This window comes from Eschrichtius robustus, chromosome 5 (genome assembly GCF_028021215.1).
Source record: "Eschrichtius robustus isolate mEscRob2 chromosome 5, mEscRob2.pri, whole genome shotgun sequence".
NCBI classification, from domain to species: Eukaryota; Metazoa; Chordata; class Mammalia; order Artiodactyla; family Eschrichtiidae; genus Eschrichtius; species Eschrichtius robustus.
In genome coordinates this window covers 76,047,977-76,120,065 of record NC_090828.1, presented here as the reverse complement: position 1 = coordinate 76,120,065, position 72,089 = coordinate 76,047,977, and the positions used below count along the sequence as shown (strand labels likewise).

The 72,089-nt window shown below is 34.4% G+C and overlaps 1 protein-coding gene and 1 non-coding gene across 2 annotated transcripts; one reads left to right on the top strand and one right to left on the bottom strand.

Moving 5' to 3' along the window:
* The first annotated feature begins 29,967 nt into the window (after positions 1-29,967).
* On the top strand, positions 29,968-30,104 carry LOC137765522 (small nucleolar RNA SNORA70). The gene has a single exon (XR_011074175.1). It is a non-coding gene; the product is annotated as a small nucleolar RNA SNORA70 (small nucleolar RNA).
* A 14,296-nt stretch (positions 30,105-44,400) lies between these two features.
* LOC137764637 (transmembrane emp24 domain-containing protein 2-like) lies at positions 44,401-70,978 on the bottom strand. The gene is given in 5 exon segments (XM_068543685.1): positions 44,401-44,503; positions 44,505-45,075; positions 46,255-46,273; positions 67,215-67,549; positions 70,942-70,978. Coding segments are annotated over 5 exon segments (1,065 nt in total).
* Between the last annotated feature and the right edge of the window lie 1,111 nt (positions 70,979-72,089).

Below are 72,089 nucleotides of genomic sequence, written 5' to 3'. Positions count from 1 at the left end.
TCACACAGATTCTTACAGAAATGTTTGTTAATATCATTATATTTCTATATAAAGATATATACATCTTTATGAAGGAATATATATCAATATAGAACATGTAACACACATATATGGGTAAGTATACACATACACACACTCACACAAAATCATCCTACCTCACTGAGATGGAGAAAACTGAAAATGAATGCTCTGGGATCAGATACTTAGTCTTCATTTTATTTCATTTTAAATATCAGATTTGAAATTAATCCAAGGACCACCATGGAACAGAAAAATGTGTGTGTCAACATCATGTCTGAAAACTTAACTTTGTCAGGCACAAGCCCTATTTTAGTCCTCAATCCAATTCGGTGCAGATAACAAGATTAATTCACAGGCTTCATTTTAATATTGTCTTTATTTTTAAAAAGCCCATTGATGGTGTCAAAGATTTTGATTAGATAATTTGATCACATTTCTCAAGCCAGATACAAATTAAAGTTGGAGCTAAAACGGAAAATCTTACTGTTTACTATTCAGAACAATCTTCCTATTTCAGGAAATGGCAGCGCTCCAAAAGCCACATGTGTACAAATGAAAATTCATAACTTGTTATTCAAACTCCTGTTGTATTTGTGCAATTTACTAATTAGATATAGTAAGTATCAGCACTGAAATATCATAGTAATAGCATTAAAAAGGCAGAAGAATCTACTTTTCTCTGTTCACTTCTCTTTATGAATGATATAAAAGTCCTTTTTTGTAGCATAACTACCATCTATATCAAATATAAAATAAAACCTTAAGAGTGCAGTGCATATTTTAACAGGAGACTCATTTTCTGTGTGAGAAACAGAAAGATTCTGATGAAAGAATACTTTAAGATTGGTGATATCTGGAATAAATCAAGGTAATATCCATGTACACAAACTAATTTCTTCTTCAAAGCACGTGAATTATATTATAAAAATGCCAAGTCATTTGATTTCATTGGGTCCCAACATGGAAACTTAAAAAAGAATGATTTCCTCTCAGAGTTATCTCCTCATTTTTTTAAAAACATCGTTATCTCCCTTGTAAAATTCTTTGGAAATGGATCCAACATAGACATGTACTAGCTATACGCAACTATAAACTGATAAGATATTAAATTGCAGGTTAATGGTTTTAAAAATTAGAGAGGGTGTGTTTGTGCAATTTTTGACAGATAGAAAAACACTGACTCCACAATTACCTTCTTTAGGTACAATCCCCGTTCATCTTCAGCTGGGTAGATAATTTTGTTAATAAAAATAATATCTAAAATTTATTGAATATTTACTGTGCCAGAAATTGTAATAAGCATTTTACATAAAACTTTATGATTTAACCTCTTCCTTTAACCAATGAGGACATACTTTCCGACAAGCCAACTCACCAACTTAAGAAACCAAGGCTTAGAGAAGTAAAATAACTTGCTCAAGTCCTGTATTATGGTGGTGCTAAAATTTGAACCTACCTATGTCTGACTTAAGAGCTTACCTTCTTACTCACCATGATGCATATATTGCCTGCTAATTTTAATCTCAGCTATTTCTCATCAACAGAAGAAACTGACTACTAATAGAGATCATACTTATGTAAATATCTGTTAATGACAAAGATTTGCCAGTAAGGTTTTCAAGGTTGACGCTGTTAGCAGTCACATATTTCTTTCTTTCCGATGCTAAATTAAGCATCTTGAATGTACAAATTTCAGGACTCTGGAGTCAGGACACAGTTTTCATGCCAACCTAAACAGAAAACACTTAATTCATTTTCAAAAAGGAATGAAAGGAAATAAACATAATGGGCTCCTACTATCTCCCACAGGTTCCCATGGCAGCATAGCAGGCTCAAGAGCCATCAGACAGTGAGAAAAAAGAAACACAGAATGGGAGGTGCTGGATCTCTTACATGGAATCACATCAGAGAGAAAGCTGGACCTGAGGCAATGTGATGTCTGGGAATTGAATCAGAGGGACAGATCAGGGAAGCATTAGGCTGGCTACAATAGCACGTTCCAGCCTCTTCATTTCTCTTCTCCTTAACCCTAGTTTGATGATCTGGGGACACACCTGCCCTCTGTCCTACAGTCTCTACTCTCCTTCCTCAATTTATTCCATTATCTTTTTTCTGGCTTCCTTCCCCACTTACTTCATACATATGGAGACACTCTCAAAAGTGCCTATGTATACAAGTGCACACATTCGTCTTTTTAATCTCACCGTAGCTTCTCATTGTATTCTGTTACACAAACTGAGAAAATCCCTACCACACTCTTAACATATCCTTATTAAAAAAAAGAAAAATAACTTTCAGGTTTCTGAGAGACTATAGATTTCTAGTAAGTATATGTAGACAAAGCTAAAGAAAAGGGAATTCATGTGGTAAATTATTTGTATTGATAAAAAATGAATATGTTTTCTACCAATCTATGAGTGAACACACACACAAATACATACACATACACAAAGTTCTATAATTAATAAACTAATCTTTATTCATCAAAATAATATACCCTCCTAACAGTTTTCAGCTTTGCTGGGTCTTTCTCTGACTACTTCAACTGTTTACTACTCAAAAGCCAAAGCTACTTAATGATAGAAAATTTTGAATCTCTTATTTCCCATGTCGGCTCAAAGACCCATTGCCAACACAATCTCTTCGTACATGGACCTGCTTTGTTTCCGTTCGCTTTCCTTGATGTGCTAAACGTAGCTCAGGAAATCAAAGGCTGAATAAACCAACTAAATTAAGGGACAGGAATTTATTTAATACTGATAGAATTGTGTGCTCATCATTCCTTCCTTCTTTCATCCAATCTTTCATACATTTTTGATTCTTTAATATTTTTTTCAGTTAAACAAATAGCGGTATATATAGTATTGGGAAACTTGGGTCATTCTCAATCTTGAGAAATTATACTTTGCCTCATTTTTCCCCTGAGTATTCTGGTTATAGTAACCAGGGGTGCTAGCTAAAAATAAAGATCTTTTTGCCTCTCCCCCAGAGAGTCTGATACATTAGGGCTGACATGATACCAGATAATCCTTATGCCAGGATATATTTGCAACACAGTGGTGTAGTGGTAATAATGAGTATTTGCCCAAATTAATGCAGGCTGTAGTGTTTTTAAAATAAATTTGTAAAAGACCTCTTGCATCAAAAATAGTTTGAATTACCATTTTTCTATTTCAAATAGAATTTATCTAAAAGCAATACCATAATGCTGATTTAGGTGCTACATGGAAAATCATGATACCTGTGTTCTGATACCTACACAATGATCTCTGGAAAATAAATGCTTCTGTGGAACAATGATTACTTAACTATTAACTACTTAATTTATTACACAGAGTATTTGGAGTAACATCTTGAATGCCAGGAGTAAAGGATAGAAGACAAATATTAAATATATTTTTAATCATTGATGAACTCATATTATCATTATTGTTTCTAGAACTCCCTAACACTGTTAAATTTTTCCTTTGTGATTCATAATGGTGGGAATATATAAAAATCAATTTTTATCAAAAATACACAATTCAAGAAGCTTCCTAGGGCTGCCAAATCACATTCTCTAGTGGTAGAGAGTAGAAATATGTATTTTTAAACAGTGATTTTTTTTTGATACTTTCATTACCCTGATCCCACTCCCAGTTAAAAAATAATGTTCTCCTTGGGCAGTAAGCCCCAGCAGTCCAGAGTAGAGAAGTTAAGTCCGTATTGACTGAATAAAACAATGTTGAATGATGAGAAAATGAGAATAGCTCTTGTTTTCCATACCCATCATGATTCATAGTCATTTTCATAACATTGATGGAAAGAGGTAACGGCTGGCCTCATTACCTTGAGGAAACGTTGTATGATCCACCCTCTGAGAGAAGAGCTCTGGTCATGCAAAACAAGGGCTAATTAAAATATTTTATAGTACATTTTGAAATGTGCTAAGATGCTTATTTTTTATACAGATACCTTTTTTTAGCTGAGTCATACACTAATACTAGGTATGTTTAATATTATAATTAGTTTTGCCTCTCCCTGTCTTCAAGATCTACCATCTAGAAACAAAAGCAATTTTAGAGGTGGTCAATCTTTTTTTTTAATGCTGTACACCTATTACCAAATTTTAGAATAAAAAAAATTCACCTTTAAAAAAGATCTGTACTGTAATCACTTTTTTATTTGTATGATCCATAAAAAGGAAAGTTCAGACTTACAGTCTGAGATATTTTCCTCTTAATTGAATGCATAAATAAAATAAAAGTGTATTTATACAGACTGATTTATGAAGATCTAATGTGAAATCTTATTCTTCCACATACTTTACAACCTGGATAATTCAGAGTTGATATAATCTTCATAAGGCTCAGTGTCATTGAGACAATTAAATGTAGAATTCCATGTATTTTCTAAATGTGGGCCACACAGTTTCTTTGTGTGTTAGCTTCCTCCCAAAATGAGGGACTTGGATAATATACTATCAAAGACTCTTCTGGTCTCGGAAAAGAAAAAAAGAAGCCCTCTGTAACTATATGATTGGTGGTAGGGAAATGAGAGAGAAAGAGAGAGAGGGAGACAGAGGGAGAGAGATGGGATGTTCAACCAGGTAGCTTGTAGCAGAGGTAGCTTGGCCTAGTGCCGTTAGATAGAGCTGTTAAACAAATGAAATTTACTTGTCACATTCTTCTTCAGTGCCAGTCAGTTGGGTGTTTTTAATCACTGTGAATTTTCAGAGTCCTTCTAAAACCATTACTAGAATGTGAGAGGTTAATCCCATCTCCTAACCTCATAGAGCTATGGGCCAAACCTTTGGAATTCTGAAAGGCAAGGAGGTCTCCTTCCTTCTGATTTAGTTTCACAGGCTCCTGGGACATCAATTTTTAAAGACCCAGTCAACAGATTACAGAAATCATTCAAGTTAAATTTTTATTAGAAAAAAAAAAAAACACTTCACAAATATCCTTTCCTGTGAAAATATAAACTTAACTATCTTTAACTGGGGAGGAATAGTAGAGGGGTGCAGCAGAACACTTGAAAGATTTTTGTAATGTGGATATGCAGCCCTAAGATTAAAGGGTTTTTCTAGAGGTTCTATTGAATAATTAATATCAATTAGTATTTACAAAGACATCAAAATTTATTAGAGATAATTGACTAAGGCTCTTATAGGGAGTGTATTTGGGAGACAACTATCGACAACAGATCTGGGCACACTAAACATCCAGAAAATCTTTCATTAGCTCCAATTTTCAAGAATGAGTTCTAATATGTGGTGGACTCCAGACTATTTCTGAAGAGGTTACTAACCTTCTGTCAAATGTTCTTAGAACCTTTATCTTAGAAATTTAATACACGGGACTTATTTTGGGCTTCAAAACTGTATTGTGGAAGATATACCTTGTCGCAGGGGACAGGAATTCTGACTGTATTGGATTTCTTATCATTTATACAGAAATTGTTTTTAATTCAGTAATTTGGGCTGAATTCCCTCATTTCCCCTCCATTCCCATGACCTCCTGGCTTGCAAATCACAATATCTGAAAGAGTCCATGCCCTGAATGGTTGGTGCTGTCACAGTCTTGCCAGAATCAGAGTTGCAGGGTAGAGGAAAAACACTTATGAATGCTATTCTTGGTAAGTAAAGCTGGAATTTTGGTATGTGTGGTTTGGCTTTTCCTAGTTATGGTGAAGTATCTGCTGTACTCTGTTGGCATTTGTAAGGCAGCTGGTTGGGTTAGGGTTTTGGTTTGTGCCTCTGCACCAAAACAAAGCAAAATAACCTCTGTAGAAATCAAACACTCAACCTCAGCATCATTGTTATCAAACTTTAAAACCAATTGAGCTGACCCAGCTCTAGACCAAACTAGAGCCAGCTGAACCTGATACTCCTAATCCTTTCTTACACATTATATTGGTTTGGGAATCTTCCAGAATTAATGACAGTTGACTTCTCATCACTAATACTAAAACTAGGAAAAAAGATGGTCCTCTTGAAATCTTACAAAATTAAGTTTACCTTGTAAAACAACCACAATACTAAAGCCCCTCAGGGGATCGGAGCAGCCAGTTCATGAAGGTTTGTTGACTTGATAACGGTGAGCAGTTGGTAAACCTGACAGCAGCCTGATTAATCTACCAAAATTTTTATAGATGAGACACACAAATCATAGGCAAATGTATGAAGCAATAGATTGTAGTGACTAAGCAGGATTTAAAAAATAACTATACTTTCCAAGAGCGAACACTAAATTTGATTCCCTGGTCATGCCCTCTTGATTCTTGCTCCAGGTCTTCTCCGTCAAATTCAATGGCAATGACATCCTTCCATTGTACAGGCAAAAGGATTGGCATCACCTTTGATTCTTCTCTTAATCTCTCACACCAATCCATTTGCAAATTGTGTCAGCTGTATCTTCAAAATGTATCCAAAATCCAATCATTTCCAGCCTTTTGCCTATTAGAGCATGGGGAGGATTATTATCTCAGGGCTATCTGGAAGATAAGAGATGAGGGTTCTCATTATCTCAGGGCTATCTGGAAGATAAGAAATGAGCTGTTGAGTTACTTGAGGGGCAACATAAAGAAGAATCTTTGCTGCATTGAAATTGACCTGCACACCTACATTTTCTTCAGGCAAAACACTTGCACAAGTTTCCCAGGGATGTGGGTCAAACAAGAAAGAGAGCTGATGCAATGATAGCTTGGAACCTGTCCAATATGACTGCTCAGAGGAGCAAACAAGCTTCTGCAGAGAAACTGTAGGTAGACCTCCAAATTCCAGTGGCAGAGGATTGAGAGGTCTACCATTAGAATAGAGTACATCCACCAAGGCTATGAGAACTGCAAATAAAAGACTATGTGATAGAGTGAGGGCTCTGTAGAACCCTTCATGGATAACCATGAAGTTATCCACAAATGAAAAGTGTCACCTTAAAACACCTGCCAGGTCACTTTTACCTTCTCCCCTTTACCTCTACCTTCCTTCCAGTTGAATCGTATTCTGGTCATGATGGGGGAAAGGGTGGATGAAAAAACTGAGGAAAGAGTAAAGACTTTTCTCCTCAGTTACCCACGTTATCACCTGCAACAGTCCCAAAATAGAGAATGGAGGTAGGTTCACATTAATTTGTTTGAATTGTTTAATTGTTATAATTGGCTAAATATTATTAATTACTAAATTGGAAACTTAAAGTGACAAAGCCATGAACTGCTAAAATTTTCTTGCAGCAAGAAGATAAATTTCCTCTTCAAAAACAGTTGTAAAGGACAGGAGACAAAACAATATGTCCAATAACAAGGTAATCTCATCTTCACAGGGCAGGCCAATAATCCAAGTAAACTGGTTCTACCTGGTAAATATTGTCTATTCCTCTTCTTAACACCCAGTAGAAGTGCTTTAGCCCTAGAACTTAACTTTGCTTATGTAACCTTACCATCCATATCAGCCACCTGGAAAACTTTTTTCCAACACTCAGTGCAAATACCATCTCTTAAGTCAAATTTTCCAGATGTGCACAAGAAAGCACTCCTTCACCTATTCCTTCCTAGGACTTCCTGTTACATGATACTTTACATATACTCATATCTTTATAAGCATGTCTCCTCTGAAAGACTCTGAGATTTTTTAAAGGGATTTGCTGCCTTAGCAACCAGCAATGTGGCTACTAAATACATATTTATTGAACTAATAAAAGTATATATTTGAAATTATTATAAAGTTTATACAAACAATTAACTACAATTTCCCTTACAGTATCTCTCACTCACCTACATTTGACCTGTTATCTGAAGCCACATAGAAGAGGTCTGAACTCTCTTCCAAGTTCCAGTCATTCAAATATTTAAAAGCATTTTGTGTGGACTTCCTGATTATCTCCTTTTTTTCCTCTATCATTCTTGTTATAACATCATGATAAAATTATTTACAATTCGATCACAATAGTAGCAAGGGTTCTCATTTGCAAACAAAAGAGCTAATATTGGCACACATCAGGAGAAAACAATTATTGTAAGTGTATTGTGTAGGTCACAAATAAGAAGGCTGGAAAAACAGGATTTAAAACTGGAAACAAAGCACAGACATGGAAAGAACCATTATGTCAAGGCCATCATTTAAGATATTCTTGCTATTTAATTTGACTCAAGTCTTGAAATTGATAACTCTCTATTTGGTATACTCATATTCCTACTGAAGTCAGGAAGTCCTTTTCCAGCCTAGAGTTTTTGTTTTTTTTCCAAAACTCATGTTTATTTCATCCCTCTTGTTGAAATATACAATTTTTTTTAGCATAGTCATAGAGAATACCTAGTTTTCAATCTGCAACTTGTCTGAAAATTTAGATATTTGAGTTTGCCTTCGATTTCTTCAAGTTGTACAATGATGTGCAGTCTTTGCTTTTTAGAAGACTTTCATATGGTTCTAAGGCATTGGAAACTTAAATCATTATCAGTCCAATAAGAACTTCCTTGTCTCACATATCTCTCTATTATTCCAACCTGGTAGGAGTAATAAAACACATTAACTGGGTTTCCCTGGTGGCGCAGTGGTTAAGAATTGGCCTGCCAATGCAGGGGACACGGGTTTGAGATCTGGCCCGGGAAGATCCCACATGCCACAGAGCAACTAAGCCCATGTGCCACAACTACTGAGCCCGTGTGCCACAACTACTGAAGACTGCGCACCTAGAGCCCATGTTCTACAAGAGAAGCCACGACAATGAGAAGCCTGCACAGCGCAACGAAGAGTAGCCCCCATTCGCCACAACTAGAGAAAGCCTGCATGCAGCAACGAAAACCCAACGCAGCCAAAAATAAATAAATAAAATAAATAAATGTATTAAAACACACACACACACACACACACACACATTAACTAGCTGGGAAGGAAGATTGTTCTTTCCCTGGGAATTTTTTTTTTTTTTTTTTTAACGTTCAGTTCCCTTAATGCAGATAACGCATTCTTCTTTTACTCCTTCCAAATCCTTGAGAAATTTGCTGATACTTCCAGGTTCTCTCTATTATATTCTGTTTACCTCTCTGGGTGGACAGGACCTAACACATCCCTCATGTAGCCAACATCTAGTCCATCGGAAACATACAGAACTTTCTCTCCAAGAAACCTGGGGAGTGCAGGCTACCCAAATGCAACTACTTCTTCTTGGTTTGTCAGTCAGAGGTAAATAGCCCATCTTTTGCCTTTGATTTTTACTGAGAGAAAACATATACCAGTCTACTCTGTAACCTTCAATACCATAAGAGAGTCATATTTGGCTAGCTGAGTAGTCTCATTGAATTCTCTCTGATTAGATTTGAGGTGATAACTAGGCACATTCATCTTCTCCCCTTTGTGAGAGGGGAACTTAGGCTCACAAACATCTTTTTCTAAAACTTTTCTTTACAAATCCTTCTTTAATATCTTCAATGAAATTGCAAAGCTTAAGAGCTTCTAACCAGGGCTTCCCTGGTGGCGCAGTGGTTGAGAATCTGCCTGCCAATGCAGGGGACACGGGTTCGAGCCCTGATCTGGGAAGATCCCACATGCCGCGGAGCAACTAGGCCCGTGAGCCACAACTACTGAGCCTGCGCGTCTGGAGCCTGTGCTCCGCAACAAGAGAGAGGCCGCGATAGTAAGAGGCCCGCGCAACGTGATGAAGAGTGGCCCCCGCTTGCCGCAACTAGAGGAAGCCCTCGCACAGAAACGAAGACCCAACACAGCGAAAATAAATAAATAAATAAATAAATAAATATATTAAAAAAAAAAAAAAAAAAGAGCTTCTAACCAATGTCCTACACATGCCCTTTGAAACTCTCTTTTTTTGTCTAGTATCTCGCTTTGATGTCTTATCATTCCTGCCAAAGTTTCCAATTTAACATCTTGTTACTCTATGAAGATAATTCAGAGGCTGGGCAGCTAACAATGACAAATTTCTACCGTAGTAACTTTACTCTAAACGTGCTCGGTTGGCCATTTTTATTTTAAAAAGTGGCACAATATGCATGTTGTGTTTTGAGCAGAGCAGATGAAAAGAAGGCAACTGGAATTTACTGAGTTGATGTCATGGGAAAGGTAATCTGCTAGGTGTCTTCACTTAAGAGAGGTGATGGATTTAGAAAAAAATGCGTGTGTTGTGGGGAGGGCAGGGATTGGGGGGTGATGCACTATTATTAGGGACATTTTAAAATGTCCTTCATTCAGTGAGAGAGAGTGCTAGCAGAGTGAAGAAAACTCCCATCACCAAAAAATTTTGAATTTTGTCACTATCTTTTCTTCTATCAGTTTTGTGTTATCTCTACAGCTGAATTCATACTGGAGGGGTGTTGTGCATCCAACTGGTCAGTCTGTAAAATAATTCCTGAAGATTCTACTTTAAGCCCTCTATTTGTTTGTCTTTCCTTAGCTTGTTTTCAGTATACTCCCAATCTTAAGTCATCACATTAATTTGAGGAATTTCCATGAGACTGAATACAAAATCATTAGAAAAATTCCACATGTATGGCCTCCTCCACACCCTAAAATTTCACCTCTCTTCATGTGGAAAATAAATACCCAAACATTGGGTAAATTCAAATCTCATTGGCAGAAAAAAGAAATTCTGATAATTCTACTTTTATTTTTTGTAGCAGATTCTCCTGTTGAGCAAGTGGGTCTTTAATTTTATATATAAAATGTTCCTTGCCACAAATATACCTCAGATGATATCTTGGATAAGCACAAGAAGAGATTATTTTTAAGGCACTGTAATTTTCACATATTTATACCATGGACAAATTTTCTCAATAATTTAAGTATTTATGCGTCCCTGTCTTTGGTGAGTTCTAATATGAAAGGCTAGGTTCTTTACCTACATTTGCCTTGACCATGATTTTCAACCAGAAAATGAGCTCCAAAAAAGGTGTTGTCCCGTATTCTACTAATTTTAGAAAGTACACAGGACCAATCTCAGAATGGAGTATGTGCAAACACCATATTATTTACAGCAAACTAAATATAATGCCTTGATTTGGCACTGCCTGCTTGATATTTCTCTTGAAAACTGTTACATATGTTTGTTTTGAGTTTCTGCCAAAATAGCAAGATTGTTAAATATCTTTCATTTACTTCTTGTTAAATTCAAGGAAAGAATTACAGATTACCTTAGCTTAATTTTTATACAACAGTCCAGTGGACACTAAATCTGTTGGGAGAAAAAAGTAATATTCAAATTATACAGAAGAAAATGACTCTTGTAAACACAAATATATTGCAATTGTAACATGCCAATATTCATTTTTATACCTAAGCCAATTCTATTCATAATAATGTGACTCATTTATCAATTACATGTAGAACACTACAGTGAGACTGTAATTACGTGGGGGCTGATTATCCAGGTTGTCAATTATTCAAGGATTTTGCTTCCCCTTCTTCTTCGTCCTGCTGTCCACCTTTCGGACAGTTATCACCTCGTTAGTATTTTTACTCTCTGCTTGTTAGTGAGATTGGCAGGGAAAGGGAAAAGGTGTGAAAACTTAAATCAGTAGATATTATTACTTGCAAGAATTTCTCATAGAAATTGGTAGTGGAAGAGTTTGAAGCTAATTGCTAAAATTACATTGGGAATATGTGTGTTTCACTTATGCTTGTTTATCTCCTCCTTATATCAGGGAGAGTTAAAAGTGAAACTCAAGCCTTACGAAAGGTAGAAAATTATTTTTGGTAGAGATTTTCTGAGAAAATTATTTTGGATGGAGGCTTTCTGAAGAACCTTACATAAAATAGCCAACCTAACAATTCCGATTTTTTACACTTCAGACATTTATATTATAGACATTATAATTTGCTCCCCAATGAACTGTTCAAATGCATAATTAAACATTTACAAAATATGCCTGATGAATCTCTTTAATTGGGAAAAATATGAATCTGAAAGTCAGTATTTCATATTTTTATATTTTGCAGGCATCACAGGATATAACATGCAAGTTTAAATGTAATTTCTTTTATTTGAAAGTTTTGTATTTCTCCTTTCAGTAAATCTGAGTTTATTTGAAAGCACCTTTCTATAATCTATTTTTAAAACATATGAAATTCACCTGATCTGAAACATGTGCCATTTATTCACTCCCCCTAAATTTTAAAATTTTATGTAAACATTCCTTTTTAAATTATTCAGTCATAAAATATTTTTGAGCATTAACTCTATGCCCAACATACATTAGACACTGGAGATAAAATGATAAACAATGTATACATCGTTTTGCCCTCACAATACTCACAGTTCAACAGCAAAAGCAGACATTCGTGAAATACTCCTACGATCTTTTTTGCTCTTCCCCCACCCCTCCCATTCAGGGTGAGGCCAACACAGAATAATGTAAAGGGCAGGAGGAATAATCAAAGCACTTAAGTTTTCTAGACCTCTGCAATTTCAGGCCAGTTCTAACAGGACTTCATGAGTGAGATTTTGCACCTTTCCCCACAGTCCATCGTTTCTGCCCTGGGACTGATTATTAGAACACATGAGACAATGTGGTGTTACAATAATATGATTTATAAGTATTCATTTCAGAGAAGGGAGAAAACCAATAGATTGATAATAATCCACAAAATCACCAAAACACAGGCTTGTTTTTTGTGTATTTATTTATAACCCAACCCCATTCTCTTGTTTCTCTCTTCTGACTCTGCTGGTGATCGCAATCATTACTACTGCCAAGATTCTGTTTTCTCTTCTGGAAGGTCCCAAAATACTGTTTCTTGCAATGCCCAAATTTGGTGTGAATGTCCATGTCATTATACTATGGGAAAAGTTTATTATTTTTAGCTTTCATATCTTGCACTGTACAGCTTTTTCGTAATGATAGTTGGTGAGAAAAATTTATCTTAGACATCTGTGGTAAAAAGAGGAAAAGAACAACATTTTGGTTTCTGTTATATCGTATAGCACAAGTTGACCATTGATGATGAGCAATTTTTTTTTTTAACATAGCCTATTATAATGGTTGGCTTGTGATCTACATGGTGTTGTTCAAGATGATGAGACTTTGTCATGTTGGGTAACTGATGACTGTATCTTTGCATTGAGAAATCCGAAGAGCCTTCATTTTTGTTTTTTTAAACAGAAAGTAAAATGTATACATACTTATATAATCAAATCATGATTAAATAGAGAAATATAGGTTACCTATTTAGCATGCAAGTCTATTCATCAAGAGTATGGATTCTCTAATCAATAACTTTTTAAAACTGAATTCCTTATGAGAACTACTAGTAGGCATTTGAAAAACAACTTTTAACTTGAATGTATATTTTGGACATATATACAACTACACTGCTAAAAATATTGGCCATAATTCACATTTTTTACATTCATTTCTTGAATTAGTGCAAAATCATGATATAGAGGAGAACAAAAGGAGAAAATTTGCAAAATGGCTATATACAAATACAGTTAAGATTTAGACAATAGATCCAAGTAAGGGAATACTATTTATATATCCTTAAAACATCCAGCTTCTTAATCTAAACTAAAGAATTAGACATATAAGTAAGAAAAATAACTATAATCATTTTATTTATCTTAAAATATTTTTTTTCCTGAGAACTGCTAAAGCTATTTCAAAATCCGTTTTCTCTAGTGCTCGTGCATCATTCAAAGAAATAGGTGGGGAAATTATCAGTCTTACCACAGAGGTAAGAGGTAACCTTTGAATTTTTAATTGAATTTTAAGAAAATAAATTATTTTTAAGTTTTCAGGCTATTAAGCAGAACAAATATGGAGAATCTTTATTATGCTAAGTTGCTGGCAGAAACAGACAACAGACCAGAACAAATGAAGTTCCTGGCTTTCTAAAGTGTAGAATGGTAGAGTCAGTTTCTCTGTGTCTCTCTCTATCTCTGTGCACCTCTCTCTGTCTCTGTCTCTTTCTCATTATAATATCAGAGTAACTCATATGTCTTGAAATTCTTCAATGTAGAAAGATATATATCCTACTCCTGTTCATCACCATTATCCTTATTTTAATTTTTTTTAGCTCCTTGATTCTTTTTCAAGTAGATTTTTATGTCCATTTTGTAATTGCAAAACTTATCTCTAGATATCTTTGATTGTTGTTGTTGGTGGTGGTGAAAGCAGAGAGGAAATAATTGCATGTGTTAATAGTTCTTGTTTGACTAGTGCATATTAAGTTAGTAAGATGCCATCAGCAAAAATATAAAATTGTGCTTAAATTAGATTTTAACTTTGTATTCCTTAATGGGATTGTTATATTCTATTGTCATGGAGGCCTGCCACCAAAATGTTAGTTATTAGTTAAACAAACAACATCAGAAACCACGTACTAGTACTATAGAGTACTAGCTTGTGTCAGGCCTTCGAAAACATCAGAAATGTCCCAGAGTAGCTGTACTTTATTTTTGCATTCTGTACCTTCCGAATATGAGGATCATAGAGATGCTTATTAAGGTATGAAGCAAACATATTAAAAACTAGTGCTATATGTTTTCAGAGTTTTTGATTATGTGAATGTACTTTGTGAAAAATGGATAGAACAATTATAGGATTTAGGATGTAGTGTTTTTCTAAGCTTATTTGACTATGAAACTTATGTCCTCGGGGCACCTAAAATTACTTTATGAACCTACCAAGTAATTTATCATTGATCTACCAAGTAATTTACCATTTTTTAAGTTCCAGTGACCTACAAAATATTTTATCATTTCATCAGACACACAAAAATATTTTAGGACCTGCCTTTTGGAACCAAAAAATGCCTTAACACATATAAGAACAATTTTATAGTAATGAAAAAGTGTAAATATTACATAATATCAATTATCATTGTATTTATGTGACAGTGGTGGAGTAGTGATTTATTTTAATTATGTTCTATGAGTGCCATCAATTGAAGTCATGATTATAATTTGTTGAGCACATGAAAGAAAAAAAATCTCCTCAGAAGGCTACAGAATAAACAAAACTTAGGCACTAGTGTCCATGAAATTTTTAAAATGAAACTGGCAGTGAGGAAAAAGGAACTGCAACATAGAGAAACTAGGACTACTTTTCAAAAAAGTAATAAATAGCTCCATATCACATTCTAATTCTAAGTATGAGAAATATGCAGCAACTAGCCTTTCTTAAGTCAAGTAACATTATGAAGATAAGGCAGGAATTATAAAGAACACAGTAAGTGTGAGCAGTAAACTGTGGTGTCATACAATATTAAAAGCAAATGTATAACGCCATACCTAATGGTGGGAAAGTTGGAGCTTTCACACTAAGATCGGGAACAAGGCAACAATGTCTCCTCCCACCTCACCGTGTCTTTTCAACATCAATTTGGAAGTACAAGCTAATGCAAGAAGACAAGGAAAGGAAATAAAAGGTATACAATTTGGGAAGGAAGAAATTAAAATGTCTTTGTTCACAGATGACATGATCTTCTATGTGGAAAATCCAAAAGAATTGACCAAAAAAAATCTGGAATTAATAAGCAGATTATAACAAGTTTGGAGGATACAGATTAATATACAAAAATCAATCGTTTTTCTGTATACCAGCAATGAACAAGTGGAATTTGAAAACACAGTGCCATTTACATTAGCACACCCAAAATGTAATAATTAAGTATGACCTAGCAAAATATGTACAAGATTTATATGAGAAAAACTATAAAACTCTGATGAATAAAATCAAATAAGAATTAAATAAATGGAGAGATAACTCATGTTCATGGATAGGGAGACATAATATTGTTAAGATGTCAGTTCTTCCCAACTTGATCTATAGATTCAATGTGATCTTAATCAAAATTTCAGCAAGTTACTCTGTGGGCATCAACAAACTGATTCTAAAGTTTATATGGAGATGCAAAAGACCCAGAATAGCCAACACAATAATTAATGAGAAGAAAAAAGTTAGAAGATGAAACTACCTGGCTTCAAGACTTATTAGAAAGCTACAGTAATCAAAACAGTGTAGTATGGGCAAACAAATAGACAAGTAGGTCAATGGAACAGAATAGAAAGCCCAGAAATAGACCCATGTAATATAGTCAACTGATCTTGGACAAAGGAGCAAAGGTAATACAATGGAGCAAAGATAATCTTTACAAAAAATGATATTGGAACAATTGGACAGCCATAAAAAAATGAATCTAGATACAGACCTTACATCCTTTTCAAAAATTAACTCAAAATGGATCATACACTTAAAGTAAAACTGCTACAAGGTAATATAGGAGAAAAACTGGAAGATGTTATGTACGGCATTGACGTGTTAGATACAACAACAAAGGCATGACCTATTAAAGAAATAATTGATAAGCTGGACTTCATTAAAATTAGAAACTTTTGCTCTGTGAAAGAAAATGTCAAGAAAATGAGAGGAAAAGTCACAGGCTAGGACAAAATATTTTGTCACGTGTGTAAAGTACTGTTATTCAAAATATAACGACACTTCAAACTCAGTAAGGAAACATGTAACCCAACTAAAAAGTGAGCCAAAGACCTTATCTGGCACTTCATCAGAGAAAAATTTAAAATGGCAAATAAGCATATAAAAATATTCCACATCATGTGTCTTCAGGGAAGTACAAATTTAAAAACTGAGATACACACCTATTTGAATCACCAAAATGTGGAATACTGACAGCACTAAATGCTGGTGAAGATGTGGAACAACAGGAACTCTCATTCATTGCTGGGAGAATGCAAAATGGTACAACCACTTTGGAAGACAATATGGTAGTTTCTTACAAAACTAAACATATTCTTACCCAATGGTCCAGCAATCACACTCCCTGGTATTTACCCCAAGGAGCTGAAAACATTTGTCCACAGAAGAAACTGCATATGTATGTTTATAGCAGCTTTATTCATAATTGCCAAAACATGGAAGCAACCCAGATATCCTTCAGTAGGTGAATGGATAGACTGTGGTACATCTGGACAATGGAATATTATTCAGTGCTAAAAAAAAAGAAATGCGCTATCAATCCATGAAAAGACATAGAGGAAACTTAAATGCATATTACCAAGTGAAAGGAGCCAATCTGCCAAGGCTATGTACTGTGTGATTCCAAGTATATAACATTCTGGAAAAGGAAAAACTATGGAGATAATAAAAAGATCAGTAGTTGCCAGGGTTTTGGTGGGGGAAGGGATAAGGATGAATAGGTGTAGCACAGAGGATTTTTATGGCAGTGAAAATACTCTGTATGATACTATAAAGATGGGTACATGATATTATATTTGCTCAAACCCGCAGAATGTATAACACCAAGAGTGAACCCTAATGTAAACTATGGACTTCAGGTGATTATAATGTGTCAATGTAGGTTCATCAACTGTAACAGATGCACCGCTCTGCTGGGAGATGTCCATAAGGAGAGAGGCTCTGCATGTATGGGGGCAGGTGCTACAAAGGGAAGTCTTTAAAAAGTAAAAAAGTAAATGTATAGCATTTTATTTATTGCCTTAAGTTTAAAGCACTTTTACATATTACATTAAATTTAGAAAACTGCTTTATGTTAAATTAGTATGTAATTTATAGTTGATAAAGATGAGGAGGTTTTTTAAGCTTTAAAAGCTGGACCTTAGCTCCTAATATTTATTTGTAACATAATTAACAAGATTTCTATCACTTTGGCCTATTTTTTTCTTCTAGCATCATAATATACCATTAACTATGAGAACTGTAGTAAATCTGTGAAAAATTGGCACTGATGAAATGAAAAGAAAAAACAAACATACAAAGAATTTGAATCAGTTTGGGCAGGACCTGATTTATAATGCATATTCAATAAAGCATAATAAAAAATAATGTTTCAAATGTCTTAAATTCAGAGGAATCAATTTTTTTGTGGAAATTCTTATTTTCGTGTGGGTCCAAAATTAGGCATTGATTTTGTTTGTTTTCTCAGAAATTGCACTCTAGCTCTCTCTTTCTCTTTTTGTTTTTCAAAAGACTGATGTTAGCTTTAAAGAACTCACCCTACTTCCAATTACTGTGCACTGCCTTTGTTACTAAGCATTCCTGAGTGATTATGAATAATTTTAAGTTACGTTTCAGTGTATTGAGGCTCTGGGACTAAAATGTCAAATTAGAAAGACAAATGTGGGCCAAGCATCTTGCCTTGTGTCTTCAATAAAGTATCCTAAAATTGAGAATTCTCAAATGTTTGAGTCAGGATCCATAAAACCTTGAGATTTTATCAATGCTGATTGACATTTTTCACACAGTGAAGGCAATCACAAAATTTCCCATTAAAAAATAAGTATATAATTTGTACATTCAAAATATTAACATAAACATTCAACTAACATTATTATCTCAATAGACAGTTGGCACCAGTTAGCATAAATAGTGAAAATGTAGGCAAAGGAAGAAGTAGATATAATTAACAACCTCCAGACTTGAGGCATTTTACTACTATGCATCTGGTGTTGTAATACCTTTTTGAAAGAAAAGAACACACAGGAAATCACTTATCTTAGATTGATTTTATAGTCTTAACATTTAGAGATTTATTATAAACTTTGAAAATACATTTTTAAAAATGTACAAAAATCCACTTAATGTAATTCCAATTAATGGATTTTTAACCATTGAGATATATGCATAACCATTAAATACATGCATATTACATATGTGCATATTACATATAAATATATAGGTAATCTCTATATATCTATGTATCTACGTGCCTATCTACATTATGTATCTATTGTCTATCACCTGTGTATCTGTGTATCTATGTATCTATATGTATCCAATTCCCAGCTTCTCTCAGCTCACTATGTTTAGTCTGTGAAATGTAACAGAGATCTTTGCTGTATTTCTGAGAAGTGTCTTCAAAAGGGAAGTGTTATACTCTTCTTCCCCCTTCTCCATCATCCAGCTTGGAATACAGCATGAATTTAGGATTTGTAGCAGCCATTTTGGACCATGGGGATAAGTTCCATGCCTTAGAAAAAAATGCAGGGAGGCACAGGAAGCAGTCAGCTCTTACAGAAATTGTATGAACCTCTAGGCTGGGTGGAAGGGACAGGGAAAGACACTGACTAAGTCTTGGATCCCTGATGATTTGTGAAGGTTCCAAGTGTGCCTGGACCTATCTACCTTCAGGTTTAATTTACATAAAAGGTAAATACATTCTGATCTTATTTAAGGGATTAGTTGAATGTGTAAATACTAAATTGTTGGATCCTCCGACTTCTATCTTCTTTCCAAAAAAACAAAAAAGGAAAAAAGAGTCCTTGTACTTCAGAGATACATACTAATGAATGAAATGATATAAAGAAAATATTTTGTTCAAAAATAAATTAGTGTGGATGGTGGATATGTAGTACTGAGGGAAGTATGAAGTAAGATTGACCTTGTGCTGATAATTGTTGAAACTGGGAGAAAGGTATGTAAGGGATATAAGGGTTCATTATACTATTCTTTCTACTTTTGTATGTGTTCAAAAATTTTAGTAATAAAAATGAGAGAATATACTTAAAGTATCCAGAGGTGGAGGAAGTGGAGGAGAAAACAAAGGAGAGATTAAAAAAAGAGACAAGCTGAGTGAGAGAAAGAGAGAGAGAGAGGGAACCAGAGGTCACATGCATAGAAGTGGAAATAAAACACAAAAGAAAAATGGCATCAGATTTCTCAAATGTAACATTATTGCTTGTTTACTATAAAGAAATAGCTTCAAAATTATGAAAGAAAAGCATTTTAACTCAGAATTTAAATTTAGTTAAATTATTAATCAAGTGTAAGGGTAGAATTAAGACATTTTTTTAAAAATGCAAGTTGAGCTCTTTTTCTTGGCAAGTACTAGGGAAACTGCTTTAAGAAAATGAGAAGTAGACACAGAGAGACACCAGACTCAAGAAACAGAAAAGCCAACACAGAGCAAAGAAAAGGGAAGTGTCAAGATGAGAGCTATTACCTGAATTTAGAAAGCAACCTGGCTAGATTAGGTGAGGTAGCAATTGAGAGATAGTTAGGAGGAAAATATATAGCTGATTGATTAGCCAATATGCTTGAGCTTTCAAAAATTATGTTGGTCATTTGAAACATCTGGTGGAGCAGTTTTTTAAAGTTAGATACATAGAAAACTAAGCAAAAATTTTAAATGCCATTATTAATCCAGTAAAAATTAAAAGTTCTGAAAAGAATATAATTCTCCATTTAGGAATGTACAGCACTTACATTGCCATAGACATGTAAACATTGACTTTATAGAACTCCAAGTTATAGTAAGAAGAATAAGGAAGGAAAAATAGAATAAAATGGTGTAACCATGAAAAGGTAAAATTAATAGATTATTTTTAAAATTGATAAATCAAAAATTAATTTTAAGTATATTATTCACTAATATAGAAGCAAAAATTAACATTAAGAGCTGAAAGAACAGAGCTGGGAATTAGAAAGATGTGGAGAAATGTATTGCATTTTTTTCCAACATAAACATTTAAGTACTGTTTGATTTACTTGATAAAATTGTTAAAATACGTATTTCAAGTTATTTTTATCAATGAATATATAACTGTATCCAAATATATCTATATGCATTTATGTACATATATAACATATACATATGTGTTTATATATAATATGTATACATGTGACATATATGTACATATGATATATACACACATATGCGCACACTCATACATACACATATATACACACATACATACATGTATGCCAGAAAGTGTATTTTTCACGGTTGTAATTATTATGGGTTTTTTTGTTTTTAAATTTCTGTATTAGCCAGAGAGGCTGCCAGCTGCTCTTTGAATTTGCAGAAATGGAAGGTCATTCTGGTGCAGATCTTCTTTGTCCTGCTCTGGGTCATTTGTTTGACCCTTTCAGTTATGCAAATATGGGGCAAGAAGAAACTCATAGTAGTGGGATTAGGGTGTAACAAGATTTTTTTCCTATGTGATTTAGCAAAATCCACCTCTATGCAGAGCTCTGGGTTAGAGAATTAACCTATTTGCATAATGACTCTGGGGACATTCTGGCCAAGGTACCAAGCACGAAACAATGAGTGTCTGATACAAAATTTTTGTTGATGAGAAGAAGAAACTAAACAGGTGGTTTACCTTCAATACAAGAAACAACCTCAGAGTTTGTTGGCTGGAACGGATTTTAGCCCAGTTTATGGCTAGTGCTATCTCTTCCAGACCACCTGCCCAAGAGGAACAGTGGCTGAACTTAAGCTGAACTTACATATAAGGTAAAATAAACTATAACTTGAAATCACAATTTGGCATTGTAAGAACATATTATGCCAGCAATGTGAACAAATGTCACCCACTGATTATGCAGGATGAGTCTCTAAAAGTTCCCCTACATGACTGGAAGAAATATTACCAGTGGTAAGCCAATTAAGATCCTACTTCTGTCTCAGTTTGTCAATCAAAGAATTGTTGTCCTCTACCCTGAGGAAGCTGATAGGATCTTTGCCCAATATGAGGTGGTGGGGAGGTCTTGAGAGAGATTGTGAACCTACTACTAGTAGAGCATTGTGGGCTATAGAAATTAATTGAAAAAAGATCAAAAAGGTATAACTACATATGGAGTCCAAATTGGCAGGGTAGGTCCCACTATTTATGTATATGAAGACATATGTTTATGCATCCCCATGTCCTTACGTCAATTTACCCTATGCCACTTTAGGAACTAAGATGTATAGCCACACCATGGATATCATTACCATTCAGAGTCATAAACTCTGAAATGTCTCCCTTAATACTACTAACTCTCCTCTTTTTTCTAGTCACAGTAGTCAATCTTTGAGCCTCTTTCTAATCTTTAAATCAGCAAACTTTTTATGTAGGGTCAGATAGTAAATATTTTATGATTTCCTATTATAAGATGTCTTGCAATACTCAATCTGCCATTATAGCATAAAAGCAGCCACAGATATTTGTAAACAACTAGGCATAGCTGTATTCTAAGAAAACTTTAATTATCAAAGGTTATTATCCATAATTCAGTCAGGTCAGATTTGTTTGTAGGACTTCATACTGCTAGGAAATTTTTCTTCCAAGCCTGAAAGGGACATATACTATTTTCAATCATAATCCACTGGCTAGAAACCACTCACATGGCCTCAATCTGACTGCAGGAGAATTTGAGAAATGTACCCCTTGTGTGCCCAAGAGTAGAAAACAGGATTAGAGAACATCTACTCAATCTCTGAAAAAATACTAAATGTATCATTTTTTTTAGATTCCACATATTAATGATATCATGTGATATTTGTCTTTCTTAGTCTGACTTACTTTGCTTAGTATAATAATCTCTATATCCATTCATGTTGCTACAAATGGCATTATTTCCTTCTTGAAAAAAAAAATATATACATATATATATATATATATATATATATATATATATATATATATATATATAACTGAATCACTTTGCTGTACACCTGAAACTAACAACATTATAAATCAACTATACTTAAAAAAATATTAAATGTAGCCCGAACTGTTTATCTTCAATACAATGTCATTATCTCTAAAGATAATTTGGGGTGCTAATACTTACTTGGAATTTTTAATATCCTCTAGTGTTTGTATATTTTGCTGATTAGCTTAACAGGTTAAAACTAATTTCTCCCTAAGATACAAGCATGAACTTAGTGCATGTTTGAGTCTACGTAAGATAATTTGAACTCAAGGCCTCAATAATATAACAAAAACAAACCAAAATAGTGAAAATTCTATGGATCCGAAACTAGATTTACAAAAGTATAGGAAGATTCTTGATGACTAAACTCTTTTAGTGGAAGATGGAAAGTGAGGGTACCAACTAACACTTCTATTACCAAGACCAAAGACTCCAAGTTCTTAAAAAAAAAGAAAAAGAAAAAAATAGAGGTTAAATATTTTCCTTGTTGTGATCATTATTTTAATATTTAAGAGTATTAATTAGTCATTCCACATGGGGACCAGATTACATGAATTGATAGGAAAACTTATATACCATAGAGGAAAAGTTCTAATCCTTAGGCCACCTCTAAATTTTCTGTGCACATCTGGATCCTGCGTATGCTCATTTGGATCAAAAGATGTTGCTGCTTATAAGGATGTGTGTTACATCTTGCATGGCGGACCTAGACGTCTGAGAGCTATTCTAGTTAGGCAGCTTCCCTCACAAATAAACACTGGGTGAGAGCTTCTCACCAAGCACTCATTAAAAGGTAAACTTCCTTGGGCTGGGAGTCAAGTCAATCATCGTTTTCTTGCAAACCCAAAGCTGCCTTTTTCTCTGTAAGAAGCTGTTATCATCTTCAAAGCCATATCAAAACAGTGTTTGTTCTGTGCTTTGATTTCACCCACATGGTGAATTCAAAGACAGGTCTACTTGAGAGTAGAGAGAGACTATTTCAGATGTTTAAGCATTTGTCTTTCCATGTTTGTAAGCGTGATTTAAGTGCCTGACGGCTAACAAAAATTCTTTAAATGTAGCGGAATTTTTTTTTCATTGAAATATTCCACCTTCTGTGTTTCAAAATGTTTATGGATGAGATTTCATAATCTTAAACATAAAACTCCAAAAGATTTGTAGAAGGACAATATAAACATAATTTACCTCAAAGTGTTCGTTTTCCTTTTTTTACCCTGATGCAGTCCAGTAAAAACAAACAAAAAAAAGCTCTTTTTGAATGACAATTTCTAAGTACCTGGTACAAATAGTCAATTTTTCACTGGGAAACGAAAAGTCATTAGGAAGATAATGTTACTTAAGGTTCATTTTGCATTGAGGATATTTGACACTATTCACCAGAGATAAACAGATGCATGTAATTTACATATGAAAACCTATCAGATAATGCAAAAATTTGTATGTGAAATGCTTCATTCACTGAATTAGCTTGTGATAATCTCTCATTATATGAAAAAGAAAATGATTACTAAAAATGTCTAAATAAATATTAATGTGGTTATATTGTTTTTAAATAAATAAAATATTTAGAGAGAACAATATGCAGAGAGAATCATTTAAAGGTACAGTTGCTATTTTAGCTTTTATTTATATGAAGGGCTAATAAAGAAGACTTACAAAATTAAATTTGGTGATGAGCTGAAAATATGATTTTAAAGCTTCCTCTCTTGTTGCACCAATTTAAATGATGGAAGAGAAGGAAAAATGATAAAAAACTAGCATGAGAAACCTTTCATATCTTGACGGAGTTAAAGCAATTGTGAATATGGCCAACTTTTGATTATATTGTTCCTTCTCCATTGAAGTCAGAACGGTCCCAAGGATGTGGTAAACCATGTTTCTCTCTTAAACACTTTTTCCCATTTTCTCTTAAGTAGAAAACATTTTAAAGTGTTTAAAAAATCAGGCAGTATGAAAACTGAAAAGGTTTTGAACACAACATTTAGATCACAACACATTCCTACAAAAAAAAAAGGAAATTTTGCCAATATTTTATCACTGACCATGTTCTTAATGGAAAGAGGTCACTGCCCTCGAGCAATCTACAGTCCACTTGGGTCACGAGCAAAGACGTGGGGGAGCAAATTAGAACCGTAAATGGAAATCATTTTGTACTATTGTTTGTGATAAACTGTCTATATACTTTTTTAGAGATGCTTACCAAAAGATGTTTGGGTGAAAGATAATCTCTGGGATTTGCTTTACATACCTCAGGAAAGAGAAAAGTAAGAGCAAGAGAGCCAGAGCTGGAGAAGAGGTTAGATAATCAAGTCAGCAAAATCTTGATAAGGGTTGAATCTGGTGATGGGCAAAAGGGGATTCATTTACTCTTCTCTATGCTTCTGTGATGTTTGAAACTTTCACATACCAAAATATATTTTTAAAGACTATATTAAGTCATCTGTCAAATATACTAAACTGTAGTGAGTATATTTCTTGGGTTATTTTAAAATTATTTATTTATTTTTGGCTGTGTTGGGTCTTCGTTTCTGTGCGAGGGCTTTCTCTAGTTGTGGCGAGCGGGGGCCACTCTTCATCGCGGTGCGCGGGCCTCTCACTGTCGCGGCCTCTCTTGTTGCGGAGCACAGGCTCCAGACGCGCAGGCTCAGTAGTTGTGGCTCATGGGCCTAGTTGCTCCGCGGCATGTGGGATCTTCCCAGACCAGGGCTCAAACCCGTGTCCCCTGCATTGGCAGGCAGATTCTCAACCACTGCGCCACAAGGGAAGCCCTGTTTCTTGGGTTATTTTAAAGGAAAATACTGGTCATTCCCCTTCCATAAATATCTCTCAAGAAGTCAAGTTCATAACCTTTAGTGTGCCATATATTTTTATGATGGTCAATAAATTAGTAATGCTGATGAAAAGCAGTGTCTCGTTTTTTTCTCAAATCAACACTATCCTATCCCGCCAGTCTCCACCCACCTCCCCAGTAAAAATGGGTTCTAATGATGTGCAAATTAGCTAGGTTCCTACCTTGTTCTTATTTTAATACTGCTTTGTCAATGTACGTGGGTTAGAGAGGAGAAAGTTATATTCACACATATATTGATACATGAGACTGACTTTTCCTTAGACAATCTCTTTATATATTAAAAGATGCTTTCTTTCTATGTTGGCTAGCCAAGATATTCTTTCCTCTTTATTTGCTAGGAATATATTTATATATTTCAAATTGTTAATGATTTTGATTTGGATCATATCCAAATTTGTCATATCTGTCGTATTATTATGTGTGAAAGTACCATTTCAATTGGAAGACATCAGCTCTAAGATTACTTTCCCAATCTTTCCCTCTTCTCTGACTACAACTAGGTTATAGAAGAGTCAGCAATACCTCTTGGTTCCTAAATATTGACTCCTGTAAAATGTCATTAATCTGTACTAATTGGAGGAAGCTTAGTTTTAATTAAAGAAAAAAAGTCTGAAAATATATTATTTCAGAAAGGAATAGAGTTTCATTATTTCAAGTGCCTACATTAACTCACATTAAACTAACAAAGTGTTATCCAATATACATCCTTGACTTGATTTAATGGTTTGTAATTAACATATCAATTGTGTGGAAATGGTTCCTTCTAAAGTACTTGAGGGTGCTTAGAAAGTTTGTTCTACTAAGTATTTTGAAGGATCCTCTTGTAATCTTATTTACATTATTAATTTACTTCTATAAAAAGAAATAAATTAATCAATGCAAAAATAACATTCCTGTCAGCCTCTGGTCAAATAATGAATTCTGAATTAGTGAAACACAATTATTAAATTTTTTTTCTCCACCATTAACAAGCTAATTATCATCTCACGGTTTTGCTAAAAAGTTTAATGTATTTTTCTCCATTCGTAAAGGTGATTCTATTGATTGGAAGAAGTGCCTTCTGATTTGATGTTCTTTCCCATTATACAGAGAGAAGGGTTTCCTTGAAACCAACAACACATTATTTGAGAGATGGTTAGTAGTCATATAAGATATATATATAAGACACCCATGATCTTGAAGAAGAGAAAGCCATATTTGGATTCTGCTTGCAATGGATTTGTATTAGTACCTAGTACAGTGCCTGGCATATTAAAGCAATACATTTATATTGACTAAATAATTAATGTTTAACTTTTGGACCAGTAAAAAAACCACAATTCATTTTCCATCATGCTTGTACAAGCTAATCCTGCTTTCAATGTAGTCTTTATTTTCACTTCATTTTGTACTTTATTCTATTTTTATGTGAAAAACTCAAATATTTTTCAAATATGAGTTAGAAGGCTAAAGGCAGCCCAATCTCAACAAGAGAGAGAAAGAGAAAGTAAAATTAGATTTCAACTTTGGAAGGAAGGTCTTGGTTTATATCTGTTCTCCTTTGTAGTAAGGCAGGGTTAACTTAATTATTTATGAGCCTTTCTTAATAAGCATCTAACCTCAATATTGGCTTTTCAATAATGACAGACACTATTACCATAAGAGTTACATATCCTTTAGGTTTACATCCTTCATTGTTTAGCGATTTTCTTAATTTTTGCATATCTTTCCTAGTTCATATTTTCTATTCTTTGTCTTGTTTTTTTATCATTTCATTATATATATTTGTAAATAACTATCATATTTCCTTTTGGTATGTTCATTTGACTGAACATACCTTCTTCTTTTAACCTTTCCTCATTTTCCAAACCTTTCCTCAAATCTTTCTTATGAACTCTTCAATTTGTTCATCTTCTTTCCCAAATGTGTCACTGATGTATATATATTTATGTGTATGTGTGATAATGAATGATGCCCTAAGGTATGTACTGTTTTATCTGAGCTTTCATTCTAGTGAATGTGATTATGTGTATTCACATATTTATTATTCCTTTTAATTTCTTGTATTTTTCCTTGATATATTCTGAATTTTTTTCCTCTTTGAAACATTTACACTTAGGTTAACAAATTTACTTATGGAAATATTGATGAATAAATAAATGTGTGAAGTGAAGTGGATCCAAAGTTTATGTCATTTTTGCTCTTATGACCTTCTTAAAAGTAGGAAACATTAATTTTGGACAAAATACCTGTATGTGGACTTTTTCCTTTTTTTGAATTTATATGTTAATAACTGGTAGAATTAGACGATCCTTATTTAGCTCTTTATACCCATAAAGCAGTTCTCAGCATTTTTAAATAATTCATTGAATGTTTTGCTGCAGGGCTGCTGTGTTCTCAAAATTATATAAATCATATGATTGAGAAGAGATGCAAGAATTTATAGTTTTTCTAAAGGAATTTTATATGCATATTGTGTAACACAAAGGTCTCATGAAAATATAAGATCAACATTTTCATTGAGTATATAGTTAACTCAGAGAAAGATAAAAAATTAAATATCTACTTTGTACTTTTTGCATTTATTTTGATTACACACATCTGAGAATCAAGTTTGAGACAAGAAATGTACTTTGACCAAAACAAAATGTTCTGATTAAAGTCAATGGGGGACAATGGAGTTACAATTGATACCTAGGTCTATCTTAACACCTCTCCCCACTAAAAAGAAAAAAGAAAGCATCGATTTTTCAGAATATGCTGCTTCTTTTCTGGGATATATTTAAAAATCTGAAATATCTTTCTCTAAGAAATATTGACTTTCTGAAAATTAAGACAATATACAACAATCTTTCCAACTGATATATCCTAGGGAATCCTCAAATTAGTACCATAATGAACAAGCTACCTTGTAAATCAGTTTATAATCCTGGATGCCTATACATTCTGATGACAATACATTCACGTTGGAAAGCATGAGTCTACAAAAAAGCGAGCTCTTTTCTATCTTCAAGTGTTTGCTTAAATTCAGATTTTATAAACTGAATTCCCCCAAATGATCTTTTTATCCATCTGTATTGTAATAATTAATACATACCTAGCATCAGAATATTTTATCAAGCAAGAGTTGTGTTAAAGTATAAATGTTCAAAAAGATAAAACCACAATTTTTGTATGAATATAAAATTAACACAACTTAAAAATAAAGTCAACTCTAATTAATAAAGGAACTACTAAACTCTTAAAGGCAATTCAAAGATTTTCAAGATAATGTCTCTATTATATATTCCCACACATAATACATACTAATATATATTATATATAATATATTGTACATATGTATATCCATACATATATATAATCATAAATGCTTAAATGAATTTGCTAAAAATTTAACACTGATTAACATTATAAGGTTCTATTAAATATATTGTTTCAAGTCATAATTTCTACAAAGTAGAAATCAATTGTATCTCTACTGAACAAAATTTATTTGCATTTCTATGGACAAAAATTACTTGGGTTACCATCAGTTTTCTACATCTTAATTTGTAGAGATAGTCCCATTGAGTTATAAATTAACCTAGTCAACAGAAAGGTGATCTAATGTGCGCATCTCTGTAGAATCATAGAATACCCAGAGAACTCAGTAGATAACACTAAGTGCTCCACCAAAAGGACATCTAGTACCTTTGATTTTTCTCTTATTTTGCCTACTTTCCTGGCAGTTGTAATATACATAATCAAACTGTGCAAAATAATTTAGAGTTTAATGATCCCTACCCACCTCACCCTTCATACAACACTTTTTCATTTGAAGGGTAAGTAGTTTAGCATAAAAATCTCTGGGTCAGAAATATTTTATAAAATTCTATCCATTTCATTGTTCTTTTTCAATTTCCCTTATCTTCTTTGTTGTTCTCACAATATAACCATGTTGATCAAACTGTTCCTTACAGATTTCTTTCTTTTTTTTTTTTTTTTAATTTATTTTATTTATTTATTTATGGCTGTGTTGGGTCTTCGTTTCTGTGCGAGGGCTTTCTCTAGTTGTGGCAAGTGGGGCCACTCTTCATCGCGGTGCGCGGGCCTCTCACTATCGCGGCCTCTCTTGTTGCGGAGCACAGGCTCCAGACGCGCAGGCTCAGTAATTGCGGCTCACGGGCCCAGTTGCTCCGCGGCATGTGGGATCTTCCCAGACCAGGGCACGAACCCATGTCCCCTGCATTGGCAGGCAGATTCTCAACCACTGCGCCACCAGGGAAGCCCCAGATTTCTTTTGAGTTTCATAAAATACATCTTGATATGTTTATCCACTTCTCCACCCAGTGAATGATATTTTTGAATTATGTTTTGCTTCTTTGCTGAACCAGTTGGTAGCATCATTTTGAAAATCCTAGCAAGCTTAAATATCAAAACTTCCAATCCCTCATCTTAAGCTATCAATTAAATGTTCTCTGGGATAAGACATTAGGTCAATGACCAAAAATGTAGCCCATAAATTTATGTATCATTATTACTTTTTTTCCATATTACTGACCACTTTTTCTCCTCTCACTATCCTCACTGCATTTAACTCCCAAAAGTGTGCCCTCTGCTCAACTCTTTTTACGATTGGGAAATTGATCCAAAGTAAGGGCTTAAATTTGGTTAAATCCAACCTTTATCTCCTTCTCTGGTTTATGCTCCAGTCTCATTTTACTACTTTCTTTACAACAAAACAAGTTTCTTAGTTGCAGCCAATTAAGCCAACCATGGTCTTTTCCCCGTGGGGGCACCCAGCATGCAATGGCTGCAAACAGCAGCCTCCTCGGTAGTGCGTGCAGCCTGTTGCCTGTACAGGATGCCCTAAGGGACCTTGGAGACAGCCCTTTCCAGTGGACATTCATGACTGGCATGCTGTCCTCAATCTAGTCTCCAGGTAGGTATGTGCGGTGCCTTTGGAAATCCCCAGGGCACAGTGGCCAGAGTCCACGTTGGCCAAGTCATAATGACCATCGGCACCAAGCTGCAGAGCAAGGAGCATGCGATTGAGGCCCTCTGTAAGGCCAAGTTCAAGTTCCCTGGCCACCAGAAGATGCACATCTCCAAGAAGTGGGGATTTACTAAGTTTAATGTGGATGAATTTGAAAACATGGTGGCAGAAGAGCGGCTCATCCCAGATACCTGTGGGGTCAAATACATCCCTAATTGTGGTCCCCTGGACAAATGACAGGCCCTGCACTCATGAGAGCCTTGGTGCTGTCCCCTCCTTACTCATGCCCACCAATGAATCCTCCTTTCCTGTCAAAAAACAAAAACAAACAAAAAAACAACAGACAAACAAAAAAAACCCAAGTCTCTTAGAACCTTAGGATCTCAGAGCTGAATAAAACTAGATGAAAATTAGCCCAAACTCTCAACAAATGACAATTCCTAACAGTGGTTGTGGTAGACAGAATAATGCTCCCTCCACTGAAAAAATAAAATGTCCACTTCCTTATCTCCAGAACCTTTGAATATGTTACCTTATGGGACAAAATGGACATTGCAGATGTGATTAAATCAAGGATCTTGATGGGTAGATTATCAGGTGGTCCCAATGTAATCACAAGAATCTTGATAAGAGAGAGGTAAGAAAGTCAGAAAAGACCAAGATAGGGGTGTGCATATCTGGGGGAAGGGGAGTGGTGTGTGTGTGTGTGTGAGCTGGAGAGAGGTGGAGAGAGAGAGAGAGAGATTTAAAAGTGCTACCCTACTGATACTGAAGATGGAAGAAGGACATAGCCTAGGGAATGTAGGGGGCCTCTAGAAACTGGAAAAGGCAAGGTAACAGATTCTCCTCTTAGAGACTCCAGAAAAAATGCAGCCTTACCAACAGTGTCTGGTTAAGCCATTAAGTTTGTGGTAATTTGTTAGAGCAGCAATAGGAAACTAATACTATGGCCAAAAATTTGAACCCTTATAGAATCAGGGAAATTATCATTTTCTAAATTAGCCTTTTCCACCATCGAAAGTTTAAATGTTCAGGAAATTTAACTTGAGTTGAATTCTAACCTAGATAGCTACCTGTTACCTCAGATGACAGCTTCTACGTGGTCTCATTGACTTCAGTCCTAAGGCGTGTGTCATTTCACAGTGTGGTCATTTTGTATGTGTTACGATCATTTTCTCAGTCTTCCAGTTAAAACCAAAATGAAACAAAAATTTATTACCATGTTTGTTACTTTTGGGAGGTAAAAATGTGTCATCATGCTATATATGTCAGATTTTCCTTTCTTCTTCATTTCCATCTCCACCAGGCTGGTACAAGCCTCTCCCTCAGGCTATGATGATTGCGATGGTCTCTGAACTCTGAATTCTGAACTCTTCTTCATGTCTCCAGTCTGAGGTCTTCTCAGTTCAGACTATATGCTGCTGCCAGTAAAATCTTCCTAAATAACTAATTTCAAGTCATTCCCTGGCTTAAGAGCCTGTTTTCCTCTATTGCTCATCAGTTATCAAGCTTTTATACCTAAATCTCAGGTTCCTTTATAATGTCCTTCACCAGAGCTGTCTTCATGGTCCCATGGCCTGTGCTGTGCTCAGGGCCACGTGCGTAGAAAGACCTGATTCTTGCTTAAGACACTGCTATCACTATCCCAAAATTCTTAAAAACTTTTGAACGCCCACCATTTTTATTATGTATTGGAAATTATGTATAGTATAGCAAATTATGTAGCTTGTTCTGTCCCTGAGTTCATCTACATTTTATTTTGTGATCTCATTCTGTCTCAGTATAGCCTTATTTCTGGAAGGCAGATATTACTTTTGTTCCTTGAATTTACCATCTTTAGCCAACTCCTTTTTCCTAACAGTTGTTATTTCTTTTTCTTGGAATGCCCTTTCTCTTTCATTTCATGCTTCTAGGCCCAGCTCAGGCACTGTGATTGTGCCCAAGAATACTGCATTGTACATATTCTGTGTTCCTTAAATGTCATTTCTCCTTCTAGCTCCATGCCTTCTTCCTTTCCTTACTGGCAACTTTGTCAATGAAATCTTATCCACTTCTTCAGTTCTCACTAATATCTCTTCTCTGAATTTAATTTGCACTTTACTGTTTCATAATTACTCCATGTACTATAGCATTTTCTCCTGATCTGTGTCATAACTGTGTAAGAACAATAAACTTATCTTGCCCTATTGTGTATCTACCCTGGAATAAGGATAGTAGTGGATGTATACAAATAATATGTATTTGCTAATGCATTAATCATCTACCAACAGTTTTCCTGTCACTGAATACCCTAAGAATATGGGAAGCTGCTTAAAAACCTTTCTGCTTATATGGAAATTAAGTTAGTTCCAGAAATGTCACTTACACTGTTACTCCCAGGAAGTTAATATTATTTCCTAATTTCTCCCACATTAAAAAGACTAAATGGAAATACATATTTTTTTGAGCAAGTATCATTGAAACACTTTAACTTGAAGCCATAATATCCTGGAATTTTCTTATAAGTGAATTTATTTTTGGAATATTAGGAATTACATCTATCTGATTGCTAAATATAACAAAGTGAATTATGTTTATATAAAAATTTATATATAGTATAGGTACATATGTGTATGTACATACTGCATATCTGTACCTACAGCAACAGAAAGTAGGATTGGAGAGTTTTGGTTTTTTCCCCCACATTTCCTATAAATTCTAATAATACTTCCCCTCATGGAGAGCACTGTATGTGTGAAGTGAAAGATTTTCATCTGTAATTTGACCTCTATTGTAGTTCATAATAGTGGAGGATCACTGGTTAAAGGGAGAATCAAACTTGAGAAGGTCGGCCTTGGACAGAACTTACCTTCTAAAATAATGGCTATAGAAAAGAAAGGCTGAAGGGTAACAAGATGGAGAACACTGAGGGATTTTCAATTATCTTTGGTGAATAGATTTTTCTTCTGATGCTAACCATTCCTATTGTAAAAGACCCGGCCATGTAAGTGAGATAGAGGAAAAGGGCAGGCTAGGCCATTTGGAACATAGGAAATGAATATAAAGGGTCACAAAAGCTCAGGATGGCAAAACTAAAAAGAAAAAGTTGATCTGATACTTAAAACACTTCTATGCTTTAAAGAACTTTCTAATGTTATTGTTTGAAAGAAGCCTCAATAGCTTATACAAATATGTTCTCTTATGCATTCAGTTTTTCTTATTTTGAAAGCATATAGTTAAATTGGTGTTAGAGTCAACTTGGTGGATTTACTTGTGGTGAGTCTATGCACTTTCTGTGTGGTTTGGTCATCCTTTAATTTTTAACCCAACGGTTAAAAATGGCCTTTTATTCATTGTCATATTGATTTAGGCAATAATCAACTGTTAAAGACTTCCTAGAAAAGTCATCATATCGTTAAAAATCCAGCAGTCTACAAAGCTGGAAGTTGTGCTGATATTCAGGCAGACTCATAATCTAAAGAAATGAGAATCAGGAACTGGGTCAAACAAGTGTTTAGTCTTTCAGGAGCCTAATTCTTTTAATATAGTTATTAAATTTTTAAAATAGGAAAGCTATTGAATTTGTATATTAATTTCATATCCAGACATTTTGGTAAATTACCTTTTTGTATGTAGTGGAAGCAATCTCTGATTTTGGTTTGCAGCAATAACCCTAAAACTGTTCGAAGAGAAAGTCTTTCAGCATGGTCATTAAAAGGCTCTGCATTTCATTCTCTGCTTTGAAATAAGAACTTTTATATTTGAGATTCTTCTTCTCTCTCTTTGAGCTATCCAATGCCATCCCAAGTAACTCTCTGAAAGCACGATGTCAACATTCTTTATTCATTTAAAATTTTTTTATGGTAGTGCTCCCTGGTTACCTAGAATTTTACTCTTAGTGGGTACTTGGCCTAAATAAAGAATCACAAGCTCCATTATTATCTCTTTGACACTACATACCAAGGACTCCTGAATTTTTAACATCTCAACTCCTTTCAGCTACCTCAGCTTTTAAACCAACATCAAAAAAACCTGCACATTTCCCTGAAGTTCTCGTTCTTAGACCCAGCTCCCTGACACCTCTTTACTGAAACAGGGTGATTTGCCAATTAAAAAATATCAACTTAAGTGAGTGTAACCACTACCATTACAGTGAAGACATAAAGCATTTCCATCATTCCATAAACTTTCCTCTTGCACCATTGCAGTCATTAACATTTTCCTACTCCATGGCCTCTGACAAATGCTGATCTGCTTACTATCACAGTACATTTGCATTTTCTAAAAATGCATATGAAAGGTGTAGGGGATGAAAAATAATTTTCCCTCTGTTCTTCTGAGTTCTTAGCTGAGCTTCCTGTAATAAAACACAGATTAAAAAGATAAAAGCCAAAACTTAATAACATATATACTTTATATATGCATGAGAGATAACCAGGGAAAAAATGAGTAACTCAGAGAGGTGACTTTAGAATTCAGACTTAATTACCATTTTAACAGGGACATGCGAGGAGGAATGTAAGTCTCTTAGGGGAAAGTAAATAATTTTTAGGATAGATGAATGGGCCTTTAGAAGAATAGATGGAAGATATGGTAGTTAATCACAAAGTTTGTCTGAGTGTGATGTCAATGTCTAGACTCTCCTTTGATAAGAGTCAATCTTCTGTGGTTTAATGAAATTCCCAAGAAATGGATTTATTGACAGTTGAGTTCCTTTTGGAGGATCTGAATTTAGGCAGATAAGGGGAGGTCAAAGAAAGCCTCTTCCTGCATTTGCTGCTTTTCAAGTGCTTACAGCTCAAAATAAACAATATATTGAAGTGGCATAGTTTGAATGGCATGTCCTGGATTTCTACAGTCATTATTTTGGGATGGCATATTCTACTACCCTTCAAAGGACTCACAGTAAGTATGCTTTTGTATCTGGATTCTTTCATTTAGCATAATTCTGTTAAGATCCATTCATGTGTTTGCATATATCAGCAGTCCTTTTATTTTAATTGCTGAGTAGTATTTCATTGTATTCATGTACCACAATTTGTTTATCTAATTTAATTCAGACTTGGGATTTTTCTAGTTTTATTCTATTATGAATGAAGCTCTTAGGAACATTAGAGTAATAGTATTTGTGAGAATGTGCTTTCGTTTCTACTGGAGAAATATTTAAAAATTGGATCCTGGATTGTAAATTGATTAAATTAATATTTTTACCTATATAACATATAATATTTTTACCTATACTAATTAGCAAAGAGTCTATATTATTTTGCACTCTCATCAACAATATACGTGAGTTCCATTTGTTTGACATTTTTAACTACTTAGTATTTTTGGTCTTTAATTTTAGACATTCAACTATATACTAATGATATCTCATTGTGGTTTTAGTTTGCATTTCTTAATAATAAATGATATTGAAAAACATTCATGTGCTCATTAGTCACCTTTATATCTTCTTTAATGAAGTATCAGTTCAATGATTTGTTAGTCTGAATATTGAGTAGCAAGCACTATTATTTCTTTTTCTTATCTTATTCCAGTGGCTAGGACACATTGTATAGAAGTGGGATGAAAAGAAATCTGTACCTTGTTTCTGATATTAAGAGGAAATCATTTGATATTTTATCATTAGTTACAGTGTTAGGTTTACGTTTTTTATAGATATCCTTTATAACTTTGAAGGAGTCGAGTTGCCTTCTAATGTTAAGTTTCTGATAGTGTTTTTGTATTATGTTGAATTTTGTCAAATGACTTTTTGCATCTATTTAAATGATTTTATTAACTTTCTATTTTAGTCTTTTAATATAACTTGAATTAAATTGATAAATTTTCAAGTGTTAAATCAACTTTTCATTCTTGTGATAAATCCCACTTGTTAATCTACTTTATTTTTATATATTACTGTATATGTTTTCAAATGTCTGTTTATGGATTTTTGCATCTGCATTCATGAAGGATTTTGATCAGTAGTTTTACTTTTGAGTAATGTCTTTGATTCTGATAACAGAATAATATTGGTCTTCTACAATGGTTGGAAAATGTTCCTTCTTTTTTCTGGAAGAGATTGTAGGGATTCCTTATTATTTCTTCCCTTAAAGTTTTGTAGAATTCACCAGTAAAGACCTCTTGGTCTAAAGATATTTTTGTAGGAAAGTTAACTATAAACTCAATTTCCTAAATAGATGTAGAACTATTCTGGTTATCTACATCTTCTTGAATAAGCTTTAGTAGTTGGAGTCACTTAAGAAGTTTGCCCATTTGTCTAACTTTTAAAATTTATTGTTATAAAGTTTTTGATATTATTTTATTATCCTTTTACTATCTTTAGGATCTGTAGTGATGTCCCATTGCCTTTTCCTGTTAGTGGTAAATTGTTTATTCTGTTTATGTTTGATTAGCCTAGCAAGCAGTTGATTAGTTTCATTTACCTTCTCGAAGAACCAGCTTTTAGTTTCATTAATTTTCTCTGCATTTTCTGTGTTCTATTTCTGCTGTTTGTTATTGCCTTACTTCTACCTGTTTTGGGGTTTAATTTGTTCTTGTTCTGATTTCTTTAGGTGGAAGCTTATATGGTATGTAACTTCAGATATTCTAATTTTTATGTCTAGTAGTTTGTTTTTGGACTATTTATATATTCATTGCTTTCCTCATCATATCAATATTAATGATTTCCTCTAACTTTGTGAAAGCTACCTTTGGTACTCTGGATTGGATCTTGCAACAGAAAGAGGACCTTAACAGAAAAACTGGTGAAATCCAAATAAAGTCTGAATGGTAGTTAATAGTAACGTAAAAATGTCAGTTTCTTAGTTTTTACAAATGTGCCATGGTAATGTAAACTGGTAAAAATGGGGGAACTGAATGGGAGATATACAGAAAACTCTGCACTATGTTTGCAACTTGTCTGTAAATTTAAAATTATTCAAAATGAAAAAAATTATATAAAAAAAACTTTCATTGACTTCAATCTAGTTTTTTGTTGTTTGTTTTCACCCTATTTCTCTACCCACACTCTCAGCAAAAAGTCTCAGTTGATGAGAAATGTCACTATTGCCCACCTTTCTCTTACATATACTCTGATATGGCTTCCATGCTCCCTAATTCATCAAAATTCTTCTTATCAAGATGGTCGATGACATCACAATGCTAATATAGAGGTGAGGTACCTGGTATAGAGAACAAGCTCAATAAAGAGATTTTTGGTGTAATAAATAACATTTACACAAGATATTAATTCTACTTGAACAATACTTGTAGTAGTAGACTATGTTATAGTAGTAAATAGGTCTCAAACTCTATGGACTTAAGATAATAAAGACATATCTCACATAAAATTTGATGTGGATCAGGTAACCCTGTACAACTTGAAGCCAGAGGATCTAGAAAAATAGTGTCCCAATTGTTGTATCAGGGCTAGGGAGAGTCGGAGAATTGTGATATATAGTTTTCAAGTCCAGGCCTGAAGTTCCTACATCACGTGTATCCATATTCCATTGGCCATTCCTGAATCATACATACACAATCTAACTTAAAGGAGGACTGGACAATGTAGTCATCTGTGTGCCCAGAAAGAGGAAACAATTTGATTAATATGTAATATTATCTCTTGCAAAACGTAAACTTTTCTGAGATAAAGTCGGAAAGCCAGCCATGCCTAGCTAATAACCAATTGTATGACTGATTGACTCATTGATAGTTGATCAACAAATTTGGCAGAAATTTACAATTTTCTTCCAATGTCCATCCCTTTCTTCTTCCACAGTAATAGAAAGCCAATTTTTTTAGTAACCACATGGCTACTCTGAGAAAAGACTACATCATTAGCTTTCTTTACAACCTGATGTGGTCCTATAGCACTAGGCTATAACGAGAAATGCTCTGTACCTCAACTGAAAAGGGCTTTAATGGAAGGTCTTGTGTCTTTATCTCCTACTTATATTTGGCCATGATTTTTAAAATATGGCCAAGTCTCTGGCAACTACACTGGACCATTAGATGACATTGGGAATGGAAGCCAAACATGGCAAAGGCATAAGAGATAAGAAGCCTTATTCCTTGACAGCATGTAGCATCTTTCCATCTCTAGTATTTTCTCCCTTGACTCTCTGAATATGGAAAAAATAACTTCTATCTTACTAAGTCAAATTTAAATTTTTTTTCTTCAGTTACTTTCAGACAAACTTAATCATGAAAGATACAGCAAGCAAGCAATTGATTAAAAAAGATTAACTATACCTACATGTAGACTTATATGTTCTAACTTAGGATTTTCAGGTCTCTCATTCATTTACATTCATTGTCATTCAATTTTGCATCGGACCAGAGTGTGATCTCTGGGCTCAAATTGTCTGAATTAGATGATAGATTTACTACTAGCTAGAAGACTGGCAATGGGCAAGTTTTGTAGTGTTTTAAAGTTTATCTTACATTTCTTTAAATAGTAGTATTTTAATCCATCCACATAATAGGTTTTTACTTTTTTTTAAATTAATTTTTATTGGAGTATGGTCGCTTTATAATGTTGGGTTAGCCTGCACTGCACGACAAAATGAATCAGCCATACACATACAGATATCCTCTCCCTTTTGGATTTCCCTCCCATTTAGGTTACCACAAGGCACTAGGTGAGTACCCTGTGCTATACAGCATGTTCCCATCAGTTGCCCATTTTATACATAGTATCAATAATGTATATGTGTCAATCCCAGTCTCCCAATTCCTGCCGCCCCACCCCTTTGGTATCCATACATTTGTTCTCTACGTCTGTGTCTCTATTTCTGCTTTGCAACTAAGATCTTCTATACCAGGTGTCCCCAACCCCCAGGTCGTGGACTGGTTAGGAACCGTGCCGCACAGCAGGAGGTGAGCAGCAGTCAAGCGAGTGAAGCTTCATCTGCCGCTCCCCATCACTCTCATTACCCCTGAACCATTCCCCCACCCCCGCCCGGTCCATGGAAAAATTGTCTTCCATAAAACCAGTCCCTGGTGCCAAAAAGGTTGGGGACCACTGATCTATACCATTTTTCTAAATTCCACATATATGCGATATTATACGATATTTCCTTTTCTCTTTCTGACTTACTTCACTCTGTATGACACGTTCTAGGGCCATAATAGGCTTTTAGAACGATTAAATAAGTCAATGCCTTTAAGGTGCTAGCCAGACTTAACAGCACAGAGAAAGTAGTCCGAAAATGATATTTCTTTCACAACAAGTGAAGCAATGGCACTGCCTGTTTAGATTCCTTCATTGATTTAAACCAAGGTTATATTCAGATAATAATATATTAATATGGAAAAATTAACAGAGTCTTTTTTTTGGCTTGGATAAATTTACTAATTTTATGAGGCCATCCGATGCTACTAAGTTAGTAGTATCTATGCTATTATCCTTAGAAGTTTAAGTAATACATGGTGGTGCATTCCTTTATATCTCAAAATAAGAAAAGTATGCACAACATTAAAGGTGACAAATCAAAAACAATTAGGTTTAAAATTAGATTCGTAATAGAAAAATCTGATCCCTGGAAAAAACTTGTCCCGCTGTGTGTGTGTGTGTGTATGATATCATATATACCAGTTCTTCTCAAAGTGCGGTCCCTAGACCAGCAGCATAAACAACATCTGGGAACTTGTTAGAAATGCAAATTCTCTGGCACAACCCCAGACTTACTGAAAGAGAAATCTGTGTTTTAAAAATCCTAATGATTTTAGTGCAGGCTAAAGTTTGAGAACCACGGATGTCTATCTTTAGCTAAAATACTAAGGTTAACAAAAGATTTCAGTTTATACAGAGTCACCAAGCGAATTGGTGATTTTAATTAGAATTCAGCTTGAGTTCCAGCAATATTTGGTTTTCCTGCATGAATTTAACACAGCTAAACAATTTATATTTTATTTATTTGTTTTCTATTATGTCTTCCTTCATTATGTCCTAAATTTATTCAAAACTTTACGTGATAAATTCTTATGGATACTTTGGTAAAAACATGTTATAAATATCAAATGATTTAAATTACATGCAAACAAATAAATTAAAAAATGATATTACTCTAACCCTGATCAAGCTGCTTTGCTTTTCCACTGGTCTTAAGATACATCCTGCATGTAACAACTTGTTAAGATCATCCAAGAACAACTTCTTCATGACGATAAAAATTAAAAAGATAATAGAATAGTATAATAAAATACAACAGTGCACGTAAATACAATATCTAAAACAATAGTCTCTACTTGTTGAGTATCCTAGAATTTAGGTCTGAGAAACCTCTCTGGTCATCAGCTGCCTAACAGGATGTAGCTCAAACAAGGTCCCTTTTAATATATTCCCTTCAGTATATGCTAGAACATATATTATTTCAGAATATAAAATTTACTTCCCATTCAGAATATTAGTTACAGAAAATATTTTCCTCATGGCTTTTCCCATTCTTTTTCAAGTGCTCCATAGATCTATGGATTTAATTTCAAAGTGTTTGGAAATTTTGATGGAAATCTTTAAAACTTGAATAAAGTAAAATGGGGCAAACAATAATAATATGTGGCAAAATGTCACTAATATTAATGTAGTTCGTCCAAAATCTTCAAGCGTTAAGCATTTTGATATTCTTTGAAAAGTGCTTTTATTTTACTTAAAGCCTTACAGAAAATTTATTAGTGTTTTCTCTATCACTACTATATTTAACCTGCACATCCTGGAATACTTCCCTCTGTGATTACCAAGGAGGTTGCAGGGTGGGAAATGGTGAAGATAAATTATACTTATCAATCACTACATGACTGGTGGTTTGTTCCAACCTTTATCCCCAAGGCACTGCTTCTTGAATATAATTAAACATCCTGTATCCATAAAGGCAAAGTATTTTACATCAGTTTTTAAATTCAGTTTAAGGAATAATATTAAACATCTTGTAAAGTAAAAGTTTTAGTATGAGGCAAGTGTTTTAATATTTTGTTTTTAAAACCACGTGGCATAGGTATTTAATATAACAGGTATATATATTAAATATGGTAATATCAATTTTGCATAAAAAGCTAAATATGTTTATATCTATATATAGGCATATGCATTCTAAATCCAATCCAACTTTTGATATGGTTAAAGGTATTCAAGCTTTTTCAATATTCCAAATTGAATGTATTACATATAGACCTCTATATCATGTAACAATACTCTTTTGTATGTTTGACAATCACTTTTCTAGCTCCTTTAATTATTGTTTTCTTACTGTACATCATAGAGGAGATGTGGAAACATGTTAAATAAATTTGTAAAGCACAAACCTGAAAAATATTCCTATTTATCACTGACTATGTGATAGCAAAATTATAATCAGATATTTAATTAATATTTTATACTGCAGTATCCAAAGTTTGCCATGAAATCAATATAACATATGAGATGCAACCAGGTTACATAACACCACATTGCTTTTCTTTTTGCATATGAATAAAACAAATCTGAATCATACAAAATCCAGTAAAAGTTTTCATTCTTTGGAAGAAAGACTCCATATTATTGGAACTGAAAGTATTACAGCGAAGAACTTAGATAAGGTCCTTACTCTCATAGTCTACAGGTTCTAGTGTCAGATGGGGATGGGGGGGGGAGTAAACAATTGATTATTTAAATGGGATAGGTTGAAAATGATAAAGTGCTATGAAGAAAATAAAAGGATAATAAGTAGAGAATCAGTGGTTGGTGATGAGAACCTTAAAAAACTTTAGATGTTTTGGTCAAGGAAGGCTTTTCTGAGGCAGTGAGAAGTGATCCGAAACTTGAATAATGAGAAGTTAGCCACACTGATATTTTGTGGAAAAGTATTATAGATAGAAGAATAACAGATAAAAGTCTATGGAACAGGAACAAAGTATCAATGGAAAGAAGAGTAATTTAGATGAAAAATAATTATTACGAGAAAGAGTTCAGAGTCAGAGCAGTACCTCGTATTCAGTATTGGGAACAATAGAAATTGAACTTTTATATAAACTGAAGTTAACCTGAGCTCACTTCTAGCCCTATCCATGACCTTGACAATTATTAGGACAGTGATGGCTTGAAAGGAAAACCAAGCCCCCTGACCAAGGAAAAGCTTCATGGAATGTTTTAACAGTATTTTTACAGCTATAGAACACTCTAGTCATATAACACAAACATCCAATATCAAAACCCGGAAAAAGAAAAACTAAACCCAAATAATTAGTCCTGCAGCAGGAAGAAAGGGGATTACTAAAAATATAAAAGGAAGAATTGAATTATGAAACAAAATGTTAAGAGTTTCATGTTTGGGTCATTATGGAATTAGATATAAAAGCAAACAAATAAGCAAACAGTGAGATGTTAAGGAAAATAATTCCTCAAAAGTTGGAAATGAGTACCAAAGTTGACTACAAGTAACATTAGCACCTGAGACTTCATAGAAATTCCAGGGAAGCCACTGAACATCTCAGAAAATATGAAATGAAGTTTAAGATTATTTACTATGAAGGAGGAGTTAACGTTTATTCCTTGTTAACGTTATACTTAATACAATGTAATCTGACTAATTTTGCCAAATGTCCATTGTGTCTACTCATGTCAAATATCAATACTTGTGGATTGATATTTGTAGGAAAGCAATTAGTAAAATTCATAATTAAATACAAATAGTGATATTACCTCAATAGTTGCTAAAAACATATTGCAAGATTCAACATTCATTCCTGATAAAATTTTTGAGATAGAATGTTACTTAGTACAACAAATGTATTTATCTCAAACTAACAGCCAATCTCATGCTTGACAGTGAACTTTTGCATAGGTTGCCATGTCATAAGAAGTCAAGGGGGCTCTTTCATGGAACTATTTTTAAACCTCATTTGAAACTGATGTTAACCGCATTTATTTATTTGTTTTTGTTTTTAAAAAGAATTGTTTATTTACTGAACCTGGGGCAGATTAGATACACAACCAGTTTTAAATTTACATCTTTTAAATTAATTTTGAAGTGTTTTCACACACACATGCACACAAGTTGGCATGCAACAGTTGTCCTAAGGTAAAACACAGTCACCTTAAACTGTTGAAAGTATTTTCACCCAAGGTTGAAAAATTGTTTATCCTGAACATGAAAACCTGTAACAAATTTAAATTAATTATATAAAATTCGTTACTAGTGGTTTTCGCCTTGCAAAGATCCAAAAAAAATGTACAAGTAACTAATATACATCAGTCACAATATAATCCTGGATCATCCCCACACCAAAAGAAAGACCCAAGGAAAACAAAAACCAACACACTAGTACTGACAGTGATGTTCAGTGAGCTAATTAAACAGTGGCCAAAATGCCACTGATCAAAAATAAGATAGTGGCTGGATATCACTGCAAAGAAATCCAAGAGGCTTTTAGCCCTTTGGCATCAGAAATCCAGATTTTTCCAATTATGTGAATGCATACCTCCCATGTGCCAAGAGTAGAGAAAGTGGATGTGCCAGCATAGAAAGAAAAAGGACTACTGTTCACTGCAACACCCAGAGAACTGGCTTTAATATAGACTTCTTACAAGGTTAGGCAGAAACCAAAAAATGGTTCTTAGCTGCTTGTGTCAAAAATTTTAAGCGGAGGTGACTGAGTTCTAAGGTTCAAAGTAAAACTTTAAAGGGGAAAAAGGTTGTTGGTTTAAGTCTTCTCTTTAAAGCAAAAACAAGATAGACAAAGTAAAAAAGTACCAACTTTGTAGCATCCTCTAGTCACAGAGCTCTGCCATTAGGCTGGATAGAAAATGTCAAGATTCAGATTGTTGTTTCTGATAAGGACTCAACAAAATTAATCTTTAATGACTTGAACTGCAGGATAAGGGATCCCAAGAATGCAGTCATTTCTAGTAAAGTACTGTCAATAAAGTACTATCCTGAACAAACTGCATTTTATTATGAAAGCCAAAGGATATAAAAAGGACTATACATCTATATTCCACTTACAGTGTTTGAGTTCTGGAAGGACCTGTATAATGGAGGAAGAATTCAAATATGAAATCATGCCAATCAAATGTCAAATTTTCACTATAACTTTCCTAAAAAAAGTGTTTTCCCCCAATATCTATTAATCACAAAGAAACAAGCTGTGAATGTACAGTTTAGAAAATAAAAACGTTGAAACTAATGACATTATTATGACCAAGATGTTGGTAAACAGTGCATTATGAGTTTGGGATCATCAGGAAAAGGGTTTTTTAAACAACCCTCCAGATTTCAAAAAATCTCTTCAGGTAGTAGATCTGTCCCAATGTCATGGCAACTAGAACAAGAGCTTCAAAGAAGGACCAAAGGACCACTGCTGTTTGTGTTGTCATTGACTGCCCTGTGTATTCTCTCTCGAACTTCCATGTATTCCTGTTCACGCTTTACAGCTGTCATCGCCACTGTGAGCTCATTAATCATTTCTTCTAGCTTGTTCTGGTGAGCTTCTGTTCCCATGTCTTGTCCTTTGGGGGCCTCCCCAATATCAATGGTGAACATCACTATCTTTGGAGTCATGGTGGACATCCTACTGCTAAAACACAACTTAAATGTTCCATCCATGTGAGCAGCAAAGGTGTATTTCCCACTGGACTCCCGGTCTCCTTTATAAATTCCTCTATTATCAGGCCCTGCAATCTCCACGTCGATGTCCAGGAAGCCGCCCTCGGCCACCTCGAAGATGAGGCCCATCTTGGTGCCCGGGGTGACCCGCTCGCAGAAGCACTCCTCGGCATGCGCGTCGATGCTGACGAAGTAGCCCGAGACCGTGGCCAGGAGGGCGGCCCGGAGCGCCAGCAGCCCAGCGAGCGTCACCACGGTGGGGCTGGGGCCGAAGCCAGGGCCGGGACTGCGGCCTCCAGAGCTGCCATCGCCGCCACCGCCGCTGCCTTCTCAGCCGCCGCCGCCGCCTCAGCTCAACCGCATTTATTTGAAAAAAAATAACAGAAAGATATACTAGGAAAAAGGAAGCAAACTACCATTCTTTGTAGATAATATGCTTATATTCCTAGAAAACCAAAAAAGAATCATCTGACAATGGCTAAAAATGAAACGAGTCAAGCAGAGTAGCCAGCTTATAAATGATGTATGAAATCGGTAACTTTGTTATATATCAACAATAAACCACTAAGTATATGTAAAAGTTGATATTCTTAATAGCAACACAGAAAACCACCTAGGAACAAAATTTCCAATAAATTCATGGAAACCATACAATACAAGAACAATAAAGATACAAAATTCTACTAAGAAAAAAAAGAGTAGGCTATATGGAGAGCCACATCTGTTCTAGATTGGGAAGACTCAAGACTATAGTTATGCCATTTCAACTATAAATTAACCAATAAATACGTTGATTCTAATGCAAGTATCCAGCATGCTTTAAAAGAATAGACAAATTGATTCTAAAATTTGTTTATCTGTGGATATAACCAGGGCATTTTTGAAGAGAAATATGGATTAGCAATTGGAGATGAGGCAATTTTGGAGGAGGATTGACCTGTCATAGTGAAACTGAATTATAATACTACAATAATCAAAACAAAGTTATTCTAGCACCTGTTAGGTGGTAAACAAGGCAATCAATTAGAAAAACACTGAAGCATATTTAACTATTTATAGGAATTTATTATACAAAAAAGGTCTAATTTCAAAGTCCACAAGTACTGATATTTGGCATGAGTAGACACAATGGACATTTGGTAAAATCAGTCAAATTACATTGTATTAAGTATAACTGTGGCAGGATGGAAAGTAATAGTATGTGTTTTGGCATGGAAAAATCATCTGTGAAAACATAAAATATAAAATTTGGTAGGTTTTGGGAAAAGTATTTTCTATTTTAATTTAATTTTTCTTTGGCCTTTTTATTGTAGTTTTTGGCAGTATTCTTACACTGTACAACTATAAACAACAAAAATGGAATTACCTGAACAGCTAGTCATTTATATCCATGATTATCACTTACAAGTCCTCCCATGTTATTTCAATCTCTATATTCTAACTAGGTGAAAATCATGCAAACTATTTCAAAATGACTTGATCTGAGAGTTCTCCCGTCCTCTTACCCTGACCGCTAGTGGTTGTCTATTTCAAATACGGAAAAAAAATTGAAGTTCATAATTTTAACTTCTTAGCAACCTCCTTATATCTGGGAAATGTATATATCATAGTTAAGATTAATTCTCTGTGTCATCAACCCTGTCTTTCACTAGTAATGACATTCTTTTAAGGAAATTTGATTATACAATTTCCCTTCCATATTGATTTCCATCAACAATCTGTTAGAATGGTGAATGAAAGAACTGAAAATACTTTGTAAATTATTAAATGGGCTGTGCACATTGCACCAAAAACTTAACTAAGTATAAGGAAGCATGCACATTCATTTCAAAGAAAGCCAAATTTGAATTAATGATTATAGAAGAAATGATAAATGATTGAATAAAATAAAATTCTCCTGAATGGTAAGTAAAAGCTATGTGCAAACGTGGATTGAAATGTAGTATAGTTTTTTTCAACAAAGAAATATGATACGTTTAAGACTTCCTTACTGCCATTGAAAAAAATGCTACAAAGGGGGAAAAATGCTTTATCTGGAAAAGTCTGGGGTTATAATGAAATAATATTAGATTAATATTTCAAAATTAATGTTATATAAAGTTTCAATTTGGATTTCTTTGATGTCTAATTTTTACTAACATATCTTTGTTTCATCTTTTATTTTGAATCATACTCGTTTGTCTACTAGCAACAATACTTGTTATAAGATATTTAAATATATTTATATACATATAATAAGATATATGGAATTTATGTATTTGAATATATTTGTGCATATATGTATATATATAAATATAATCTTTTGCCTCTGTGATCCCATTAATCATTTAGGTGATTTTTCTTTCCAAACCACATCGTTTTGTCATTACATGGACATAACAGCAAATATAAATACACTCACACACATACACACACACACACAGATTAAGGTAATCCTATAAAAATCATGAAATTAGTGCTGATTCTCAAGATTTAACCCACTATAAAAAAAGACTTTACTGCAAAGAAGACAGGATCAGTTCTTAACTCCCCTTGTAAAATGATGATACTTTCTCCATACCTGAGAAATATTTTTCCTGAATGAATTAGAGACAAATTTGGTGACTTAAAACTGATCCCTATTCAACAAAGATGACAAAGGAGTTAACTACAGGCCAGACATCTTATCTGTAAGAGTTCTCTGGGGGTCAAGAAATCACATTCATTTTGCAGGATTATTTCAGGTGGCACAATTTCTTAATTACTGTTAGATGCCTCAGAATAGAGACCTAAATCCATCTAAAACTCCTGCTGCAATGATGACAATTCTGCTGAGGTTATCTCTGCATCTGCTGTGTGACCATGTTCCACATTTACCTTTAAGTTTAAGCAAATTATGAAAAGCAACCCTGCTAAAGCTGTCATCAGTGAATATCATCATCATCACATAACTGTTTGGACTTCAGAAAAAAGTTCAAACTGTAAAGGATTTTGGAAGCAGATGGTTGAAGAAGAGAATCTGGACGGACTTCCCAGGTTTCTCATCTTTAAAATGTCATGCCATGGCTCTAATGTCAATTGTGCTAACACGACAGAGAATGAAATCTAGGCTCAGAAAAGAGCACCTGTAGTCTAAGGTCACTGAGGTAGTGGCAGAGTTGAGGCTTGCACCCAATTTATAGTGGCTCCAAATTTCACTGCTCCTTTCTGTGTGAATGACTTCTTGCATATCACAATCTGTTCTTACAACATATAATTTATGGTTTTATGACTCCTGTTGACAGCCTGTGAAGGTTTAAACACGTCAGGCACTTGTCTTTTTGACTTTCCCTCTAGACACAAACTAAGAGTTGGGTCAAACTAGCATCTCAAACAGCTAATCATGCAACATGAGAAGCCTGCAGAGGAGTCAGAAAGTTCCCCCCACCTCTCAGTCTTTACAGGGGTCTGGAATAGCATGGTTTCAAATTCCACACAGAAGATGACCAGGGCATTAACATTGCTCTGCCAAGTTGCTAAATTTAGCAAGACTCTAGAGGTGCAGAAAACTTGCCCAAGAAGACTTATAATTCTTAGAAAAGATTTGGCAATGGTGGTGTTTTACAGAAAAAGTTTAGAGGTATAACAGGGTAACTTCTAACTTGGTATGATACTGCCAAAAAATCATCATAAAACACAATCAGACATCTAGAGTTTTGTAAAACCATTAATAACTCAGTCATTTCATTTGGGTTGGAATATTTATTTAAATATTAAAACACGTAATATTAGCAAAATGGGGTTCACAAGAAATGGCAAAAGAGTCATATTTGTTGAATGATATGAAGGTATTTGTTTCAGATACTTATTCAAAAATGCTCGTTTCACCCTCAAATGGTATTTTTTTAAAAATTTAAACTTGGCCCATAACAGCAGTTCAGAAAGTACCGAAAGAACTTTTGAGAAGCAAGAAGCTGCATCGGCCATATCTGCAGAGCAATGGAAGATATCTGTACTCCCTCAGCTTTCTGCATAGCCAGGATCTACATAGTGGCAAACTGAAACAGATGTGTGGCGTCTCCTTAATGTAGTTGACTAAGAATTTGTTTTGAACCATTATATAGAGAATTTGATTCCTCTAGTCATAATAATAGGTGAGACACTGTTAAATGGACTGGGAAGTGTGGAGCAGTGATAGCCAGATGGAGATAAATGAACTGCACAGAATTAGGGTGATAAAAACCAAACCTAGGCTAGACCTAGGGTAGAGAGAATTCTATTAACTACTTGAGACAAAGGACTTCATCAATATGAGAAGGACGAGGAATTAAAAACAAACCTCATAATCTCACTGTGTTTACCTCTATACATTATTTAAGACATTTACATCAATAAGCATAATATATATCACCGTATAAGAAAATGTATATACTTTGGTATATAATCTTTGTAAGCCTCATGATCTACAGGGCTAGCTAAATCATTCTCAATGTTTGTGGTGCTTCTAGCAAGTACTGAGTAAAAAGAGTTTTGTCCGGTGTTGTTTTGCAGAAGTCCTTGAACAATTGTATACTCAATTATAAATACATTTAAGAATGTGGTTTCCAGATAGGTAGATGAGGTAAACTAGAGCTTTTGCTACATAGTACTTTTGAGGAAGGCACTTTGCATACCAACTTCTCTGTAATTTGAGTTACAAAAGAAGCCCTGAGTGCTGTATTGAAAGATACCAGACAAAAAGGAGAAAACACCCTAGTTGTTTCAAACATAGAGATTTTGATACAAATAATTGATTATATGTGTGATACAAGAGTTGGAGAACCAGTGAAGCAATCTAAAGACTAGTAAACAGAAGGAACTAGATATCACTCCAAAGGCTAGAGGAAAACAGGTAGAAATGATGTTACTAACCTGGAAGCCAGGGTCATTCTATGGGATGTAGAGCCAGGGTGGAGACTGACAAGTAGGTGCCATAAACACAGGGAGAGACATTATCTGGCAGGAACTAGAGCCACCATGGTGACTCAGACACTTGTGACAACATCAGTGGCAGCACGGGAGAGGAGGTATACCTTGATTTCTCTTCTCCTAGTCTCTAATATTCTACCAGTGCCTCGCATTGGCTAAACCTAACTCTAAGTCATTTTGGCAAAAGTCTGCATGAATGCAGTTCCTTGAAATAAAGAGCAGAGCAAATAAAAGACTGAGATGTGAGAACAATAGGCAAATGGCTGGCCCAGAAGTTGTACAGTTTCAAGGGGACATGTCAAAAGTATCTTCAGTGTTACACTTATTGATTATTGATCTGTTCCATCAATAATGGATTGAATTTCATATTGCACTCACAGCTATTAACAAACATTTGTATCTTTTCTAGCCTGCCACTTTGAATATGAGAAAATTCCCAGAAGTTATCCAATGACTGATGGCTTCTACCATATATTCATAAGGAGAATTTTTTTTCCCTTGTAGAATTATTTACAGACAGATTGTATGTGTAATTACCTATAGATTGACCAAAGTTTGCACATATGGACTGGTTTATGGATATTTAAAAACTTCTCTTTCTTATATTTTTGGTTTTGATTTAAACCACACTGAAGAAATGCTATTTATAGATTTTTCTCAGATAATCGGGATATGGTGTTAGCTTTCAAGGAATTCAGTGGACAATTAGGCTTGTTATTAAATACTGGCTCTCATTTTGATAGGTAACCTTAAAAAAATAAAGACAAGTAGATTGGTGACAAAGCAGTATGATCAAATCAAGCTGCAAAATTCCATGCAATCTTCTCAGAGGAGGAGATGTTTGAATTGAGACTTCAGGCATGAGTGCAGTAGAAGAAATCATAATTCAGAGACATGTGGTACTGTAATTTTAATTTGGTATTTTATAGTTTATTTTTACTTTATTTCTATTGCCCAAATATTAAATGTTCTTTGTAGAATAGCTAAATAATACACATATGGGAAAAAAAGGCTCCATTAATCCTACGAATTGGAAGCAAACATTCTAACATTCCAATGTGTATCTTTCCAGATTTTTTATGCGTATATCAATTTATATGTAGAAAAAAATAAAGTAATTCTTGCAAATGAAACTAAATTATGCATTTTGTATTGTGGTTGTTTTCAAATGAAATATATTATGGATTTATCTAGCAGTACTTATAAGCTCTGTGTCTCTTAGATTGAATAGTTTTTCAATGCATACTTTCTAAAACTAATCATATTTTGTTAGATATTTTGGTCACTTCTAAATATTCAATATTATGAACAATGCTCCAATAAATTTCCATATTCCTTTTAAAGTATATAATTAACTATATATAGTTTTTATATAGTTTTTAGTATATATTCCTAAAAGTATCAAAAATATATACTTAGAATAAAGGCATTTTATATATCTTGCCCTAAGAAAATCTTACCAATTTATAGATAAGTGTGAAATTTTTTTGAAGTTAGGGAAGAGGGTGATCTTTTAATTACACACATCAAAACTAGGCATCATAGCTTATTGGTATGTTTTCTTATGCAAAAGTAATTTTTCAACGTTCTTAAGCAAATACTGTCAAATTTCATTTTTAAAAGGGATACCTGGTTGGAAACTTGAACAGTGATTTTTACAAGCAAAATGTTCTTTAAAAATCTTTACTATTCACAGTTGTTTATGCCCAGTTAACCAATGCTGAACATTTAATTACAAAAGCTTTGCTACTCTATATTTAAAGGTTTGTAAAACTTCTTGCTGTAGCTTATGTAAAAAAAGGAATTGTCAGATATTTAGAATTTTGAGGAGAAATCATTGTAAGATTAAGCACATTGACACGAGATGGTAAGAAATGATCAAAAAACGTTACCTCAATACTTCTGTTCTAATAATAGGCCAGGGGTATTAGTTACTTAACAACATTTTTTCACGCTGCATTTGCCTCCACATTCCTGTCTATTCCTCATGCTGGGCATACCAATTGGGAAAGCAAGCTACATTTGCTTTGAAAGCATTCTTCTATTTGTTCTTTCCTTCCATCCTTTCTCCCTTTCTCCCTCTTTGCCTCCTGCCTTATGTTTTCTTTTCATTAATTAATTCATACTATGTTTTGAGAACAGAAAAAAAATTAAAAGAGCCTGTAATCTCACCAGCCAGATAATCTCAGTGATTAATTTTAAATAAAATGAACAGCCTGCCAAGAAGGTCAAACAGCACACAACAGTACCAGATGAGAAGCAAATATGTCTTTCCATTTTCCAGACCCTATTTTTTGTTTTCAAAGTTATTCATCATCAATTTTTTTCTTTTACACCTTTCCAGAAAAATAATATGCATGTACTAGCATATCTGTAAAAATAATCTCTCTATTCCTATGTTTATCTATAGGTGGGCATGCATATCCTTTTTTTAAAAAACAGAATAAATCATGCAGTGTGCACTGTTCTAAGCTCTAGTTCTAGAGAACGTTGCATAACACAGATAGATCTGCACGTGCTTTTTACTAATGCCAAATTATTCTGTTGTACAAATGTATACCGTAGTTTATTGAACTGTATCAAGGGATATTTGGGGATGAATTCTGATATACCCAACACCCTGCTGAGAACAACTTTACTTGAGAAAATAAGGACGCAATTTAGGGCAACAAATGACAAATAAAAAATAAAAGTTATGAGCTCTTTAAGAGTAAGTTTATTTTGTTCAGGATGGGAATTCCAAACCATTATCTTGAGTTCTCATTACTACGTTTTTGCCTCAGATTCCAATGAATAATTTTCTTAGGTAAAATTTAGACCTCTAAATGATCCTGTAAAAGTATGTCTTCAATGAGTCTGCAAACTTACCAGATGTCTTTGACTTAGACAAAACATAATTGATATTATGTAATTTTTGGATCTCACAAGGCATAAAAGGATTCACTTTTTGGTCTTAATCAGTATTATCTCCAAATCAAGAAAGTTAACTCCTCTCAGCATGAATGTCTTAGAAAATAGGCTAATTGATAGACTTAAAAAGTATGTTCTAAAGCAGGTATTTTAACCATTTGGAAGTGGTGGCATGTTAGATTTTGTTTTAGTACAATTGCCTAGGTAAGGTTTTTACCTCACTCTCCTATGTTACAAGATTGAAATTTAGATGCCATCTAGATCATGGATAGTGCAGCTGTATCTTTTATAGCACCCGAAGCGCCCTATGCTTTGTGTTTTTAAAGACCAATTCTATTTGCTGTTTCTTGGCATTAAGAAATAAAGTAAAACAGCATCCCCAATCACGTTACTTGTTCTGCTATGAATTCTGTTTGCTATGCTGCTATTGCATTCAATATGTGCATTTACATTTAAGTTAACATCTAGAGTTGGATAAAATGATTTGGAACATTTTACATTTAGTGCTAAAGAGAAGACATTTGATATTTATTCGCACTTTGCTCGCCACCAGTGATTTCCAGATCTAAAATCACATTACATTCTGTTTCACATATAGTGGCATTTCCTAAGTGTCCTGTCATCATACTTTACTATTATTAAACCAATAACACTGGGTTATAATCTCACTAGAAGTCCAGAAGGAAGACTCTAAAAGAAAAAAAAAGAAGGCTGAAGCGCTTAAAATATAGATGTAAATTAAATTATTACAGACATTTTTGTATAATTCTTCCATAATATTTAAAAATTTAGAAATAACAATATGGTCCTTAATGTATGCTCAGCCAGGGTCAATGTCTTGACAGAAACGTCACCAGCATATTAAATAAAATTCCATTTCTTTGTATAACTACTGTATATGTTCTCAAGGTCCTTGTCGCAGAGCAAAGTTGAATAAGACACATTTACTGCATGTCTGTAGAACTGATAGAAGGATCTGGACATATTTTAAGTGTTCAAATCTCTTTAAGAATGTTACAGGTATACTGAGACAATAAATTCATGATCCTAAGATTCACTGTGAAAAATACCACTTGGAGAAAAAATACTGCCCTTAAGGATGTGTACAAAATCAAATAAGAGGAAGGAAAAATGATAAACAAATAACAAACAAAAAGCAGCTTTTCTATCTTAATAGTAAAAGTCAGCTAGAGAGAATGTAATAATTAGCCATAGTACTTACCAGCTACACATTAGAATTTTCCAAGTGTTAAATCTGCATATTCTATGTAATTACTTACTTTAGAACCCTCTATGGCTTCATAGTGCTCTATGTTTTAATTAGAGCTCTAGTTAATTTTAATAATGCTCGAGAAAATTCCTATCTTCTCATTTTAAATGTATTTACTTTGTATTTCTTTGTCTTTTATCTCTCTTCTCTCCACCTCATAAACATCTAATCTTTTGACAAAAGCCCTTAGATATATATCCACCGACATATAATATGTAGTGCTTCTTTGTTTTTTACATTTACATAAATTTCACTGTGTTTCTAATTTCATGCATGCACACTTTCTTTGGAGGACGTACCCATATATTGTTTTATGTTCTTTTGGTCAATTGCTCTATTTGTCACAGATTTTGCGTAGTATACTTAAGGTATACATTTCTCTAGTGTTGAATATCTGAGTTGCTTATAACTCCCTACTAACACAGACAATGCTTTGATGAGTGTGCTTGTTCATATTCCCTTATGAACACATGTTGGCATCTCTCTGGGACAGATATCTAGAGGTGTGGGCCAGGAGCTGCATGATCAACACATAGTTAATTTCATTAACTAGAACCAGATTTCATTCCAAAATAACTGTATCTATTTGTTCCAGGGACACATGTCCCACTGCTTTGTGTTATCAAGTTTATCGTATATTAAATACCAAAATATATACATTGATCTCTTTTTGAGCTCTTTATTCTGCTTGAGTTGCCCAGTGTACCCATACTGTTTTTAGAAATAAGGTTTTGTAGCATGGCTTAATAGCTGGTAGAGTATATTTTGGAAATTAACTGTTTGTGGATCTTTGTCTTCATAATCCATATAAATATATACAATTTTGACCATGATTTTATGAGATATAATATCTTTATAAATTTATTTTGAGATATAATATCTTTAGTATATTGTCCTTTCTATAAGCATGGTAAATATCTTTAATTATTCACTTATTTCCTTTAATAGAATTAACTTTTTTGTCATAACATATTTATACTCCTAGAAAAACATGATATTTTATTTCTCATATTTTCTAATTGGTTTTTCTAGTACAGAGGAAAGCTATTAAATTATTTTTATTAGTTCTGTAAGTTTTTCTATTGTTTCTTTTGGTTTTCTACAATAATAATTACATGACCTACAAAAAAAATGAGACTTCTATTTCTTTACTTCTAATTCCTGTACCTTTTACTCCCTTTTCTTACTTCTAGTGTTTTCGGAGACTGCCAATACTAAATTGTGGCAGTGATTCTAGGCTTCTTTGTCTTGTTTCTTATCTAAATAGGAATACATCTAATTTTTTTTAATAAAGATTGGTATCAATATTCTCCACATACTTATTAAAAATAATGCAATGTGTCTATTTTCCTTTAATTTACTTCACAATTTTCTTCATATTTGTTTTCAGTAGTTTGTATGTTATATGTGTGTGTTATGGTATTTATCCTGTTTGGAGTTCTCTGAGCTTATAGCTATTTGGTTTAATATGTTTCGTTATTTTTTGAAAATCCTTAGCCATTCCCTTTCCAAATATTTTTTCTCCTCCATTTTCTTTTTCCTTCTTCTCAGACTCAAATTATACATAAGCCATTTGATATTGTTCCACAGATCTTGGATGCTCTGTTCTAATTTTTGTTTTCATTTGTTTATTTGCTTATTTATTTATTTATACTTATTCCCCTTTGTATTCCAGTTTGGATAATGTTTCTCAATCTGTCTTCAATTTCACTGACTCTTTCTTCAACTCAGTTGAATATTTAAACAGTATTTCCATTTAATCTTTTCTTTCATATTTCCGTTCAACTTCTGTTATAGTTTCCAATTGTCTGCCAAAATGTTCCAAGAGGATTTTGACATAGTAATCATAGTATTTTAAACTATCTGTCTCATAGTTCCAACATACACATCCTTCACTAATCTTTTTCTGTTGATTGTTTTGTCTTTGACAGTGTATTTCTTGCTTCTATTTATTTCATAATTTTTGTTTGATTGTTGCATGTAATGTGTAGAACTTTAGAGCCTGAGGTGAATGTTATTTAGACCCCAAAACATACGATCTTCTTGTCCTAAGCCATTAGTTCAAATATAGAAGGCCAAATCCTTTCTTCGATTACAGACATATTTTAGCTCCTAATCTGACCATCTTTAATTCTGCCTAGTTATTTCAGAGTAAAATAGAATTGATTAGATACAAGCTTTCTTGGTTACAATCACACACTAGTGCATCCCTAAACTTACTATTTTGTCACAATTAGTTAGATGACTCAGCATTTTTGTCACCTAAAACAGGGGTGAAATGTGTAGTTTAGAAATTATTTTCTAAATTCATGCCTTAAGAAGAACTGCAACCATTTTGTTTCAGCAATACTGTGTATCATCTCTATGATCAGCCCACATCATTAACGACACCATGACTGTGGGATGTATTAATAGCAGCATCACATGTAATAACCAGCTTCTCTGAGCTTCCTGGATGTGTGGTTTGGTGTCTGATATAAGTCTGGGGAAATTCTCAGTCATTATTGCTTCAAATATTACTTCTGCTCCTTTCTCTCTTTCTTTTCCTTCTGATATTTCCATTATGCATATGTTATACCTTTTGTAGTTGTCCCACAATTCTTGGATATTCTGTTCTATTTTTTCCAGTCTTTCTTAAAATGTCCATCTGTTTGTTTATACTATCCATCTGTTCTTATATGTTATCTACTTTTTCCATTAAAACCCTTGCCATATTAAGTTTTTTTAACTCTTGGTCTAATTCCAACATCCCTGCCATGTCTGTGTTTGGCTCTTATGCTTGTTCAGTCTTTTCAAACTGTGCTTTTTACCTTTAATATGCCTTACAATTTTTTGTTGAAAGATAGACATCTTGTACTGGGTAAAAGGAACTGCAATACATAGGCCTTTGGTAATGTAGTGGTAAGGTGTTGGGGGAGGGGAAGCAGTCTATAATCCTATGATTAGGTTAGGTTTCAACCTTTCGGCGAGCCTGTGCCCCTGAACAGTGAGCTTCACCAGTGCGTCTCAGTTTTGTTTTTTGTTTTTTTTTTTTGGCCTCTGCCTCTCCACCTCTGTTAGGTCGGATCAGCATTATTAGAGGGGTCTAGAGCTAGAGTTTGGTATTTCCCTTCCCCCAGATGAGTTAGGTTCTGATAAAATCTCTGCAGGTTAGGCTTTAGTAAAATAGTTTCTTCTGAGAGCAGGACTTGTTAAGAAGAACAGAATACTCTGGCATATTTCAAAATACTTTTCCCCCCCTCCTGCTGGAAACACGAGGGGATATTTCCTCAGTATTTGCTGTAAGAAAACGGTACCACTCCTGCAGGTAAAACTCATAGAAGTGTGAGGGAATCCCTATGACTGGGTCCCCCCTGGAGATCCAAATAGACTCACAGATTCCGAGGAGAGACTAGTGGTTGCCTGGGGGGGTGTGTGGGTGGAATGGATGAAATAAGTGAAGGGGATTAAGAGATACAAATGTACAAACTACCAGTTATAAAACAAATAAGTCACAGGATGTAATGTACAGCACAGGGAATATAGTCTGTAATATTATAATAACTTTGTATGGTGTGTAACCTATATCAAATCACTATGTTGTGCGCCTGAAGCTAATATAATATTGTAAGTCAACTATACTTCCAATAGGAAAAAAAAAAAAATGAGTTGTTGATTCTTTTAGTTTTATCAGCTTTTTCCTTGTTGTTAAGACACAGTGGTGATTTCTAAACTCCTTACATGCTGGAGCGGAAGTGTGAAATCTGACAAAAGGAAATTCATCCTTGAATAACTACGTTTAATGAACATTGTTAATTGCATGGTTTAGATACTGTCTGGCCTTCAGGAGGTAGTGAGACTAGATGGATTTCTGAATGTAATTCCAAAAGGTAACTAACAAGTTTTAAAGGAAACATTGCATAAAAGAATTTTAAGTTGTAAGTATTCTTACTATTGGGCAGGTATAACCAAAATTCGAATACAATGTTCCTGATGTTCTAGAAGGATTCTCCAGGAGAGTTTTGAAATGCATACCTATACATATTTTTTAAGAATTACAAAGATAATATCACAAGGACAGATGATTATATCTCATACTATCAACACTAGTAAAATAGTTCTAATGTCTTCTTAAAATTCTATCATAACTTTGAAGCTTGATAGTTATGCTTTGAGGACAAATCATTTGTGTCAAATTGTGTCTTTAGAGTAAAAGCAAAACTCTGTGGATGACTAAAAAATATTTTCAAGAAAAAAATACTACAAAATAATGAATAAAATAGCATCGTCACTGTTGTTAGTAAATAGAGATACTTATCAGAAATAGTCGGGTTAGAATTGTATCTGCCATAAACAATAGAGAAATAGGGGTGACTTTATGAGGATAAAATTTAACTCTAAGGAAGAATTATTAAAATCCTAACACTGGAAATTAAAGTATCTGAAATAAAATATTTATTGAAAAGGCTTAACAGCAGATTAAACACAAATTATCTAAACTGAAGTCAAAGAAAATAAAAGTCAGAGCACCAGAGAGATATTTAGGGAATAAATGTACTTGGGATCAGAGGGAGAGGAGAGAGAGAATGCAACAGAAAGAATATTTTGAAGATGTCTGAGAACTCCCTAAAATCGCTGCAGGATCTCTATTCTATAAAAAAATGTGTGCTCATTTAGTGAAAAAAATTATATAGAGTTATCTTTGCCTATTTCAGTCATGTAAAAAAATTGGCTATTTTCATCAACCTAATATTATTTCTTCAGTCAAACAGAAAAACCAGCAGAAGTAAATCAAAGCTAGATTTAGATAATTCAATTCGTTCATAAACAAATAAATAAATAATCACAACAAACAAAAATCAAGAAGCCTGGGATATATTTCTCTATATTGTCTTGTTCCATTTGGGTTGCTCTAACAAAATACCAGAGATTGGATGGCTTGTAAGCTACAGACATTTATTTCTCACCGTTCTAGATGCTAGAAGTCCAAGATCAGGGCGCCAGCATGATCAGGGTCTGGTGAAGGACCTCTTCCAGGTTGCAGACTGCCAACTTCTCACTGACTCCTCAATTCCTCCCACATGGGAAGGGGCAAGCAAGCTCTCCAGTCCTCTTTAATAAGGGTTCTAATCCCATACCTGAAGGCTTCACTCTCTACTCTCTCCCAAAGGCCCCACCTCCAAATACCATCACATTAGGCATTAGGATTCCAACATTTGACTTTTGAGGAGACAAATTCAGACCATAGCACACACGTGCTACATTCAGTTAATTAAATCAAGTTCTTATACATCTTATGTATCTCTTTAATTAACCATTTTCTCTCCATACCTACTAAAAATTATTTATGTTAAATTGTCATCAACTTTTTCTTGGATTAAAAAAGGAGGGGGGCAGGGTTAGCAACTTGTCTCTGACTTGTCATTCCAGTTGGAACTGGGAGAATGACCAGGGAGAAATGATTTGGTTAAATCTTGTGAACATGCAAATCACCACACTTGACAGCATTAATTAGTAGAAAGATAAAGGAAAGTCCTTGTCTATGGCTTGCCTGTCTGTCTCTGATTGTTGTGAGTCTGATTTGATAATCCCATTCTGTGTTTCTTAGATTAGTGCTGTTAGCAGAATTATCTTTATTTTTTACAAATAATGATAGCTAAGGCACTTTTTACCAAGAAAAAAAAGGGATTAGAAATGCTTTAGGATAATTTAATGCCTACTTATTGTTGGTGGAAAGAAGACTTGAGGTAGATTATGAAAGGCAAATTTTATCAAAGAATTCAGGAGAAATAAGCTTCGAACCATGGGCTAAATGAATAGAGTTCCAGGCAAAAGGCAAATGGAAAATGTACAAAAAATGTTTTCCCTCAATAATGTGACCATCTCTGGTGAAAGTTAGATCTCTAATACACAGTGCTGGAAAAATGAGAAAATAAGAAACAGACTTTTTTTTGGAAGTCTTTCTGGTCATATATTACATCCTTGGTGCACTAAACAGCTCAGAAAAAAATGCTGTATTCAGTTGCAAAATAACTCAGTTAAGACCACTGGTTACTTAAAACAATTATACAAGTACCTGGAAGCAAAACTTAGATGACCATAGAATTCCAAGGATATTCTGTGAAAGAACTAGACATTTTAAAGAGAGACACCAGTAAAAAGAATGAACAGCCAATAGACACTTCATCAATTTAAGATACTGCCAAGTAGAATAGACTAATGGCCAAGTGGCCACAGACCTTTGTGAATAGATGTTTCTCCATGGTATAGCGATTACGTTGCCACAGTGGGTGAAGATGATGGTTTGGAAAAAAACCTTTGGCGGGTTAATTGCCTCAACTTGCACTGACTCACAGGTGGAATTCTCCTAAAGTGATAAGAATGTGCTGACCATCCACCTAGCTGGGCTTTATCATGATCAAGGGTAATGCACTGAACTTAATGCCATTGATGCAGACTATGATACAGGATGTAATAAAAGAACTATCTATCTTGAGCAACTTAGCTACCTTGCTCTTAGTAGGCTAAGAGGATATTCAGGAAGTACTGTGACTTGGGATGTGTGATGAGAAAATGATACACGTGGTCCAACTGAGATATGGCACAAAAAGAAGAAATGAAAAGACTAATGATGGTAACAATAACCTATTCAACTGGTGGCTTTTGAAGAATGTGTTGAAATAAAGAACACTGACAAGACTTCTACGAAGAAATTGATAGCATATTTTTAATGCTAAGGAGACGAGAGATCCACTCTGACCCAATCCCAACCTATTAAAACATCATGCCAATTGTGTCTTATTTTTTTCTAACCTGGAGGAGTTAAAATCTAATTAAGATAATCAGGATTTAGACTGGAAAATACTTGAATGGGGTGGGAGGGTCAGTTTACTCTTTTTCTTAAATCTATTGAATCTAAAACAGATTGAGGGGATGAGAGTTGCTTTCCTCATCCACGGGTGGTGTGGAGGGAAACATGGGCAGCATCTTAGGCCTTATAACAATTTGAATGGTATTGCTTGGAAATATTTTGTAAAATCATTTTAGGATTGATGGATATGGGGCTGTATGTACAGTAATCCTTACAGGGAATAGAGATGGCACTCTGAAAGGTACAAGTTAAACTGGGAGGGCATATCAATTACATAAAGAAGGGAACTAAAGTTACAAATTGAAAAGATTTTTCTCTAGTCCATTCACCTTAACCTGAAGGTATAAGAGTATTGGACATTTTGGAGTGTGGAGCATTTTTTGCCATTACTCTTTTCATGGGAGTTATCAACTAAGCTTCTCCTTTGCCTAGTTTTAATTGGCCTTGCTAAATGGGACCTTTTGTAATTATCCATGCCCTTCTAGGTAGTAGAAATTAGGCAATACAGAATTTTAGGGGGCAGCATAAGATCTGTGTTCTAATCAAGGAAATGCTGAAGTTGGAGTTTGATTCTCCCTAATTCTCTTTTCATCAGTATTTTCCAGTCAGTTTATAAGGCAGTTCCTGGAGACTCATGGTAGGTTGTCAAGGATTAAAAACTTTATTCCTCTGAACATTTCAGTTGTACGGAGGTATACCCATATAGTGCCTACATAGTATTTTTTTTTTTTTTGGCCACACCTCGTGGCTTGTAGAATCTCAGTTCCCTGACCAAGGATCCAAACTGCTCACTCAGCAGTGAAAGCACGGAGTCTTAACCACTGGAGCATGGGGGAATTCCCCTCACAAAGTATTTTAAGTACTGTATAGGAAATACAACAGTTCAAGCAGAATTGGTCAGTCAATATAGATATGGTTAATGATTTATTTAAAATGCCAGTTTTGAATCCCATCCAGGCACAATTTGCATTCTCATGAAATGGAATCCACTATTCTAGAAAGTTATTTGAATTTACCACCATAATGCCATAATCTAGTGAGGTGGCACTTGGACTTGATAACCATAAAAAGCAAGTTAGTTCCCTATGTTGATAAAATAATAATTGCTCTCTTCAAAGGAGGAAATGTAGGGGGAGTTAAAAACTGTAGTCACTCACATGACTAATAGTGTTTGTGAAATAAATCCACCTAGAATTCAAGGGCAATTCATTTTGTGAAATTCCTGAGAATTATGTGGTGATGGCAACTAGAGACATTCTTCAAAATGTGAGGACTCAGTTACCATCTCTCAGTGAACTTGTTTTAAGCAAGAAGCTCAGGGATTAGCGGTGTCCAGACTTTGATAAAAAGGCATTCCTTATCCAGGAATCCTTTTCACAAAGCTAAGAGAATAATAGCAGAACCTGAATGGGGCTCTGAGCAAAACCAAACGTTAAAAGTCTTATTAAGAGTGACAGCAAAAAAAAAAAAAAAAAAAAGAGTGATAGCACAGGCAGTCCCAATCAACCCTTATGGCTCAACTGAGCAGGTAGTGCTAGACCTGTTTAAAGCTAGAATACATGAAGACTAGAGCACTTGGCAGAAATTGAATAAGGCTACCCCGCAGAGACCTCTAGGTTTTGAACACAAATGCTGCCATTTGAATGAACATTTCTAGCTTGTTACTGGGCATTGGTCAAAAGTGCCCCCATCAGAGATGTGCATCAGGTAATTGTAAGGCTAGAAATAATAATTATGTCTCGGGAGAGGTCAGAAAAATATTAGAATAGAGATTGAAGTACATGGAGAGGGAGTGGAAAAATTCAGTGTGAGTGCATCATATATATGAGCAGATTATTGCCTCACTGCCAACAGAGCCAACAATTGAGTCTCTTAGGTCCTCCACACCCCTTTCAATTTGTAGTCTGAACCTTCTGACTTTTCCCCAGCTGAGGCAAAGCTGACTGCTTGGTCCGTGGATGGGAGTTCCTGAATTGAAGGGACACATTGCCGTTTGGAAATCGGTCACACTATCCCCTGCAGATGGTAAAACCTTGGTGGAAGAAGTCAAGGGAAAGCCTGCAGTGGGCAGACCTGAGACCCACTTACAATGCAGGAAAAGAGAAGTTAGGCTCATGCCTCAGGGGAATATTTCGATATTTGTAAGCTTTTAAACTGTAGTCAGTGACCTTGGATTATATACAGGCAAATGGGTCTTCTAAAAAACATGGCTTCATATGGGACTCTTATTTATGGAAATCCCTGTGGAATTTAGAGGAATAATTTAGACGCGCCTTGTAGATGCCAAATAAAAATACCAGTTGCCAGTTCAGAAGTCAAATGGAATGCTAAGGCAGAAATAGCTGAATCTCTAGGGCAGGGATGCAGATGCTAAGGCCATGCACCCATGGGCTGAAATGGCATATTCACCTTGCCCCTGATGAATTCACTAATAAGAAACTACTCCCACTGCCAACAAGGAAGGAATTACTTGAAAATGACTGTGAGTAAAAATTTCCCCCAATAAAAGTCTACATATAGTTGACAAGTATATTATATTAAACATCTACACAAAGGGTTGCAAGCTGGGTTTAACTGTAGTTGATATTTAGTCTAAGTTTTGCTTACCTGTGAAAGGGGTAACCTTGGATAATACGACATAATTAATAGTTGGGAACAGCAAGTTTCTATCAATTTACCTGGATACATTTCTTATAATCAGGGTTCACATTGCTATGGGCAAGAACTATTCTAAGCATTTACATATATTAATGTTTAATACTGCAGCGCTTCTCGGAGGAACATACTATCACTACCTAAACTTTAGAGCTGAAGAAACTGAGTCACAGAGAGGTTAAGTGATCTTCCCAATGTCATGCAGAAAGTTAGCGGTAAAGTCCATAAAGGCTGCTTTGGATTCTCTGCTCTTAAGCAGCATGCTGTACTGCTTCTCCACAGTCAAACACTGATCAGAATTTTTAAAAATCAGTTTAGCAATATATACTGAGAATCTTAAAAGTAGTCATCTTCTGATACATTTTTATTACATCATTTTTTGTTACACAGGAAAACAAGATTCAAAATAATGGCTGGTGAAACGGAAAAAAATGATGCAAATTAAAATAAATAATAGACTAATAAAGCAAATAAATTAATATGTAGATATTAAAAAAAAACTTTAGAATTTCTGATTTTAAAAGTAATTAATAAAAAAGTAGAAACACAATTCCATGCTCATTATGATTTTACTATATAAATTTAACACTTACATTTAAAACTGGCAGTGAATGGTACAAAATGTTGACAGTGAATGTATGTGGGTTGTGATATTATGAGTCATTTTTTTTCCTGTTTTGATTTTTATCCATTTACCAAATTTAAAATAACAAACCCATTTCCTTATTTTTTTCTCCATATACATTTTATTTATTTATTTATTTTAACATCTTTATTAGAGTATAATTGCTTTACAATGGTGTATTAGTTTCTGCTTTATAACAAAGTGAATCAGCTATACATATACATATATCCCCATATCTCCTCCTCTTGCGTCTCCCTACAACCCACACTATCCCACTCCTCTAGGTAGACACAAAGCACTGAGCTGATCTCCCTGTGCTATGCGGCTGCTTCCCACTAGCTATCTATTTTACATTTGGTAGTGTATATATGTCCATGCCACTCTGTCACTTCGTCCCAGCTTACCCTTCCCCCTCCCCGTGTCCTCAAGTCCATTCTCCATGTCTGCATCTTTATTCCTGTCCTGCCCCTAGGTTCTTCAGAACCATTTTTTTTTTTTTAGATTCCATATATATGTGTTAGCATACGGTATTTGTTTTTCTCTTTCTGACTTACTTCACTCTGTATGACAGACTCTAGGTCCATCCACCTCACTACAAATAACTCAGTTTCATTTCTTTATATGGCTGAGTAATATTCCATTGTACATATGTGCCACATCTTCTTTATTTGTTCATCTGTCAATGGACACTTAGGTCGCTTCCATGTCCTGGTTATTGTAAATAGAGCTGCAATGAACATTGTGGTACATGACTCTTTTTGAATTATGGTTTTCTCAGGGTATATGCCCAGTAGTGGGATTGCTGGGTCATATGGTAGTTCTGTTTTTAGTTTTTTAAGGAACCTCCATACTGTTCTCCATAGTGGCTGTATCAATTTACATTCCCACCAACAGTGCAAGAGGGTTCCCTTTTCTACACACCCTCTCCAGCATTTATAGTTTGTAGATTTTTTGATGATGGCCATTCTGACTGGTGTGAGGTGATACCTCATTGTAGTTTTGATTTGCATTTCTCTAATGATTAGTGATGTTGAGCATCCTTTCACGTGTGTGTTGGCAATCTGTACAACTTCTCTGGAGAAATGTCTATTTAGGTCGTCTGCCCATTTTTAAACATGACTCAGTTTGAAAACCACTTTCTTTTTTACATTAGATTGAGTCAAATTTGCTTTTGTAAGATGAAGATCATTGCATTTACTGTGGGCTTTGAAATAATATTACATTCCAGCTATCAAACTGACTTCTTCAACACATTTATAAATGTTTTACAAACCATTTAAGCAATCTCAAACCTTTTTGTTTGGTTGAGTCTTTACTGTGCACTTACGATTTTTTTTTTTTTTTTTTTTTTTTTGCACTTACGATTTTTGTGACACAAAGAGAACTTTGGATGACAGGTATTATTATCGGATTTTAGTTCAGTGTTATAAATGTTTGATAGAATTCACCTGTGAAGCCATCTGGTCCTGGGCTTTTGTTTGTTGGAAGATTTTTAATCACAGTTTCAATTTCAGTGCTTGTGATTGGTCTGTTTATATTTTCTATTTCTTCCTGGTTCAGTCACGGAAGGTTGTGCTTTTCTGAGAGTTTGTCCATTTCTTCCAGGTTGTCCATTTTATTTGCATATAGTTGCTTGTAGTAATCTCTCATGATCTTTTGTATTCCTGCAGTGTCAGTTGCTACTTCTTCTTTTTCATTTTTAATTCTGTTCATTTGAGTCTTCTCCCTTTTTTTCTTGGTGAGTCTTGATGGGACTCTCTGCACTTCCTGGACTTGATTGACTATTTCCTTTCCCATATTAGGGAAGTTTTCAACTACAATCTCTTCAAATATTTTCTCAGTCCCTTTCTTTTTCTCTTCATCTTCTGGGACCCCTATAATTTGAACGTTGGTGTGTTTAATGTTGTCCCAGAGGTCTCTGAGACTGTCCTCCATTCTTTTCATTCTTTTCTCTTTATTCTGCTCTGCAGTAGTTATTTCCACTATTTCATTTTTCAGGTCACTTGTCCGTTCTTCTGGCTCAGTTATTCTACCTTTGATTCCTTCTAGAGAATTTTAAATTTCATTTATTGTGTTGTTCATCATTGTTTGTTTGCTCTTTAGTTCTTCTAGTTCCTTGTTAAATGTTTCTTGTATTTTCTCCATTCTATTTCCAAGATTTTGGATCATCTTTACCATCATTACTCTGAATTCTTTTTCAGGTAGACTGCCTATTTCCTCTTCATTTGTTTGGTCTGGTGGGATTTTACCTTGCTCTTTCATCTGCTGTGTGTTTCTCTGTCTTCTCATTTTGCTTAACTTACTGTGTTTGGGGTCTCCTTTTCACAAGCTGTAGGTTCATAGTTCCCATTGTTTTTGGTGTCTGCCCCCAGTGGGTAAGGTTTGTTCAGTGGGTTGTGTAGGCTTCCTGGTGGAGGGGACTGGTGCCTTTGTTCTGGTGGATGAGGCTGGATCTTGTCTTTCTGGTGGGCAGGACAGCATCCAGTGGTGTGTTTTAGGGGGTCTGTGACCTTATTATGATTTTAGGCAGCGTCTCTGCTAATGTATGGGGTTGTGTTCCTGTCTTGCTAGTTGTTTGGCATAGGGTGTCCAGCACTGTAGCTTGCTGGTCATTGAGTGGAGCTGGATCTGAGCGTTGAGATGGAGATCTCTGGGAGAGCTTTCGCTGTTTGATATTACGTGGAGCCAGGAGGTCTCTGGGGGACCAATGTCCTGAACTCGGCTCTCCACCTCAGAGGCTCAGGCCTGACACCCAGCCAGAGCACCGAGACCCTGTCAGCCACACAGCTCAGAAGGAAAGGGAGGAGAAAAGAAACAAAGAAAGAAAAAAAAAATAATAAAATATAATAAAATAAAGTTATTAAAATAAGAAATTACAAATTATTTAAAAGAATAAAAATAATTAAAAAAAGAAAGAAGAGAGCAACCAAACCAAAAAACAAATTCACCATTGACAAGAAGCACTAAAAACTGTACTAAAATAAAAACAAAACAAATGGACAAACAGAACCCTAGGACAAATGGTAAAAGCAAAGCTATACAGACAAAATCACACCAAGAAGCATACACATACACACTCACAAAAAGAGAAAAAGGAAAAAAATACATATATCTTTTGGGAAGTCTGAGGTCTTCTGCCAGCGTTCAGTAGGTGTTCTGTAGGAGTTGTTCCACATGTAGATGTATTTCTGATGTATCTGTGGGGAGGAAGGTGATCTCCATGTCTTACTCCTCCGCCATCTTGAAGGTCTCTTGCCGCTGTCCGCAGTCCGGCCCTCGATCGCCGAGGCCATCCATTGGTCCCAAGAGCCTCGGAGGGAGGATGAAAGAGGTGTCCCCGTGGCTGGGACAGGCTCTCAGTGAGGCGAGGGGAAGGACCCAAGTGAGGAGCCGAGGTGGACACGGCCGCTCCCGCCACAGATGCCACCAATTCCCCCAAGCCGGAGGTGTCGTAGAGGCTGTGTCCTCGGGATTGCACTTCCCGGAGCACAGCGCTTGCCTCTGGTGCAGTGGCTGAGTGCCGGGACGTGGCAGGCTGGGGCGGCGAGGCTGGACTCTCTTTTCCTTTTAAATAGAAAATAATTTCTTAATAATAATTCCTTCTATTCCTCTGTGCAATGAATATTAACAGCTTCTTATATACATTGGTTGCATGTTGGTAAAATGAATCGTTTCCTATCTATATTGATGGCTTTCTTAGTGGCCAAGTGGTCCATCTCCATTATTCTGTAGCTTAAGGATATATTTAATTATCCATGCACACAAACCATTTGAGTAAAATTCTCCTAATACAATGAAATTGTGTCTTTGTTGGTTGATTTTGCTTTAAAAATGACTTAGGCTGTATTCAACTCTAATTTTCTATTTTCCTAATATGGAAGGTAAGGGAATAATGGGTATTCAAGTAGTTCCCAATAAACTGTGAAGATCTCTTACTGATAAAGATCTTCTCTTCCTGTGAAGTTCAGGGCCTATATTCCACATTGGTACAACAAGAACTGAAACATGGATTATATGCCCTGCCGTGTTTGAAAATGCATCTTTTAATTTTATTGTAATTCTTGGGAAGCATCTTCGCTGAGCATAACCAAAATAGGTAATTTTCATGAAGCATATTAGAAAGTATAAAGCTCACCCTGATGGAATATATGCTAAGGTCATCCCTCTAGGTGAGGGAAATATGATAATTATTCAATGTTTAAATATCAGGGAACAAATGAAGTTGTATTAATATCATTGGAATAACTTATTTAGTTAATATCACAATCAGTTACAGGGAGAAAAATGTGTCTGAATTTTCAAGGAATTATTTGTTTTGAAATGCATTTTTATATAGTTCAGAATGTTTTTTAAAATGGTAGAAACATTTGAAAAATATAAAGAATGGCATAGTTTAATATGTTAACGGTACATATTTGTAAGGTATATTGCTTGCTGTGCAACTCAAAAGAAAAATGTAATATATACTTTCACTGGTAAAAATCTCTTTCTTATAGAGGATGTTTCATAATGAAACTTTCTTGAAGTCTAATCCTTAATCTTTCAAGCAAGTGCAATGTTGAAGCTCTTCTTTCTGTAATAAACTCTAGGTGTGGTTTAAAAAATTAAGGAAAAAGTAATTTCTTTTGGTCCATATGCTGCTGGATTTTATAATCAAAACAAACAAAAATATTTAACACATTTTCTGTGTTTTTCATCACCAAAACAAGAGAGTTTTGGAATATTGCTCATTTATATTATACACTATCTAAACAATGCCATTTTAATGTTAATAACATGCTTTGCTATTTTGACTTTATTGTTTAATAAAAGTTAAAAAGGAAAATAATTGAACTTATTTTATCTGAATGAATATACATGTTGCTGCCATAAAAATTATAATAATATTGAGCATTCAACATTTTCACTAACTGGAATTGAATTTCTCCTTTTTATCATATGCAAGGTTAAATGATACAAAAATTAAGTTTAGGGAAGGCTTCACTGTGCCAGTTTTTACCATTACAAAATGTCCTGTGAGAATTAGAATATGTTTTTCTTATCTCAACATGACAAGTGTTACCACTATTGATGACCCTAAATAATGATTCTATTATCTAAATGTTTTTGTATTCAAATAAGACATTTAAAAAATTGCTACTGACTTGCTGTGTGACCTGGAGCCATTCACTTAACCTCTCTGTTTCTTGATAGGAATCAGATTAAGATTAATTATCCATGCGTGCTTTGCTAGCGTAGAGAGATAATGAGAGAGAATCTGTAAACTAAATTAGATGTTAAAATATGTCATACACATTCAAAGTGTTATTCCAATGTGTAATCATATACAGTAAGGTCTGTCAGCATTTAAATTAAATGATAAGCTTAGATATTTAAAAGTGGTTTGTGTGGAATTTAGAAATTAAAGGAAGACCAGAGTTTCCTCCAATTCATAATCCATATTAAATGGTTAGAGGGGAGAACAAAACTGGAGATGAAACTTTTATTCAAAGTTGAATGTGATTTTCCTACATTTAAAGATCTTAGTTTTCTTAGAATGACATTATTCCTTCTAGAAAGGGGGAAAAAACTTTTCCTTGAAAAACTGTCATTGGTCAAGTAGTTATTAGTAATCTTTGACACTGCTGAGGAATCAAGATTCCTGATTTCTAGTCTTAGCTAAGGAGATAATTAATTAGCTGTGCCTTGAGGAATTCAGCTACACAGTTTGAACCTCACTTTTTTAAATTAAAAAAATTATTACATAAGTTTCAGGTGGACAGCACTTATAATTTGACATCAGTATATACTACAAAGTAGTCAGCATAAGTCTAGTTACCATCCATCAGCATACATTTGTCCCCCGCTCCACCCCCCACCCCCCTTCCCCTCTGGTAACTGCTAACCTGGTCTCTGTAACTATGAGTTTGTTTTTGTTTTATTTTTTTGTTCATTTGTTTTGTTTTTTTAGATTCCACATATGAATGAAATCATACTATGTTTGTCTTTCTTACATGTTTGACTTATTTTGCTTAGCCTAATACCTTCAAGTTCCTTCCATATTGTTGTAAATGGCAGAATTTCAAATTTTTTTTATGGCTCAGTGATATTCCATTATATATATATATATACACACACACACACACACACACACACATATATACCTATCTTACATATTCTTTATCCATTCATCTATCGATGAACACTTAGGTTGGTTCCATACCTTGGCTATTGTAAATACCTCTGCAATGAACATAAGGGTTACATATATCTTTTTGAATTAGTGTTTTCATATTCTTTGGGTAAATACCCAAAAGTGGAACAGCTGGGTCACATGGTAGTTCTTTTCTTAAGTTTTTGGGTAATCACCATACTGTTTTCCATGTGGCTGCTCTAATTTACTGTTCCACCAACAGTGTATGAAGAAGGTTCCCTTTTCAACACTTCTTCTCCAACAATTGTTATTTCTTGTCTTTTCGATGATAGCCACTTTCTTAATCTGAAGAATGACAGGGAATTTAGAGCAAATGACTTCTAGAAGTAATTTCAGAGTGAAAATTTTATGACATAAATCATTCAAATTATTCTTATAGCCTTGTCAATGCTACCTGAATAATAAGAATAATAAAACACATACATACACACATTGGTTTAAAAATAAGAAATAGATTAAGAACCAATTCCCTGGGTTGTATTTAAGATGGTACAAGATTTTATATGCATAGTCCCTTCAAGAGGTAATAGAATAAACTTGTAAACATCTCTTAGAGACACACTTGATCAGGTAATTCTGAAAAGGAACATTTCCTTATTCCATGGGTGATATTTCCCTAATTCTTTGAGTTTGATCTCATTGTGGATGACAGCCGTGTTTTCTGTGGAGAGTACTTGGGTCTAATATCACATGCAAAGGCCTGAGGTAGTTGTTTCATTTGTCTAATTTAGCACTTTTATATTATTTTATCATTGAATTTTACCAATTGCATTTAGAAGCTTAGTCCTTGGATCAGCCATAGTTTAACATGTCCAAATTCCAAACGTTTTTTGTTGCTCTTTGAATCGCAGGTGCCTTCTTAATTTGGATTTCTTCTACCGTTAGGTCTCTGTCATACTTACTGTTTTCCAAGTACTCCTTTCCATTTAATATAGAATTTTTTATGATCAGCTGCATTCATCTGTTTGCGCACTACTGCAGTTTCTTCACCATATGTGCATTCTTAATAAGTTGCTTGTGGCCAGTCAATCATGAACCATTTATAATTTAAGCCATTTATAATTTAAGCCTTACCCACATACCAAAGATTTCAGTTATTCATGTGCTCCTTTATCTGCTTTTACTTGCAAACTAACTATCATTCGCTCCACCAGAAGCAATCATCCACCATCTGTCAATCTGAGACTCACTTGTCTTGGAAACTGAAGCCTGGTGTTTATATATTGCAGGTATTATGAGCACTTCTCATCTGACACCCTTCTCTCTCTTCTCCATTCATTTTTTCTATTGTTAACAAGCATACTTTATGATGTTTTCTATGCTTTGTGACTTGTCCTCTAGGTAGATATTTTCAGCATGACTACGTCTTTGAAAGAAAAGTGGTGTCATCATATTCACCTTGTCATATTTAAGTATATCTCAAAGCAATGGGAACTTCACCAGAATTAGAAATACAGCAATAATTCATTGTATGGAATTTTTCCAATTTTTTATAGGAAGAGACTGGATATATTAATTACATGAAATAATTAATATTACATGTATTAATTAATTGTCAGAGAAAGTTTATTTTTATCCTGTAAAGTAATTCTGTTTTCCTTATCCATACCTTCTTGTGTTGTGTTCACATTAATTTTTTAGATAAAAAATAGAAATAAGTAAATATCAGTATGAAATCCATTTCTGTATTCCATGCATTAATATGTGAGTATATGTAGGTAGGAATAAATGTCAAATTAAGGTAAAAAATGGTATTATCTGAGGAGAGCCTTCTCAGAATTGGAGGTGGGGAGCTTCTAATTTGGACCACATCTGAAAACTTGAAAATATACCTAAATCTAAAATGGGATAGATATTTTGTATTAAAAATTGTATGTAGCATAGATCTTTGTCTTCTTTAAGTAAAAGCAA